General features: G+C 36.3%; 1 long non-coding RNA gene across 2 annotated transcripts; it reads left to right on the top strand.

Moving 5' to 3' along the window:
- The first annotated feature begins 17,025 nt into the window (after nucleotides 1–17,025).
- On the top strand, nucleotides 17,026–44,903 carry LOC136791454 (uncharacterized). Of its 2 annotated transcripts, none has more exons than XR_010833580.1 (4): nucleotides 17,026–19,068; nucleotides 24,321–24,405; nucleotides 26,205–26,250; nucleotides 41,816–44,903. It is a non-coding gene; the product is annotated as an uncharacterized lncRNA (long non-coding RNA). The 2 variants fall into 2 exon arrangements; XR_010833579.1 differs by lacking the exon at nucleotides 41,816–44,903 and adding an exon at nucleotides 40,998–41,746.
- Nucleotides 44,904–72,089: the final 27,186 nt, after the last annotated feature.

Genomic DNA, 72,089 nt, shown 5'->3' with positions numbered 1-72,089 from the left:
AAAAATGTCTCAATAATAATAATAAATAGATATAGTCCAAAGAGATAAGATTTAGCAAGGTTATATGCACCTGAAAGCAGGATCTCAGTAGGGATGTATGTATGTTACGAACTCCTGGGGACTCTGATTCTTATCTTTCCTGTGTGCTCTTTATGACAATAACTTCGCTTAATACCTGGCAAATACAAGATCTTTCCCAGTGCCTTGCATTGAGCCTGCCAACCTGTAGAGGTAGCCTCCAAGTAGGTCTAGCACTTTTATGGAAATATCTTTCTCAGAGAGCGTTTGACAAAGAATTGTGTAGTAGGAATTTACCATTCCCTTAATAAGATATTCTAGTTTTTACCAAACCAATCTGAAATTACTTTTTCCCCAAACACACATTTGTGATGAAGTCAAGTCAAGCTCATTGTAATCAAGTTCAAAGTAAACAAACAAGTTCATGGAAACAGGTACTCTGAAATGAAACAAGGAATAAGAGTTACTCTGACTCTTGATACTATCTATTCTGACTCTGGATGTTGTACTAAATGAACTATCATTGTTGTGCTGATAGCCTTTGATGTGCAAAGGTGCTCTGAACACCACTTCCTGGTGGCAGACCCAGAAGAACTTAATGTTTGGCATTCTGCTCATCAACCCAGACATACAATGCATGCTTTGCCCTGAATGAGCACGAACCATTCAGATTTACTGCGTAAAGTCCTCATCAGTAAGCCATCTCTTCTAGGTTGAGAACCATATAAGACATGTTTACATTAGAGAAAACATTCCTTAATAGCTAATTAATGAAAAAATAATTTCTAAAGAAAATAGAAAAAAAAAATTAAAACAGCTAGGGAAGAGTTTTGTTTTTTTGCTGGACTTACCAGGAGTTGGAGTGATTCTTATTGTGGTTGTTTTTTTGTAATTCATACTGCAGTGTGGCAAAGACGTGTAGCCTAAGTAATAGTTTAACTTTGGCTTCAAGAGAAGTTTCAACACCAGAGATCTGATTCACTGTGTCTTCACTTGATAGCTATGAAATTTAATGTATTCCAAAAATATTATGCTTTTTATTTTAGTTGTCTGATAAACCCACAATCTAACAAATGAAATTTAATTAAAACTACAATTTAGTCTAGTTCTGTTAAGCCAGATTACAAGTATTCTTATTTGCATCTTAGGTTTCACCAAGTTGGGGAGCGTGGTCTTCTTTTTCCTTGCTTTTGTCAATAGACAGAGAGGGAAAGCTCTAGCTTTGTGGGTTTTTTTTTGTTTGTTTGTTTTGGGGGAAGGAAGGGGGAATGTGTTCCTCCCACACCTCGTACACCCCCTCATATTGCTTTGTTCTGTTTTATTGTCTTTCTGTTCTTGGAAGGTTTGAGAGGGGCAAGCAATTTTTAATGGAAATGAAACAACTAAAACTTGTATTTGGTTCAGGCAGGTGGAGTACTCTGGGGAAGGGTATAGAATGAAAGAAGTTTCAAATTCGAATTCTCAAGTGCAAATAATAATTTTAAAATTCTCTTCAAAAGAGAGAAGTGGGGTTGGTTGATATGTCATAGAAGCACTAGTTGGATATGGAGAAATCATAGCTTTCTTTCTACGAGAGAACTGCAATATCTTCATTTACTGCTGGAATAATTTTTAACCACAGATATTTAAAATGCAACTGAATAATGTGAATTCTCTAAAAGTGTGACCTTCATTCTCTTTCATGTCCGAAATTAACTGTATTTACTGGGGTGAAAAAAAGAAAAAAAAATAAATCTATCTGGGTACATAAGCATGTGCTTACATTTATGCGAGCATATACTTTCCAGTACTAAGATAAACTTTAAAATATATTACATTTCTAGCACTGAATTCAAAACTTCTTAACATAATTGGACTATATAATAAGAACTGCTGTCATTATCTTTAATGCAAGCTACAAAAGACCGTGTTTAACTCATTGAAGGCAAGCAGTGATCCACCTGTGGGTGAGCCATGTAAGCACATTTTAAAGTACATTTCTCATGGGTGAAGAGCTGATGGACAGGCAACCTTTGAAAGTATTAAGGATACTGAAAAATTATTTCCCAGTGTATCTGTGATGTTAATATTTTGATACAAATTATGGGTAAGCCCCAAGACAAAGCATAGCCCCACCTCTTGTTCTATCCATCTTCGTCAACTTTACAAAGTCAGAATGTAACCTATTCCTAGCTGTTTCCAGATTTCAGCTGTGTGCTGTAACCACAAACTATCATTCGCTTTCTTCCCACCTCACACCAGTATTTCTTCACTCCCCTTACTTTTACCCCAAGTTGACCAGAAGTAACTACCAGTGGACAAGCTATATGTGGCTGCTTTACTATGTGTAGCAGCCTCCAGCAGTGACTGGGAACTTCTAGTATGAAAGACTAAATGCAGCTTGCTGGAAATAAGCATGAATTACTGATGTGATGGAAACAGTAATGTAGAATTACTGTTTGCTTCAAACCCAACAGTGCTCAAAGATAGAAAAATATCTGACATGTTAAGGGACAGACTTGCTTGGGAATCTCTTTTATGTAAATAAAGAAGAAAACAGAGGAGAGGGTTCTACCTTTGAGGCCACTGAGAATCAGATAATAAAGTACCATATTCTAACACTTTGTCATTTTATCTATTACTGGCAGTCATTGTTTTAGAAAAATCTGGACTAAAAGCTTTTCAAGAAATCTGTTCTGAAGCAGTTATTTATTAGTGTGTCCAGTTACATTGCATTCTCAACTTCGGATGGGAAGGAAGGGGCGGGGGGGGGGGGGGGGGAGATGGATGGCAAGTAGCTGAAATGAAATGCTCTTTCTAATTACATAATGTTAGGAATGATTTGTTATGTTGTGACTTTAAGTCTTCATTTCCAATAATGAAGGTTCCAATAAACCTTGCATAAAAATCTCATTATTCTGAAAGAGATTTGTTATAGCATTGTAGCAGAACTGTTTATTTTAAACAAATAAGATACAAAAATCTATCAGGACTCTGAGAGTACAGGACACGATTCAACAAATCCCTAATTTCTTCAAGGAATGTTTCCCTATGGAAAACAAGCTCATAAGGACTCAAAAAGTTCAAACTATAGTTGCTTCTCCCTCACTCGTGCAGGAATGCAGTCCTTCTGTCTTTGGCGCTTGTGTTTTTTTCAGTACTTTCCCTGTAACATCTCTATCCTTTATGATCTTGGTGTGTGTGGAGATTGTCACCGTGGTTCTGGAGAGCACCCTTTTTCCATTTAAAACAAGCTGTTCTTCAGGGAATGGTTCCAGATGTCCAACAAAAACTACTCAGAAGCTTGCTGTACTTTGAAAATCTTTCTTTATTGTGGAAGATAACTCCTGTAGAAATTTGACATCCTGAAGAGTTTACACTTCACAGAACATAGTAACTGGGGAGTCTTTGTGGGCTTAAGTCTTGATCTCATAATGGAACTGAGGATCAGGTATGTGAAGTGGAGGAGAGAGACGATTGCTTATTAAGCATGTTTAATGGTATCCTGGTTCTCAGTCCATTTATTTATATTTTTTTTCTGTTATCTTCTAAAGCTTTTGGAACATTAAAAGATATATTAACCCCTTCATCTGTACTTTCTTCTGCTACAGACGAGTCCTATGGACCAAACCTTTACAGTTCAGTCTCTTCCCGCTGAGGACCCCTTTGATTACCCTGTGGCATTTCCCAAGCTGCACACTCTTGTTTGATCCCAGGAGCTGTAGGGCAAAGTCCAGTGAAACTTCAGAGCTGATGATCTAACCCATGCTAACTTTGACAAATAATAACCAATTGTCAGCAGACCACTGAAAGGTCTACAGCTATCTCTTGGTCCAGTCTCTGCTGTGTTTCAAGTCACTTGATGACTCCACAGTTAGCTTCTGGGCAATATCCTCCTATAGAACTCAAAACATATCACAGCAGTTGATATATTAGGAAAGAGCTTGTTTGAAAAAAGAAAATTTTATTTTAAAACTACTATCAGATATAGTTTCTTTCTTGTCCATGCAACTTGGCGAGTGGAGGGCACGCAGAATATTGATGTATGCCTGCTATGTATAAGTATGCCCTCAAGAAAGTACATGGTTTCTGGAAAAAGGTTGAAGCCTGTTTGGGGTTGGGCTTGTGGCTTGCTCTGAACTGTGGATATTTTAAAATGATGGGTCCAAAATGTTAATTATCATAAAAATTAATAATTGTAAGACATTTTGATTTAATGAACTTGTCTGGACCCACATCTACAAAAAAAAAAAAGCCACAACAACAACAAAAATTAAAAGGCAAAAAAAAAGATCAAGGTCAGTGGCTGAAGGGAAGGAGTGGACAAGGTCAGACTTTTTATTTCTTTTCTGTCATTTTAGACTCTGTGAATCCCCTAGTGCTTGGATGCAAGCTGTATAAAGTTTTGCATTTTCATGCTTCAGTGTAGTAAGTGTCTTTTAAATAACATCTCAATTACAAAATTAGTTTTAATAAATTTGGTTGCTCTTTTAATACTAGTAGTAGATAAAATTGCCAATATTTCAATTACTCCTTAAACAAGATTAGACACTGTGAAAAAACAATGTTTTCAGAGCCTGATTTATACTAAAGGAAAGAAATGTTTTGCGTAATTTGAAAAAGTTTACCTAAAGGCAATATTCTTTTAAAATTATATCATTCTCAATAACTAAATACCACTACTTATATCTTCCTGACTTTCTTTTAGTAGAATTACTATCATCCAGTTTTGTAGTGTTAAATGATATATGCCTTTAATGAACTCTCCCTTGAAGAAGTCTACTTAATACATCAAGAAAAAAAAATATTTTAGACAAGCAGGTTATTTTGTCTTTCCAACCTACTGTTAGGGTGATCAGAGATTATTTTGATACATTGTGCAAATAACATGCACACTTCCTTCATCAGAATAAAACAAACCACAAAAATCCTGCCAGGCCATTCCGCACAGTCAACAGATTGGTTATATTCTTTAAACAAGTCTTATATAGCAGGAATGTATTTGAAGGACTACAAATACACATACAGGAGTTCTAATACAGAAATGCCAGTAAAAGAAAAAAAAAGCCATTCTGATAACCATCACATTTTTACCACAAGCAATTTGTAAAGAAGCAGTTGAATTTAAATATGCTATCTATTTCAGGAGCTAAATTTTCAACACTGTATGAATGGTTTTACAGCTTGGGAAGGAAAATATGTCTTTTGAATATGAACTTTATTCTGTGTGAGCTGTAGTCTGAACAACTGTGAACGTTTCAAAATGAATCAATTCCAAGTTCTCAGTTACTTCCCTTTCCTCATTAAAGGCTTTAAGTCTTGCTTCAAAACCACATGGATATCTTGACAAGTTTATAAAAAACATCAGTGCATGGGAGAGAATATTTTTGTTCTTGTTAAAATTGTCTTGCTAAGTAAATATTGATCGGGTGCTGCAAAACCCCATGGCTCAATTCATTGCATCTGAAAATGAGGGAAGGAAAAAACTGCCTCGGGCTACTGTAACTTATATAAATATGATGAACAAAATAGTCATGCACAGTACTTTCAGCTGGGATGCTGGTACCAAAGGAGTTCTTTTGAACAAAGTCCTTCGAACCCATTAAATTTCCTCTTCCTCTTGCAAGATTATTGATTAGACTCACTCTGACTGCAGGTCTGCAGTCTGGCGTTACAGACCTGCTGGCACTGTCAGCTCAGGTGAGAGCTGCTGTAGCTTCGCAGTGGTTGTGGTGGGGAGCTGGGCTAGAGCTAAGTGCTTTAGTTGATCTTTTTAGCTCTTCTTTCCATGTTTTAAAAATACTGAAAATCTTATCCCATCTCTTGTCATGGGGATTTGCCACATCATGCAGGTGGTTTCCAATACAAGCTTGGAGCTTCACCAGGCTGGGATTGCTTTCAGTGGCTTACAGAAATGGGGAGTGCTAAAAGGAAAATTTTCTCCATCTCTTCCAAATAGATGCATATTCAGAAGCTGATTATATAAATTATAATGAAAAACTAATTTATAGATTAATTTTGAGTTATGGACAAGCAGATCACCTTTACGTAAATGCAATAGCATGAATTTCAAACATCAGTTATGTCTATGAAGAAGAATCTTTTTAATTTTTTTATGATCTATATTGGTAATTGTGTCTCATTTTCTTTTTTTTTTTTTTTCCTTCCAACTGATGACCTTTTTTGAAAATAAGACATTCAGTTATGTCTTTGTTAAACGAATATGAAATACTCAGGCTGATTTTCTTTCCCACCCACTATTGTCTTTGGACATGCTAAGGAAAAAAATGGATTAGATTCCTACTGGGCTTAAAGGTCGGATTTCTTTCTAGTTTCCTGATCTATTTTGGTTTTATCTTTGTTAATGCTCACGAAGGTGAAACATCTCATTTGCTGTTGAGCTGTCTTTTTTTAAGAAAAATTGTATTAAAAAGGGTTCAAAAGTTCATTAGTAAAATCTTGCTTGTTAGCTTGCTGCGAAGGAAAGATTTTACCACAATACAAATGGTAATAGAAAAGCACTTTGGCTGTACAATTCCATATCACAATGCCATTACAACATCTAATGAGCTAACATGTTTGTACTGACATCTGGGTAGTTATAAACAATTCTTTATTTTCCATTGCTGTGTCTGTATAAACGTGCATTTTTAAGCACTTCAACTTAAAACTTCTCTGGTAAGTTTTTGTCTCCAAGTTTCTCCTAACACTGGAAACTAATATACCAGCTGTAAAAAAGATAGGGCTCTTTCAGTTTTTGAAGTTGTTCAGGAGCTGTTTAGCCTTTATGGTTTTAAAATTCCAGTCTTTTACTGTGATAAGTCTTTCCGAATTTAAAATCATTACCTAATTTTTTTAATAGTCATTGTGAAGTTTCAGAAATTTAGTGGCAACAGTAAGAGAAGGCTTGTACTACAACTTGCAAGTGTGTAAGTCAAAGAGAGGATGCAGCTTATTAAATAAGCTATTTTTAGTTACATGCAAACAGCTATTACCTCTGCAAGTCTCTTGATCTTGTTCAGTCATGCCTTGAAAAAGAAGTCTAAGTTGCATGAAGATAGCCAATGTTTGCTTTCCAATCATAATTTCTTGTGAGCTGCTCTTCTTTTCATGCCACCTTCCTTTGAAATTCCACTGTGCAACCTTGGAAACCCTTCAGCAGTTGTCTGGCTCTGCCTCCTGTCTTCTCTGTGCCACATTCACCTGCTGGCTGTTTTTTCTCTTTTCAGCATCCTGAAATAAATTTTTAAGGGAAGGTGTTTTGATTTTCTTATAATATAGTTGAAGTTTGCGTATAATTATTTGACGTTTAAAAGATGTATGGGGTAAGTTTTCTGAAACACGTATATTACCCACTGTGTTCTGAGAAACACAACTGGAGGTAGCTGCTCCCCCTTGATTTACCAATGATTTTTCATTATATTTCTGACAATATTATATTACTGACAATAGCAACTCAATCCAGTAATCTTTTACAAGATAAAAATGAACAAAGCCATGGTTTTTTTTCTTGTTTTTTTTTTTTTTTTCCATGAGTCTCATCTATCTGCAACTTTTATGCTAAACTATACTTGTCTTAAAAGAAACTGTCTTTCCTGTTGGCTTCATGCATTTCATAAATCCTGCGATCAATAAGTGATAGATAAATAAATAATGTCACAACATCAGATTAGCTCCAAAAATTGATTAGTACTAGGAATAGTGTCTGCAGTAACTAATCAGCTGTAATTATCAAAAAGAAACAAATGTAAAACTCATGGAAAGCGTGAAGTCCTAGACATCATATTTGAGTGTGTAATACCCTAAGCATGAGGCCTGAATAATGCACAAGAATCAATCCATTATAGTCAAGGGTGTGGAACAAAACAAGTGAGCAAATGTTGCATATCACACAAAATATTAAGAAATTATGAAGAAACTCATCCAAGACAAAAACACTTAGCTTATTTTGACAGTTCTACAAGCACTTCCTACCATTACAAGTTTTGGATTCATTTGAATTTTGGGGTCAGTTTGAGCCATCTTACTTCCTCAGCCTGCTTCTATTGAGGAAATGTATTTGGGGATCTTATTGAGGAAAACAGAAGATTAGATGATGTCAGAGTACTTTTTTTCCCTTTCATAATTAACAAATATAAATATATTCTTAAATATCAAACTGTGCTTTCCTGAGAGGAGTTAAAATATACAAAATATTTTTAACTTCTCTGGTCAGGTTCACTGACTGAACTGAAAGTGGGTGGTTTTTGTCTCTCTGCACTAGTTTGCTTCTCTTGGAGAAGCATTTTGTGAGTGCCATTGAACTAAAAGTTACTTGCATCACTCTTACTGACTGCAAGGTACTAGTAGATCTTCTTTTAGGGTCTTTATTTTAAATACCATTTATACAGCACAAAATACGACTCATTTTTAGTTATTATCTGATATGGAACATATATGCTAATCCCCAAGGCTGGTATTCTTGTACATTTTTCATCACTCTGAGGCACAGCATGTTAGTGTTTTCTGATTACCTTATTTTTAAGCTAAATTCAGCAAGAAAAGTTCCCTGAAGATCTAAATTGTTCCAAAAGGTTTTGTTTTGTTATGACAACTAGGCATCCCTTCTCACCCATATAGTCCTGTCCCATTTCATGATTACTTTTTTGCCTGTACCTCTTGTTTCTGAAACGTGGTAAAGCTTAACCTCTAATATTAAAAAGATTTTAATTCTGTTCCCCTTTCTTTTTATCACATGCATTGCATACAACAGCCCTTTCCTTCTATGCACAACAAAATAAAAGGTTGTCTCGTAAATGTAAAAATTGACTCATGTTAGAATAGCAGGGTTCAGTACCTGGATCAAAGAGTGAGTTTCCTGGGAATGTCATTTAGAGCCATCTGTCCATGTAAGATGCTTTCCCTGGCCCAGTGCCGCAGAGCCATGCAGCAGACATCAGGCCTGCTGCCTTCAGTGGACATTTAGCTGGGTGAGTCTGAGCAAAGGCACTTTCTCAAGAAAGTCGTTTGTTGCTCCCATGATCTGAGTCTCAGTTCACTTACATCTAAAAACAAAGGCAATGTTTCATGACTATGCCTGTCCTCCTCACCCACCGCTTGGATTTTTCATACAATTAGAAGAATCAGGGTGTTTCAGATATGTTACTTGCAAACTGGGTTTGTAGCTGTGTGATTCGGTGTTCTAAGTTTTAGAGAAGATTTAATGCGTGTTTATCATACCTGTGATGGCTTTCAAAGCCACCATAGGTGTTCGGGAGCTGGCCAGTGCAATGGCATTGTTGCAAATCTGCTGAGTTTCACAGCTTTAAATCACCATAACTGAAAGAGAAATCTAGGGATTAATACTTTCCTTTCTTCAGAAAAAAAGATATCCTTAAGGCTATGCAGTGAACAGAACAAACTTATCGTTGCTATGTACTGAGCCATGATATAGCAAGAATGTCCTTAAGCTTTGAGAAATAGCTCTAGAAATGCATCACCAGATATTATATTAGAAAGCACACATTATAATATTCATTACAGTAGTAGAATGTGAACTGCATGTTATTGTAAAAGAAAATCCAATTTGCTGCCTACTGCCTTCAATTTGGTTTTGACAAGTACTCAATCTTTTGCTGTATTTTGCTTTCTACATTTATCTTCTTGGGCATGTTCTGTAATGTCTGCTTAGGGCAAAAACAATAATCTGTTCATTTAATTTACTGAAAAAGCTCATGTACTCTCTATGCTTACTAGGTACAACAATATGAAAACAAATCCCAGTTGCTAAAGATCCATTTGACAGTATGAAATAGATTCTGACTTTTTAATTTAGGCATAAAGCTGCAGAGGGCATATAAGGGATGCAAATGTATCGAGCTGTACCATTTATTTGAGAGTGGTTGCAAGAGAGCAATCTACAAAAGCCTATATTATTTTTACCAGTGATGGATGAATCTAAGAGGGTACAAAAAAGTGGTGTTTGACCCTTGCAGAAGAGCTTTAGGAAACATCAAGTTTATTGGGCTCAGTTAAAAATCTGAGGACTTGAGTTCATCACAATTTCTGCAATCAGTGGTATTTCCTCCAAATGGAACATATTTTTAATTAAATTGCAGTTTGCGAGCTGGTAATTTTGCTCACTGCTAACCCTGGGAGGGGAGGAGGGAAAAAGGAATGGTGATAGGAATTCAATCAAATCTTAACTCTTCTGTTGAATTGTGCTTGAAGCAATAATATATAATCAAGGGAAACTCATCTTGCCAAAATTGTTTTAGATCTGAGGTGTGGTTTGCTTTATATTCTTCCTAAATAATCACCTGAATTTGTCTAATAGCCTTTGTCTGGAAATCTCAGAATAGAATGTTTTATTTTGCTTATGGTACTTTGAAGGTTGGTAAAAATACATCTCTAATTTTTGTTTTAGGTTTTCCTCAGACACAAGTGTGATTTTTTGGATAAGCTCTTTACATTATCTAAACCATAAACTTCTCCCCTGGCCTACTCCCCAAGGTATATGTCTCAGATTTTTGAAAATAAAACTTAGAGAAGTGTTTGCTATACAGCTCACAGAATCAGGTAAGCTGGCCACTCGGACCTAGAGAACAATTTTAGCCCAATTCTGCCAACTTCTTCCACAAAATAAGTGAACAATTAAAAGGATCATAAAGTTTGTTCCTTACAGTGCTGTTAAACCTGATCTCATGTTCCTTCAAAGAGCATACAGCATCATCCTTCTTGCTCCTCATTTATAGTAGGGAATAGCTGAAGGGAGCCTAAATCAGGTTCATATTTTTTCCTGGGATAAGAGTCAGGCTGATTCTAGCAGCTATACCGTGGCCTTAAGTATGGTTGAATAATTGCAGTTATTCTTCATCTCCTCAAACTTGAAGGAGACAACAAAGTCTCAAGCAAAAACAACTACTGCCACATTGCTTGTCAAGCTGGTTTTGCAGAAGCAAATACTGCCAGAGACAACTTGATACTTCTCAGACCCCTGAAGTTTCCATTCTTGGTAGGCAAAATATATCTTTAAAGTTTAGAAGAGCTTTGTTCCATAGCTGGAATTTATTTATTTTTTTTTTGTATATTTTTGCCCTTCAGAATCAAATATACCAATTCCTGCCAAAGTAAAATTCCCATTGAATTAAAATATAATTTTCCTGAGCTAGCCTACAGGATTAGACCATCTGGGAGCTAGTCTGCAAGACATCAGGCTTTTGATTTACTTCATATAAACGTCTGATCTGCTTTATGATCTTGTAAGCATTTTAATTTTTCTCACCCAAGCATTCAGTCACTATGAAGATAGGTGTGATTTTAAAAACTGTAGTGTCACATGTGCTCTGTAGTTCTGCTCTCAGTCAGTACATTTGCAACTGAATACAACCATTCCCACATTGCCTGAAGGTGCCCCAAAGGCTGACATTTAGATGTAAATTTGATTCTGAAAATCCCACCTACCTGCTGCATTATGCCAGAGTTTCCCAGGATGTTTTTGGCATATAAGTTTCTTCTGATCTCAGCGTTTCATTTATTGGTATGTCCAAAGCTGTTTCAGTTGTGATAGGGATGAACATGTTGTGATTGAAGCCTGATTTGGATTATCCAGAAAAAAGGTCCAAGTTTTCTGTCATCTCAATCCCTGATAGGCTCAAAATTTAGGAGACCTTTTAGAGCATATTTGCAGAATTAGGTACCATAACATAACTGAAAATTGTGACTGATGACAGCAGTCATTAATCTGGGGACAAAAGCTCCCAAACATTCCCTTCCATGTCCCCAACCTCTGCCCTTCACACACGTCCTTGTAAGAAAGCTCCTTTGAATGTGCTGTGTGAAAAGGAGTCAAGACTAAGGGTGCCAGGTCCAAGGCATTGCCACCTCAGTGCCTCTGCAGATGTGCAGACTGAAAAAGGCATTTTTGAATCCTTTTGGTCTGAGAGCATTAGTCTAGAGGTCTGCATCCTCTGAAATTACGCTAATATTAAGGTACTCTAAAAGAACAGGATTTCTTCTGTTTGATGTTTTCAAGAATGGCCCTCTGCTTTGAAGTCTAAATTATTTCAGTTTGCTAGAAATTGTTCAAGCTATTCCCTTTTGGATAAAGTTCTTAATTCTCAAACAGTCTGGAAGTGCAGAAAAACTTCAAAATATACTCCTTGGTGATTTAGTCTTGTAATATCTTCATTCTGCATCAGCCTAACAGTCCTCCTCTCATCTGTTGACTTTCATCTCTATTTGGTCTAAGCTTTTTGACACAGAGAGACTCTCACAGTAATCAATGAGTTTCATATACAGCAATTGTGCAGGATAATTAAATAACAACTCTATTTCAAATCAATTTAAATCAGTCTGACTTTCAGAAATGATGTTTGCTGCACTGTAAAACCAGTGAATAAACCCTTTTGAATACTTAAACCAATCCCAACTTTGTTTCATCTTAATCTTCAGAAAGCAATTCCTGCAAATGTCAATACTGCCCTAATAGATTAGGTGGTGATATCTCTGTATATGTTAGCTTCAGAGATACACTTGTGTCAGATCCATTAAAAGAATATAATTGCTGCTTTTCTACACATCACAGATAGAAGCAGAGGTTTAGCATGGTGCTTGAGATAAGGCATGCATTTACTGCAGTGGTTAAGGATTAGTATCGACATAACTGGATTTCTGCTATTTATTGTGTATTGGAGATATATAGCAGCTTCTATAGGTTTTGTTAGATAATAGACATTAATATTATGTGATATTCAGAATAGATATTTTTGTATGGTAGGTGAGATAATTTTTATATATACATATATATATACATACTTATGATTCGTGTTTTTTTGTCTTTTGTTGTTGTTTGGTTTGGTATTAGGGCCCAGTTTGGACCTGTGCTGTATGAATCCATGGGTAGGACAGATTGGAAAGAACCAATATAACAATAGGTTACAGACCAATTCACCAGTGTAACAGAAACCATCTCTGCTGATTCCCATCTCAGAAGCCCTATGCAATATGCAAAAATGTTTGTTCTTTCTTTTTCTTGTTTGAGAGTCTGCTGTTACCAGTCTATGAGCATCAAATATATTTTTCAGTTCACGTATTCACAAGCAGGTTTGCAGTAAAGTAGCTGCTAATATTTATTCCTGGATGATGTTTGTTTAGATTCCCCTAGTCATATACAATCCTGAATATAAAAGTAACTGTCACAAAATTATCGGTCTTTGTGTTTGTCTGGTGGTAGCAGTCATCTTATTCATTTATATAGGTTTCATATTAAAAATAAATGCAATCATAGTAGAAGGAGTACGGTGTTCAGTTTTGGGCCCCTCACTACAAGAAGGACATGGAGGTGCTCGAGAGAGTCCAGAGAAAGGCAACGAAGTTGGCGAGGGGTCTGGAGAACAAGTCTTATGAGGAGCGGCTGAGGGAGCTGGGGTTGTTCAGCCTGGAGAAGAGGAGGCTCAGGGGCGACCTTATCGCGCTCTACAGGTACCTTAAAGGAGGCTGTAGCGAGGTGGGGGTTGGTCTATTCTCCCACATGCCTGGTGACAGGACAAGGGGGAATGGGCTAAAGTTGCGCCAGGGGAGGTTTAGGTTGGATATTAGGAAGAACTTCTTTACTGAAAGGGTTGTTAGGCATTGGAATGGGCTGCCCAGGGAGGTGGTTGAGTCACCATCCCTGGAGGTCTTTAAAAGACGTTTAGATGTAGCCCTTAGTGATATGGTTTAGTGTAGGACTTGTTAGTGTTAGGACAGAGGTTGGACTCGGTGATCTTGGAGGTGTCTTCCAACCTAGATGATTCTGTGATTCTGTGAAGGAAGAACAGGAATTAGCAGGTGCCATTGCTGTACATAGCCAACTACTTGTCTGGTTCTGAGAGCTCACGTGATTTGCAGTCATTGAAAAATAAAAATCCAAATCACTAAAATTAGTAGAAAATATATAGTATTTGTGTCTTGTTCAAAAACTGCAGCTGGCAGAGACAGTTAATTAGTCTGGGTCTAATACCCACAAAATACTAGTTATGCCTTCCACTGAAACACTTAGCTGAGGCTGTAATAGGCTTTTAATAAGACTCAGAGTCCTAGCATCTGAAATTTCATTTCCAGATAGTATCATAATTTGCCTGCACTTTTCATGGGAATTGAAAGCTGTCACCAATTACATTGTTTCCCAGGTAAAATTATAGCTGTGGCAGGGATTTGAACAACAGCTATTTCAAGGCATATTCAGAGCGTCTGGTGGGCTGAGCATCTCTCAGCTCAGATTGCTGCCACTGAGTCTGCAGTGTTGCAGAAAGACTGTATTAGAAATAATTGACAAACTAAGATTCACTGGTGGCACAAAAGTGTTCAGCTAAATGAATCCAAGCATGACTAACATAGGTTGTATTGGTGTGAGAGCCAAATATATAAAAATAGAGGAATGCGAGAAGGTAGTGGTAATTTGGCTGTGGTGTGGTATTTTTAATGCAAAAGGGAATTTACGAAAATGGCAAAAAGGGCAGATGGCTTTCAAAAATCTGTAGCAATAAAATCAGGCAGGCTAAAGTGCTGAGTGTGTTGAGATTTAGTAGGGGTAAAGAAACAAAGAGGTTCTATAAATACATTAGTTGAAAAAGAGAACAGTGAAATGAGTCAGGCTATCAATTAATGGGAATGAGAGAAAATAGTGGAAGCCAGGGAGGAAGCATTCCAGGTCCTCTTTCTTCTGTCTTTGCAGAAATGTTAACAGTGACCAGATACTTATGAGTCTAATAAGGCTTTAAGAAACAGGCAAAACAGATTTATCAAGAAGTAATAGTATCAAACTGATTTGATTTCCTTCTTCAGTAGAAAGCTAGCTATCTCAAAGGGCATGCTGTACTGGAAACTTGGATGAAACTTCCTGTCCTGTCTGCTGACATGTTCAGAAGCAATTGATAGACAGACAGCCTGGAGGAAATACCCCTAAGGTGTAGTGGTCCCGTCAATTGGGAGACTGTAATTGAACAGCAAGAATTGGCAACAGGTCTTTCAAGCTTCTCTAAGGGTCTTAGGACATTTTACATTTTTAATATATTTCCCCTTTTTATTTCTCCTCTTCTTTGTTTTTTGTTTTTGTTTTTTGTTTAGGAATTCATTTTGGCTTTGGGAGTTCATTTCTTTTCATTTATTTTGTTTAAATATGATTAAAATTCTCCTCAAGTTGGAGACATGCAGCACAGTGAATGAAGATGTACAGTTAGATGACATTCTTTTTGCTTGATATCAAGGAAGAGAGCAAGAAGAAAACCAGGGTTTGCCTCCATTAGTTTGAGCAATTTGTTTTTTTTAAAAAAAAGAAAAAGTCTGTTTACTTAAAATGTGAGATGAAGGATTTTGTTCTTCTTTATACAGTTCTAATAAGCAGATTAGAGGAGGCCAGATAAGTGGGAAAAGTGAGTTGACATTTGTTCTTTCAAAAAAATGGGCTGAAGGGAAGTTGAAGGAAAGCTAAGAGAGGCTGGAGAACTCCATCCAGTCTGTATATCACTCAGAAAATAAGTTCTCATGCAGGAACTTGCCTGTTGCATGTTTCATGTTAGTATTCCTGTCAAAAACCGTTAACTGCTGATCAACAAAGATTAACATGCCCGTGGCCACAAGTAAGTTTTTCATTTTGTTATTTTTGAGCTTCTAATCTTTGTGATTAATAATTTGTCAAAAGGCTTGAATTCTGGACTCAGAAGGCTAAATACATTAGTAATTAGTGCTCTGCAAAATAATGTTATAAATAGAATACCCAATGAACTTTCATATGTGCTGTAAAATACAAAGATCTTCAGAAGATGGAGCAACTAAGTGGTGTAGGACAGAGGGAAATGGGAATGCCTGTGCCTGGAGGCTGACACTGACAGAGGAATGGGGTCTGCTTCTGGCCCCTTCCTCACCACAGCTTCAATACAAGCATAAGTATATAGGGAAGGCATGTTTTTTGGGATTATAAACTGCTTGCTTGGAGATGTGAAGCACCCAGTCCAGGACTGAAAGAGAGAGGATAGAGAATGGGAGCTGGGACAAAAATGAGAAAGGCAGAGTCAGTTACACTGAAGACTGTGGGTAAAGCAGGAGTTTGCCATTTCCAGCCCCAAATGGGGCAGTGAATTCCCATGCTTGCTCACATTAAAAGCATACCCCTTTACGGAAACAGCTATTTAAAAATATATATAGCATAGTATATCTTGGAGAGCAAGTTTTTTTTAGTGGGACTGGCAGTAAGGTGGTGAGATAGAAACATGAATAGATAATATTTTAAATGTAAACAGTTGATAGGCTTAAATTGGTGCCATTAAGCTGTTATTTTCTACATTTCAGAACTTTTTTTATACAAGAAAGTACAAAAGCTATGGTTTTATAGTTACATCATGAATTTATAAAAATCTGTGGGAAAAAAATGAGTGTTTTTCCCTTAAGCCAACCTGTGAATACCTAACTCACTGAAAATTCTGAGAGAATACACTCATTATTATCACTTGTGTTATTTTTCTTGAAAGCTGTTACAAATTCTCTCACTAAAATGGGATTGATGGTCTTTCAGTCATCCATTAGACTCATGAATTGTGAATGAAAATAAAAAATTCACTAAAAAAGTGGTAGTTTCCTTTTAAAATAAGCTAAGTTGGGAATAATTGCACTCTTCCGAGATTTGTAGAATCAATATTAACATCCACTGATACTTACAAGTTCTGAAAATGAGTATTTTTCAAACTTTTTATTTATCAAATAGTTGCAAAATTTTCATGAAAAAAAAATCACATTGCAAGTGTACCTGTAAAGGTCTTCATTTACTGTCACAATTAGGCTAAGCTTTGGATAATTGTTCTTGCTTTTATTTTAATTTATATTAGTCGATCAATTGTTTGTATAGGAAGACATACTGCTGTTTTATTCTTCTTTTAATGTGGTAATTATTTCATGGTCACCAGTTCCTATGGCCACTGGATGTAACAAAGAGAAACACCAGTAACATATTAGATCCTGCATCTGGTGCTCCTCTACTTCAGAGCTGAACTCTCAGCCCAGTTGTGTGCCAGTTAAGGAAAAATGTTAGCTATTATTTTTAGATGGAATAGATAACTGGTGGAGTTTGCACCTTTTTTGGCCTAAGTAAACAGTTCAGGTACTCATGCCTGTATGACATTTTTTTCTTTATCATATTGGTGAGGTATTCAGTCTTTTTTTTTTTTTTAACTTGTTTTATTTTTAAATTAAAGCTATCACAGCTGATGATTGGTCTCTTATCTTTTCTGAATTCTGCAACGTTCAGATTAAATTTGAACATTTTACTGAACTCCCCTGGCTGCAGAAAAGGCAGGTGCTGGTTTGGATCCATGCAGGGAATATCTTTTGCTTGGACTTCAGAGACCTCAGATGTGCCTTTCCCTCATTTTTTGCAGAAGATCCTGCAGTGCTGATTATCCTCCCAGTCTCTGGGAAAGTGGCCGCCATGTGCCAGCACACTGCGAATTTCAAAGCTGGTATGGAGTGCCTGCCCTCCTGCTGAGAGGCCCTCATAAAAACAAGTTGACCTCAGTAAAATTACCCAGCAGCCTTGGGAAAAATGATAATATTAAAAAGCTAATATTTTTCACCGTGATCTACTGTTGAGTAGATACATATATAGATGTGATGGAAACAAAATTGAGAAGAACTGTTTGTTTTAAAGACCAAAAAAAAAAAAATCAACTGTTACATACGTTTATATTTACCAAGAAAATACTTGCTTATATTTTAAATTCTAACAATTATTAGAAACACTTGCATAATATTAACAACTTTTGTGCTTTTTTTGTCAAGATATTTTAGATTTATATATTTTTTAAAACAAACATGTCAAGTGTTTATCCAGTAATATTTTAGCCACAGGATGCATTTATAGCACTGAAATTGGGCATTGTTGTAAAGGACATTAAAACATTTTGCTTTGACACAAAAACAAAATACAGATTCAGCTATTCTAGAATATTGAGTAAATTCCTGTATTTCTACATATTTATCAGTGATCTAGTAAATGTTGTGAGCAGTGATACGACAACATTTACTGTTGTTATTTTGTTATTTAAAGTAGAAAGTGCAAAAATATTTTCAGAAGGATTTTATAAGACTTGGTGACTGCAGTAAAATGATAGGTGAAATTCAGCATAGATAAATATACAGTGACAGAGAAGAAAAAACAATTTGAGCTCCACATATAAAATGATCAGCTCAGGGCTCTTTAATTATCAAGAGCAAGACCCTGTTGGACTATAGATAGTACTGTTAAAAAGCATCAGCTTGGTGTTTGGTGAGTTTCCAAAACAAGCCAGTTTTTAGAAATTGCTAGGGAAGGGAGAGATAATAAATTATTATTAAAAAAAAAAAAAAGCTATATTATACTTTTATAAATACATTGGTCATCCACATCATGAATGCCATGTGTTTTTCTGGTTTCTCTTCCATCTCACAAAGGATATATTAGAATTAAAAAGGTTTAAAGAAAGAAAATAAGGGTGATCAAGTAGCTTACACATAGGGATGGCTAAGTGGGCTGGGGCTTTTTATTAGAAAGAAGACAGTTTAGGGGGGTGTCTTGGATACATTTGTATTTAGTGTTTAATTTTTTAGTTAGTTTGTTAATACAAATATTTTTTAACATGAGTATTAGTCCTTCATCTTCTTGTCCTTGTGATTATTGTATGTTCTTTATGGAATTGTAGGATTCAGGTAAAGATAGTTTGCTGTGGTCTAACTTGAGGAGTCAAGTCATCATAATGGTCCAGGTTTGTCCTTAGCAGAAATCAGTGATAAATCTCCCAGTGTGGTTAGGGTTTGGGATATATAAATACACTTATATGTGACATGGAAATTCGTTTAAAATATGGGGGTTATATCCTGTTCATCACAGTCGGGCAATGTCGCTGTTTGCTTCACAGGGACTGCTCATTTGAATAAGAACATTATCCATAATCAGCAGGTCCTTTCAAAGCTTGGATCAATGCCAGGCTAGAAGTTCTTCATTCTTATCTCTTGGAGCCAAAGGAAGGAATGAAAAGAGAGAAAAAAAATACAATAGCCATTCTTATCAGCTGGTTTAATCAGGTAAGCATTTATCACTCTACTTATTGGAAAAGAGAAGAAAACTCACTTTTTTGAATCTTCTGACCTTGAAAGGTAGACGGGCTGGTTTGTTGTATGACAGGCTCAAAAGATAACCTTCTCTTCCTTTTCTGAATGAAAGGACACAAAAGGCAAAAGCAGAAGGCAATTCAGGGCTCTTTTTACTTTAAGAGAAAGCAGACTGGTGGGAATTGTACTGTAATATGGAAGAGCTTTGCTAGTATCCATGAGAGAACATAGTGCTCATTCAAGTGATGTAGTAGAGAGCCCATAATATGCCCCCTTTTATTCCCAAAGAACATAAAAAAGAGGGTGGAAGGAGAATCTACTATCTCTTGTTCCAGTCTTCTTCAAATCTCTAAGAGATTTTACCTTTTGTGTAGGGAAGAAGTGCATTTAAAAATGCATTCAAAATAAGCTATAACAACTTAACATGCAAGATATACATATATATATATAAGTAAGAGCTTTTTCGGTTTTAAAGATAAAATTACAATGGAATTTAGAAATGATGACAAAAATTTGCACTGAATGCTGGGTGGGGGCGCTGATGGTGACAGGGAAACTTTTGCACCCTGAAATGCATGCATTTCCCCCACACTTCCAGTACTTAAACCTATTGTCTGGTTATTTGGGAGAGAATGGTCTACAGAGAATTCTAAAGAGAAATTAAAAAATAATAATAAAAAAAATCTCCTTTCTCTTTGTCCTTTAAGCTATACAGAAATATCAAACTACATTTTGACCTTATCTACCTGCATTCATTTTGTTTTACTCTTCTGTGTAATTGAGGTGATAACCTCAGCCCTAAATACCCCGTGCATTTCCATCTTTTCAATTTCCTCTCCTTTTTTCCATACCTCGGTTACAGAAGGGTTCTGTGGCAGAGTGTAATTTTAATTCAACTGTGCTCTGAATGACCTCAGAGCTAGGATAGCTGTGCAACTTTATAGAATTTTCCTTGTTGCAAATAAATGCCATGTGGAAGGCTCCCTCCATGCTTCAACACTATAGAAGTAAAAGTGTTTATATCAGAGTCTTTTGCAAGGATTTAGTGAACTGTTTGGCAGTTTGACTCTTGAGAATCATAAGTGAAGGAGACAAGAAAGTGGATCTGTATCAAGTGAGAGGTTGGAAGAAATCCTGGAAAGAAAAAGACAAAGAGCATTGCCACTGTTGATACAACAGAGGAGAAAAAAAATCTAAATGCTACATTAGTTACCAAAACATTTGCTTAAATTATTATCTGGAGAAACAAGTTAATTTAATAACTACTGATCCAAGATGAGGTAGGTATACGTTCTATTCTTTGGCATGAAAAATTTCCTCCCTGAACTGTGCCTGAAGTAATTTCTTTTAACAGTTTTGTAGCTTTTAAGCCCTTAGAGTCTATTGTAATAATCAATTCTGTCTTTCTGTGTATTACAGGTTAAGTAGTTTTGGTATCAATTTTACAACACCTAGGTAGAATTTAAGTAAAAACTTCAAGTTGTAAAAAATCTATCCCTTTTGATAAAATATTCTAAAAATCATTAACCTTCCCAGTTAAAAAGACATACCTTTTTCTAGATGGAACTTCAGCTTCCAGTCTTCCCTCCCCCCCCCCCCAAGAAATTAATCAAAATATCATGAAAATAGATTATGATAATTCTCTGTGCTTACCCCCCCCACACACTGTATGTATATATATATATATATATATAATATATAAATGTTTGGGGAAATGGTTACTTAAATTTAAGCTAGATTAGTTTTATTGCTCCTCCTTTCAAAATAACTTAACGTAAAGTAAGGCTGAAATAGCCATATAATTGCAGAAGAGATTTTAAAACTATCACCATCAAAATCAAAACTATCAAAATTAATTTGCTGGGAAAAGACTTTCTTGTTTTCATGTGTATTCATTTCTAGAATGGCAGTCAAACCAAGGAAATTAGTTGATTTTATTGGCTTCACACAAAAATTGAAGTTCTTATTTTCATCATATAGTAATGATGAATTGTAATATAGTAATCGATCCTGTTCCAGCTTATATTTAGGAAATAAAGATTGTATTTGGTGTTGTGCTTGTTTAGTTGAATAGGAGTATCACTGACCATCTGAGGATGACTTGAAATGGAATCCAGCTTGCAGCTGGAACACGAAGCTTGAAACAATTAAGCTGTAATTATATTTACGGAATCAAAAAACATTGGGGAGAAACAAATAATGACTATTTGATGATGTTATTGACTCCCAGTTCTAGTCCTCGCATTGGTTTGTAAATCTTTCAAGTTGTTGAAAAATGCAACCCTCTCTACTCATAATTTAATGGGTAAGAACAATGCAAGAACAATGCACATGCATTATTTCTGTCTCACAGAACAAGACTTAGAAATCCACTTGTGAAAACCTATAACCTTTTCTCTATTTTAAATGCTATTTCTTCCATAATAAGTCAATTTTTATTTTTTAGCTGGAAAATTGCTTTCCATGGCTGAATAAAAATAAAGTTGCAGAGAAATTAGATATAAGTCACTGTTTCACAGCAGAATAATTTTTTGTCTCATTTTGTCTTTGCTGGTACTGAGTTTTGGGTTCTGTTTTTTTTGTTGTTGTTGTTTCTTTTTTTCTTCCCCCCCCTCCCTCCCCCCCCTTTTTTTCCCCCTTCTGAAGTCTCTCAAGATTTTTCAATTACTTTGAGGTCAAAACGTGGGTTAATGCAGTAAAAAGCATGGTAATGTATTGCTACAAGTGTTACGACTGGCTAAACAAGTAGTCTTTCTGTAACCAATAACTGACAGCTTGTTTGACAATATTTTCTGTTCAGATTTCTTAGAAATCTTGCTTCTCAATTATTTTTTTTTCCTTGAAAAATGTTTCAAGCTTAATGCATCCACTTGGATGTTTTCTGGCCTCTGTCCTTGGAGCATCTCCTACATCAGGCTTGGTTTAGAAACCAAAAGTTGATGGAATTTCCTGGAATTATTTCACTGCAACTGCTTCAGCTGTTAGTTTTCAGAGACACAGTGTTTAATTTTCTTTTTGGATTTTTTGCAAATTGACTTAAACTTTTGTGAATTGGTCTGCTACTCACAACAGACTTTATATGGTAGATATCAGACCTTGCTATATGCGAGTTCAATAACTTACTATTTGAAATTTAATTTATAAAAATTACATAATTTAATTTGTTTCCTTTTTATTGTATGACCTACAGTTTCCAAGCTGAAGTCATCCCTGTATAGGCTGTTCAGTGTTGTACTGAGAAAAAGGGATGTTTTAGAAAGAAAACCATCACAGCTGACTGAGCAGGTGGTAGAAGATTGGTGCCTTATACTTTGCTGAAAGTGGGGAGATAAGCTGGAGATATTCCCTGCCCTTTTAATTCCACTAACTCTAGTTTCATTTCCAGCAAGTATTAGAGTATCTAATAGATTAGCACTGGTATCTTTGTAGGGACACACTCACCACCTCTGTCTCTTTGCAACTACAAAGGCACATACACATTCATTCATAAATGCTCCTCTAATATTCAAGGGAACAAAACCAATATCCCTAAAAGATTCTAAATAGTGAGAGGAAGGGTAGATAGCAGAATATTTTCTCAGTTTTGTTTAGTTCATAAAGGAAGAGCCTCATAGATTTAACCAAGTAACTGTTACCACACCAAGAAACATTGATTTTCTCTCTTACAGAGGAAAACTGAGATAACTGGCACATCCTAATGACAGGCCAGATAAGTTACTACCCTTGCTTCAGCTTTGTTTGTGAAGCCTTCCCATTACATATATTTGAAAATTGTGTATTTGCTTGTCTGAAATCTTGAAGGGTGTTGGGAGTTAATGCTTTTTCTAGAATCATAGTTTTACTTGCTCAAGTAATGTACTTGCAAATAACTTGTGGGTACCTAATTGTTTTCTGCTTATTGGATCACCGCTGATTTAAGAAGTTGCCTATATCCCAGGAAAAAAATAGTTTTTGAATTACTCATTTAAAACATTTTCAGGGATCATTTTATTTGATCACCAAATGTCTGGTCTCCAGAAGGTTTATAAATCTCTGTGAGGCTCTCAGTCTTTTCAGAGGTATAATTGCAGATGAGCCCATCTGTTCCCTTTTTATCTCTGTCTTCCATGTTTATCTACCTTTCTGATGTTTGGCAGTACGTGGATGGCAGAGGAGCTTAGCAGTCGCTGAAAAGATGCTAGTGCTTGATATTGTCAGGTCTGCAGAAAATATGTTACAATAAATACATGAATGACTTCAAATTCAGAGTTTGTGAGCCAAAATGGTGAAACACTACAAACCCAATTTAACTCAGAGCTAAACTGATACATCCACCTATAGCATGGTTTAGTGGTGGACTTTAGTACTAGATTAAAGGTTGGACTAGATGATCTAGAGGTCTTTTCCAATCTGAACAATTCTATGATTCTGTGATTTTCTGCAAGGGTAATATGTGTTTTTCAAAACAACTAAATATTATGCATAACTGCTGGACATTGACAGTAGCACCATTTCTTCAATTGTAAACCAGTAGAAAACTAGAGGAGCTCACAACTGAATTCTCTTTTGACCTATGTATTTCAGAAAATAAAAAGGCCATTGCCTATCCTCCTAACATTCTTCAGTATTCTGACATTAGGACATGTTCTATCTGTTGGATACAGTATCAGTATTATTTCTATTTTACAGGTTAGGACATGATGCATAGAGATTAATGCCCATGCTCAGTTACATTAGAGCTAAAGGACCTCTGTGAGGCTACAGCAAAAGCTTTTGTCTGAGCAGCTTCCCAAGTGAAGGGTAACTGCCTTGGCAAATGTCAGGCCCATCTTAGATTGTTAGGGGCTAACAGTCCTGTACTCTTTTTTCACTGAGGAATGGTAACAACTGTCTTCCTGAGGTGATGGTTTGTTAGCTATTAAACATATGCAATGTGTTCATCATTCATATTTGTCATTAGCATGCATGATTCAGTTTGGGAATCTTCAGTCCCTGTTGCTAGAAGAGCGTTTTGTGAGAAGTACTACTAGTTGTCCTCTAATTTTCCACTCCAGGGTCAATATTGAGACCAAAGCACTAGGCTAGAGGTATCTTTTTCCTGACCCAGAAGAACTGTTCTTGTATTCTTTTTCAATCATCGACTAAATCTTGTCAGTCAGTGTCCTCTGCATTGCAAGGCATTGGCAGATGTGCAGCAGGACATTACTGCATCAGTAAATTAATCTGTGTAACTCCCTCTTTCTCAGGGGCTACAGCTCTTACAGCAGAGTCGATCGGAGTGAGTAATCTTCTGAAATACATTTATAGGCATTATATGCAATATTTATCTAGGTATGTACACAGTCCTCAACATCTTACAGTTGGTTTTTTTTTTTTTTTTTTTTTTTTCCTTTGCTTTTACTACCCATCCTCTGTAGGTGCAGAACTCAGATCTGATCATCCATCCACTTCTCTCAGAATGAATTGCCCTTCTCTGTCCCTGCTTTCCTGGTAGCTGGAGAGCCTTGTTCTTGGAGTCCTGCTTCCACTCAGTGTGCAGTTCTGCAACTTAGTACATACAAATTTAAAATATAAAATCAGATTAAAACACCAAAAATAAACCTTTTCAAGGTGTCAGTTTCCTCAAGGAGTGACTTGAATTCTGAAATACTAGCATTACAAACCTTATTTCATAAGGGTTTCCTTTTCCCATGAACAGTCTCCAATTAAAGCACAATATCACTGTACCATGCAGCATTTAACCTCAGAGTTATTGCCACTAATCACATGTAACAGCACCAATACTTTTTTATAATTGATAAGTTGATGGGTTTAACACAGTTCCTGAACACAGATCTCTCCCTCTTCTTTATCAAGGAAAGATGATAAAATGCATGTGATATTTTTAATTGATTATCTTTTCATTTTGGGGGTTGCTTTAATAGTCAAAGACTGTTCTTGAGCATAGAATGTTAATGATTTCTGCTTTATACAGATATTTGATGTTATAGAGCACCTGCCTTATTCATAGGTTCCTTTTCTTCTCTGTAACAATGACTGTAGAAATTCGATGTTTGGTAGAAGCCAAATTCAGGCTCTTATATGCAGTTTTAATTTGTTGGGACACAAGGTAAGGAATATCAATTAATTTTACAAGGTCCCCTGTTTTTCTGTCATATGGTAAAAATTAAATAATAGACATCCTCTTCTAATAAAATGAGAGATTATTGGAAAAGGTTATCAACATGCAAAGAAGGTGCCTAAAATTAACAACGTAGGCCTCAATTGCTTCTGTAAGGCAACACTTCTTACAGAGTTAAAATCTAGATGGTTAACTCTCTCTCTGAGAAAATTAAAGGTACTGAGAAGGTGTTTAGAATTATATTGAAATGTAGTAGGGTTTTTGTTGTTGTTTTTTTACAGTTAACAAAAGAAAACCTTAAGATACACTTTTTAAAATGTGACTATTTTTTCCATTAAAATGATTCCTTCTGCATTAACAGATAATAGAGACATCACATCACTGACATCTATTTTTCTGTATAATGAAAATCCAACTGTGCAGTTTCAGAATTGTGAAAGCTGGCCTAATGGACATCATTTAATTAAATGGGCCCTGCAACTCTGTCAGTGATCGGTATGCTGCAGGCCCTTGCAATTTGCAAATCTGCAGAGGAATAGAATAAGATATAGAATTATTATTTTATTTTATTTTTTTCCTACAAAAGCTTGGGGTTTGTAAATCCATCAGAAGTTCCCTTGCAGAATATGGGGCTGTCAGTTCTAGTCCTCTCCACTGGAGGACAGTCTGCCATAACTTCTTGCTCCCCGGACTGGCGGTGGTGCTGCGCTGGAAGGAATCTGCCATAATGTTCCCCCAAGGGAGGGAAAGACAGGGTTACTGTTCCCAAAACAATGTGCTGAAGTTTGGGCCAGAGGCATTATAGGCATTTCTGGGGTTTTCCACACAGGCAAAGCGAATGTCTTCTCCAGCCTTATTGCTTTTCCATGGAGATGGAAAATATCAGTAAAAATACAAAGTCCAGGAAAGCAAAATGTCTCCGTAGAATTTGGGCAGATTTATTCAGAGACTTTCCAGGGTTTTATCATCCAGTAGAGTACTCATTTGTAAAAATTCTCCTTTTTGCTAGGACTACAAGGAAGCCTGAAGGAACTGTGAAGGAACTGGAGGCAGAGGTATGGCTAACTACATTGTATAAAATCTTCTGTACCTTTCTCAGTGTTCCAATTCAACACCAACCCATAAAAAAGACATTATCTGGCTTTATAAGTTCAGGTAGATTCAGGATATCACAACTTAGTGCCTTGTGGTGCTTGCCTTGCTTCAGTTGTCAGCTGTACCATAATTCTCCGTACAAAATTCAGTCAGTCACCATCCCAGTCCTGCAGTACTGGACAGAATCTTCCTCTTCACAACATACTCAACAGTCTGGGGAGACTATTTTTTTCTAATTCTCTTTATATTTTTATTTTTCATTTTTTGGTCTTGTATGTGGAAAATAACATTCATTGTGCCTGGCTGTATCTGCAAGCACTTCATCCTTATCAAGCAACTTGCCTTATCCTGGTATTTACTCAGCTTCTGAAGTCATTTATTTTCCTGCATAGTACGGGCATGCAAAAGATTGAAAACTCATGCTCTAATTCAGAATCCACCTTAGGGGCGTGCTCAACATTGCATCCTGAATGGTGGTGTAATGGTCGAATTATTTGGATTTTAGAGATCAGAACAGCTGAGTTCAAATCTTAATGCAGATTTCCTCTTTGACCTTGAATAAATTGCATGTAATCTCAGGCCCCATTTCCTTGCCTGCAAGATGGAGGTAACTACTGCTGTTCTGCTTAATAGACAAAAATTATAAAGACTGTGAGGTATTTCTGTAATGAAAACCATGAGTATACATATTCTCACATCTATTCACAGCCTAATGAACAAGAGGATGCTGATGGACTATACTTTTTCTGCTCTCTGTGCTAGGCAAACATGGGTTTAGAAGCAACATAGCAGATCTGTCTGTGTAATTATCCTTCCAAGTGTCTCAGAAACATATTCACTCTTTTTAATACTATGAGAGGTAAAGATAAAATCTTAGTGCTCCTTATGCAGTCTAGGCAAGTTTTTTTTAATAGCTTTCATGTAAGAAGCATTTGTCAAAGCTGGCCTAAAAATGAATTATTAGGCAAATGCATGATAAGCAAGGGGGAGAGGTCCTACAAATGAGACTTGAGGAACTGAAGTTCACATTTGGTAATATAAGGTAAATGCTTGAGTGGTTTCATTTTATCCTACTTCTACAAACAGGGATTTATTGTTCTTTCATTGCTTCTTCTTGTCAATGACGAGTAAAGAATTGAGAGATTAAAATTTATCTTAAGAGCCTCAATCCAGTATAAAATTGCACTTCAAGGTAGAGGGAGAGCACTAAATTCGTTTCAATCAGACATGTTTTTTTTTTGTTTGTTTGTTTGTTTTATTCTAGCATTATTCTGTATTACATGCTCAGAAATTGTATGTTTAGGGTGGGGAAAAGCAAACCTAAATTGAAAATTGATTAATCCTTTAAAGGGAAAAAAAAATTAAAAAATAAAATAGTTTTCCAGCAGTTGAAAGGATGACATTTTCTGCTTTGGATTTATCCTTAATATGGTCAGATTTTATAATGCATACTCTCTTGACAGCGTGTTCTTGAGGTTCTCCAAAACTGCTGTAGTTTACAAACACTATTTTCCAGTACACCCCAGCTTCACAAAATACACTTAGCTGAGTACAGTTTGGCTTGGGCACTAGCTGTAAAATACTCATTTCTTCTCTCATCTCAGAGCAGCTTGGCTCTATCAGCTGGCTTGTTGGCTGTTTCCTAACCCTGTGACTTGAGGGAAAAATTTTGGGAATGTCGCAAAGCTTCTGTTTACTGAACTTAGAGTTTTATAAGACTCGAGTTTCTTCCTGCACTATTACTATGTAAACATATAACGTTAGAAGAACATGAAAAGCATCTATGGTCCTTGCTGTCCTACAGCTGCATTAGCAATCAGTACAGTCCATCCCTAACACTTTCAGGGAACATGTCAGGTGTTTCTCAAAAGGGAATATGTTATTTTATTCCAGCATTTTCACGTGTTGTTAGGTATGTAGGGGGAGGAGTTTTTCTGAACTACTGAACTTAACCACAAATAAATAAATAAATAAAATCTGTAAAAATATGATTGAAATATCAACATGGAATTTCTTTTCCAGATTATATTGATCCTTCCAATGAACTTTGATCCCTTTTATTTGGCTTGTTTTTTGGCTGCATTGTAATATACAGAGGAGATTGTGATCAGGGAAGTATTTGTCTTTTTGACAGTCAGTGATGCTAAAAGCCTGTGTTAATCAAAAGAGCAGTTATATCAGTTGACATCAAAGGTCAAAACCTGTTTGTTTTATTTGCATGAGCAGTCAATTTTTGAAGTTAGCATGAACATTGCTATGAAAATGCAAGCAAGTCCAGCCTGCAAGTGAAGAAATAATACCCTGACAGACATAATATTAGTAGCGCAAAATGTATTACTTCAGAAAATTTTGCTCTGTATAAATGTTAATCTTCCACACCATTACTGTAGCAATTACACCACAGTAGGACCAGGAGAAAAATGCCACAGTAGAGCTCACAACTTTTGAATCAGAAGTAATCAGTGTCTGTAGTTCAGGGTAAATTCAGTCTCAAAAGACAAGGTGCTCTACATGGTTTCTTTCTGTCTCTATCCATTCAAAAATTTGTTTTTGTGTCTTTATATTGCAAGTGAATCAATTATTCATATTATATATATATACACATGTGTTTCATAACAGGAAAATTCACAGTGCTTCTTCCAACTAGTTTTCCTTTTAACTCACAGTAATCTCACAATGTTACAAATGTAAAATCCTGTTGTCAGTGAAGACAATGACAAAATCCTGTATTTCCTATATCACCTTTATTTCAGGAGGAGTAGAATTGTTTTACAAAAACTGTTTAGTAGTTCTGAAAATTGCTGTCTATCTTTCTAGCTTCCAGTTTCTGTTCTCCTCAATTACACTAAGCCTCATTTATATGATTGTGCTATTTTAAGAAAATCCATAATACCAATGTGGACAAGTTTATAGATCAGTTTGATGTCTTTAACTATATTTTTGTATTTATCTTTGGAAAATACGAGTTTATCTAGTACTTCAGAGAAGCTGAATCAGTTTTACCAAAAGTCAGGCAGGTTTTACATGTTAGGCTGAAGCCTGGAAAGAAAACTGTGTTCTTTAGAGATGCCTATTAGAAAAGTATAGGTCAATGGATTGTGACCTGTGGAGCTCAATATAAAATATTCAGATGAGTAGTTACCTTGTTTATTTTGCCCATATTTTTGCTTTTTGGTACTAAAATAAAAATGTTGATATATTGGTGTATTTGCTTATACAAGCAGTCTATAAAATTAGTAGTTTTCAGTTCATTGTTGATACAGTGATGTGTGAATACACTTAATGTTCAAAACTGGTCAAAACTGTGAAAGAGAGTCCTTAAAAAAAGTTAAATACTAAATCTGTATTCCAGTTAGACAGCTGTGCAAACTAAGGTTTTCTGAACTTCTTTTATTGTCACCCAAAATATTTGTATAACTGTTCACAAGAAAACTTGGCAGAGTTGTTAGGCCTGTGTCTGATTCTTTCCATTCCCAGCACAAGCATGGAGAATGCATTTCCAGATGTAGAGTGCATGCACAGAAATAACATGCTGATTAATTATGATAATTTCCAACTTGTATCAAAGTATTTATGTGAATCACCATAGGAGAATGCAACTGACATATCAGATAAAATGGAATAAGAAAAAAAAGAGAGAGCTGTAATCTAGAAGTTGGAAAGCTGATACAGCTTCCAGATGAAAGAATATATTACATTCTACATAAAGATTACTGAATAAAATAGGCACTAATTAGATTATTTATGCGCTGTTTATTACGTCCGACTCAAATGAGTTGGAGTTCTGCAATGATCTTCTCACCTTGCTTGTGATATTGGCATCAATACGTACCATGCTGTGTGAAATAGCATATGCATTTGCTTTCTTAACCTGGTAAGTGGAAGTCTTGTCTGATGACATTTCATGGCATGGAGGTAGGTAGCCACATTGCTGACTTTTACTTTTTCAACCTAAGTTTTTTTCTCATAACCATTACACTTATATTTGAATTCTTTTGCTCAGCTTCCCCATATAGGAAATGTCACAATGAAAACCTCATCTTATTAAAGAGAATATTTTGTTTCATTTACAATACACCAGTTGTGACCTATACAAACACGTAAGTGTTAGGGACAAATCTTTATTTTTTAACAAAAAATACCTTGCAACAAATGCAATAGTGGGTCTCTCTTCCAAAATGAGAAACTTCATCTCCTGATCAAGGGATATATAGAATACTCTGCATCACAGAGTTCCTTGCTATTATATTTCCAAAGCATTAAAAATCCATCATTTAAATGTTGGATATTTTGTATTTTGGTACTCTTTTAAAAAACTGCCATAACTACAATAAGAAAGTGACAGGTGTGATCCTAATGAGTTGTGAGGAATTTCTGGAAGGTCCTTGTAGTCTGTCAGTAACTCAGAATGAAGGGAAATGTGGTCCTCTGAGCATTTATGTTTTATTCTGCTCCAACAGGGACACTCTTCCACAATGACAGGAAAACTTCTCTAGAAATCAAAAGAGAGAGAGAGAGAGAGAAAGAAAAAGAAAACAAGAAAAGAATACATTCTATATTATGTTATATGTTAAGAGGCATATATCAACTACTTTCTAAAAGTCAGTGGATAAGCTGATGGCTTGGTCTTTTTGGGGTTGAAACTGAAGCTGTGTTTTGTAACCCTGATTTGTGCCTGCTGAGAGCTTTCCTTAACCTTCTGGCCTATATTTTTATTTTGCGTTTTGGCATCTTCACACCTTTACTGATACTTTCCTATACTTTAGTGCATAAAGTTAGTGGAAAACTAAGAAGTGTTGGAAATGTGTAACCGATATTGCCAGTCTTTCTTTGGAGAACTTTACAAGTACAGCTTCTAAATCCACTGCACTATTTCTGCTGAATGTCGTATTGCCTGACTTATTCCAGATAAGTCTGTACAAGTGTGACAGATTTAGACAAATATTCTTCTCATCCAGCCCTAAAGGATGCAAGTGGCAATGATGGACCTAAAACCCACAGACACATTACCTGTGTGAATGAAAGTGACATACAAGTGTGGCTACTCAGTAGCAAGTACTGAAATGCCAAGTAACTGTAAATGCCAAACTACAGATCAGTAAAGGCAGGTCTCTCTTGAAGATCTGTGCAAGATAAACTGGTATGTGATCTGAAACATATATCATGCTTTGTAGTATTTAGTGACCCATCATAGATTGGAAAAAGTGTTTTGCATTCAATGGGGACCTCCTTACAAACACTGATTGTATTCCCTCATCTCAAAATATTTAATTACCCTTCAAGGGCTCATCTTTGACATCATCCTCACCTGCACAGCCCTGGATCCAGCAGGCATGTTTGACTGCATTGCTTCTAGTAACAGTCCTGAACAGGAAAGCAACAAATTAGTGCACAACTATCAAAGCCAGGGAGAAATTCTATTTCCTTCCCCTTTCTCACAAAATGACTGTGAGACCTTGCCATTTGAAGCGTTCCTGTACAATGTTTAATTGTAATGTTCTCAGTCTAAATTTGAATACCCCATGAACCAATAACTGTTGCCTGACAGCAGAGTCCAGTTTCACTTTGTGCTGGGACATCTAAACTAGCTTCCATTGATAGTTATCTCAGTTCATGGTGTAACTAATAACATAATTTTTTCAGGCATAGTAAATATCTTCAGCTTGCATAGAAAAAGAGATACGTAATTACTTAAATACGTAGCATGTGTGCAGCTGCAGTACAAATCTGAGTTCAATCTTGCAAGTGTGCTTGTGCATGTTTTCACCTTCTTTTGCATGCGCGTAAATGGAAGTGCAAGGCATCATCCAAAAGTTTATATGACCTTTGTACATCTTTAAAGGGGCAAAATGACAAAACAGACTATAATTAAGTCTGCAATAAAAAAGTCTTAAGTAGGCATAAGAAGAAACCATTCTACAAAATAATCTTTATAGTTGTGTATAAAAATGAAAGGGATTATCAAATACACATAAAATACATAGAAGTCTTAATTTGAGATTATTGATTTCTTTTCTCTTTTAAAAATTCTACTTTCTCTTTTTGCCTCAGTCAACAGAATATCACCAGCGTGCTAGAGGTCAGTATCTCCTCACATAGCAAGGGTATCTACTGAGTCCTGTGCAACATCAAAGACTTGCAGCATCTGGCTTAGACTCACTATTTCCATCTCCCATATAATTGGAAGTTTTGAAAAACACATATCTTGAAAACTGTAGCCAAAAATGCACCAAATTTCTGTGAACATTACTATATCGCATCTATGAAATTCACCTAAAGCCACCGTGGATGAAGTACTTGATGCATGTATGCATTGTGCTGTTGGATTCTGATCACAAGCCAATGCAAATACTGGCTCTTTCTTTGGATTTGGATCAGGCCCTTAACATTACTTTCCATTGCCAGCAAGAAAGTGCTGGATTGCCTGAAAGTTGTGGAATCTTGCTAATTGCAGACTAATGAATGTTGCAGCTATGCTCTGTAATTAGGAAACAGAAGATTGCAATTCCATTTTCTAAAAATTCTGCCAAGGTTGTTTTTCTATTATAGTAACAGAAGGAAGGGATGGGTTGGCAAGCTTTCTTGAAAATGTATTAACACTGTTTCTGAATAATGTAAATTTGTAATAGGCTTTATGCCTATAAAAAAAATAGCCAGCAAAAGATGTCAATATAGGGTGAAACTAAATACATCGTCATGTTATCAGACAGGAAAAAGCATAACCTTCCTTGGATCTGACATTTGATATCTCTGCATTAATTATAACTTCTATAAAATAATGCTCTGGTGCAAATTCTGCAAAATCAAAAATCCTTACTTGGAATAAATATGTATCCTGGACTTAGTGCTATCTCAACATACACATCTACCGGAATAGAAAATTACATACATCACTGCTCTTAAGAAACTTTTTACTTGCTAGTTCAAGGAAAAGACAGTTTTCTGACTTGCAATCTGATTGGTTTCTTTAGCCTTTTGCAGTGTTGCCCTGTTGCATCTATTTCCTTACAAAAAGCCCTGTGTTCTGCATGTGACAAAGACCATGTATATTAATAACTTAATTATACCTCTTCCAACCCTAATTATTTTAATTACTGCAATCATAGTAGTATAACACCTGCAATTCAGAGCAATCAACTGTTCTTGGATTACAAAAATCAAGCATTCATATGAAATATTAAGTAGTGTAAAAACTTTGTAGAGGTCTATCAATAAATCAGCTATAAGATGACCTACTCTATTGCAGCCCTTTCTGCTTTTCTTGAAAGAAATGATTTGGGAAGAATCACCAATGGGTGGGACTGCATGATGTTAGGTGAAGAATTGAATAGATCAAATATGTTTGTATATTAACTGACTAGGCATTATATAGCTATAGCTTTGCCTGAAGGATGAAAATAAAATGAATGTGGATTCAACTTATAGGCTGAATGGCAGTATAAGCAATTTTAAAAAGTTCCAATTTTTAAAAGTTTAGCAATTTTCCAACCTATAATAAATCAAAGAGTGAAAATGCAAAGTAATTCTTCACAGGAGAAATACCAGAATAACTAGATTAACAGTATCTGTAAAAAAGCTAGGCATCTCCTACCTCTAAGACATTTCAGAATATAAGCTTGTCAGCTCACCAATGGCCTTGTACTAAGAGATCTGACTGTTTAGAAGAAACTGTGTGAAATTCCATGATTCTAGGTGGGCCACAAGAATGATGAAAAAGACTAAGTGTGCCTAAAAATGAACTATTACTCCCTGACTGACTTAAAAGAACTCAATTTTCTTCTAAGTGTCTAAGTAATTGTTGAAGAATTTAAGCAAAGTTTAAAATGGGTAACTTGATTTATGTCGGGGCTTTTTTCCCATGGGTTGTATAAGATAAGAGTTTCCTAGAATAATGGAGATCAGTGTTGATTGGAATTATTTATCACCATAAACATTAAAAGAGGTCTCTATGAGGAAATCAGAATACTGAAGGCAAACGGAACCCTGGCCTTTTTAATGGTTAATCTCTAAAGGAAAGTGTCCAAACATATTATTGAGGAATTTCTCCGGTTAAATGTCTTCCTTTGTGACAGGGAACTGGAACAGCAAAGCAACTGTCAGTCTGAAAAGCAATCAGTTTCCTACAACATATGCTTCATGACATGTAGAGAGTGGTACAGAAAATAAATATCATGTAGATCTTCCTGACAGAGAGAACATGCAATAAGAAAATACATACTGGTTAAGTGGATTTATCTAAACAGTGAAGCTAAATTTTATCATATAACTCCCTTTCACACTCCTTACTCAAGTTAATTTGAATGCCTTTGGAGGCTGCTACTAAACAAAGTAAAAATAACGTTAAATAACAGAAAATAAAATAGATATTGTTTTGACATTTTTTTAGACAAAATGTTTCAAGTTTTCATTTTGCTATGACATTTGAAAAAATATATAACTAAAATCAGCATTTAAGGGACCAAAAATTTGGAAAAAAATATTTTATTTTGACAGAATGAAATATTTTGTAATCTTTAAATGTGTTTTGTTTTTCACTTTTGCATTTGGTTAGGAAACAAAACTAACATTCTTGTATGGGTATATTCAAAACAGATTTTTTTCTCTGAGGGTGTTCAGTAGCTGCACCAAATCAGAAACAACCCCAAATTAAAGATGTTTTTACAGAACACTGCTAGTTCACAGAATTTAAACTAAAATTTCCCACTAGTGTATAAATGATACTAAATCCCTATAAGACTGTAAGTAAATTTAGAGTCAGGCTATTTAACTATTAAAGGTTAATTTTTATTTCTATGCAATCATGGTAACAATCCTAACTGGTTAAGAAAATTGACATAAATAAAAGGCCATACTCCTTTCCAACTAGATGATAAATATCTGTGAGAGATGTACCATAATAAAAGAATCTATAATTCTTCCAAAGAGCACTTCCAATTTTCTCTTATGCATTTCTTTGCTGCTGGTGCCAAGTGAATGTTAAGAAATTGTGAAAGTATACAGTCAGGAAATGTGTATTTTTGCTCGAAGTTTTAAGCTGCTTGTCACAACATTACAGTTTATTATATTATCTTCTTTAGCAAAGAGTATAATAATTTTGGAGAGCAATAGGGCTAAGAAGTAGCTGTTGATTCCCTTGTGTGTTAAGTTTTCATGCCAAAGCCCCACATGGTATGAACATCATTCCTTCCAGAACTATGGCAACTTCCATGAATTGCTGTCTAGCATCTCAACTTTGTTTTCAGAAAACAAGTTTTTTTATTTTTGCAGGTACAATACATCTTATTAGGAGACTAGCTGGTTTCCAAGGAACCACTCCTACCTAAACTCTTTGAGAAGTTCTTGTCTAGAAATTTGTTTACATCAGAAACCTGATAAAGTATAGTAACCTTTTCAGTAATCTGATATTAACACACATGGCGGATTAGTGTATCAATGTAAATTCAAAGTAGGATGACAGCTGATAAATTAATTCTGCATTGAGAGGGAGGGGGGGAAAGAAAATTAAAACTGGAGCTTCTGAATATGTTATTCTGCATATAGATGAAATGCATTTCTTCCCTTTTCTCATAAGTAATATGTATGATCTCAAAGTGCATACAGATAGCAGTAACACATAGGTGAAGTACAAGATTAAATTGCTTTTCCTGAAATGTGACATGCCAGTGAAATAAAACATATGATACAAGCAGCTTTTCAGAGGTGACATGTTGCCTTGGCTGTGGCAGACGTTAGCAGAGGAACTAGAGAACGATGTGCTTTTCACTGTGGAGAAAGACCATGCTGTTACAGAAGTCTGCAGCCTGCTCTTGTTTCTAGTCAGTTCTGCTCTCTCTCAAGCACAGGACTCTCACTAACTAAACAAAAGATAATCTCCAAACAGTTTTGACTTGTGATTGTTATATATTAATCAGCTATTTAAAGAAATAGTGGGTTTTGCTGTTGTTGTTGTTGTGACATGTATTTTAAAAGTATAGGCAAGAGAAGCGCGTGGAGTACTCAGTTCATATTCAGTCTACTATAAATCTAACTATTATCAGAATTGCAAAGATTACCAGACTATCTGTATTTTGTATCTCTAGGTTAAAGGAAGCTGTATAAATTGTTTCTTGTAAATTAGAAAATATGCAGAAGTTCTGATGTGGGAATGGCATAAATACATAAATAGTGTATTTAATAGTCCATCTGGTGTCCATGAACATGTATGATGTATACAGACTTGCTCTGTAGAACAATTTCTCTCTGTGCTAGTTTCACAAAGATATACATGCGTAACACTTCTTAGAGGTGAACTCTCCTTTGTACTTAGGGATTTTCCCTCCTCTGAATTTTGGAAAAACTTTGTGCTTAACAAGAAAGGGTTCAATAAAATAGGTATAGGTCTTGTGTTGTTATCATGTAGTATGCACATTGCATTCATATTGCATTGCTTTTTGGCTTTTTAGGCTGCTTCCATTTTGCTAGTTTTCAATATATTGGATTTGGGCATTGATAAGCTTAAAAAAAAATGCATAACAATAAATTCTAGTTGTTAGTTTTCTGCTCTCTCTTTCAGTCAGATATATTGCATCCAACTGATTGCTTATCAGTGTTTCTTAAGGGACCTGATAATACATGCTCAGTGGGCTGGGGTCTAATGTTGGTAGCCAAGAGTAAGAAGTCTTGGTACAGCTTCTCCTTCCATTTACTGAATAATGGGAAAAAAAAATCCCTCTGCCTCCAATTCCCAGCTGTAAAACGGGAAAAAATGAGGTTTATGCACTGAAAAAAAAATGCACCAAGGTACTAAAATTGAAGTATGCTGTTCCAAATCCTCTGGTCTTGGTGATTTCAGTGTGATAGTCACTATCATAGCTATACTGAAATAATCATGCTATCAATGTGCTGTAAAAGAGTGGCAATTTAAAGGGCAAATTTTGACAGAATTGTAATTAAAATTGGTATCTAAGAAATACATTCAAAGTGCCTGCAGCATAGAAGAGCAAACTACAATATTAATTAATAAATGTAACATAAGTGGAAGCAGCTTCTGAGTATCTCTAACTTACTCTCTTTCAAATTGTAGATTGTTTACTTAGCGTACTTCATTGACAGTAAAACTTTCTCTTAAATAGAAGTTTATAAAGCAAATTATCCAACTGTGAAATTGGAAGCACAACTGTTTCAGCCCATCTGAATTTTTTTTAACTATACCCCCACAGTAATCTGCACTTGCCTTTATAGTGCCTACAACTGAAAAGGATTATCTAGTCAGAATACATCAGTATATAATAAATGTGCTTCATTTCTTCCACAGTCCTTAAAGCTGACAGCCAAAATGAATGTTTGTCTCAGCACTGGCACCACTGGTACTTTTGCAGAGACTATTTCATGGTCCATTGGACCCTAAAGGACATTGGTTTTAAAGGCATATTATCAAAAGGAATGAAGCATACCATCAGAGTGCGTAGCAGCATGTATTATTAAACTTAAGGGCAATAGTGTTGCTTGGTTGATATTGTAAGACTCTCTAGTTAAAATGTATTAAATCTTATCTTTATGGTTCTTAGCATTTATAATTTGTTATGTCTAACTGGTAAATATACATTGGGAAAGGTAGATGCAGTTATCCACTAGCTTTGAAAGAAGAAGAGAAAAGTGCTTTATAAACAAAGCAATATATCATACTTTCTGTACCTATGGAAAACCTACTATTACAGCTCAGTTATGCTAAGGGGCTTCCCATACAGTGCCACATTAATTAGCTGTCAGGGTAGTACCGCTCTGAATAACATTTTGCTGATTTATGAAAAAAAGCTAGATTTCTCTAAAAATAAGCAGATTCACCGTTTGGAATAATATCATGAAGTAATCAGCTTTCTTGGAAACATCTATTGAGCTTCACAATGTAATTTTTTGGATCTCAGAGGCTGGGAGCTCATCAGAATGTTCACTGGTCAAATCACAGCTATGGTAGGATTGTGCAGGCACTGCCTAATTTGATACAGATTGTAGCAGTATTCATTGGGTTAGATGCTGCATAATCCTGACAGTTTAACTGTCAGATAAATTGCTGCAGTTATAGCACATGAGCAAGCCCATAAGCTGATCATATTAATGTTACGAAAATATGACACCAAAAACTAATAACGTTCTTTGAGGCATCTGGACAGAAGCAAAATCTAATCTTGTCTAAAAGATCTCCATTAGCAGTAATCATTCTGTAATATGATCAACATATTCTTGTCAAAGCAGATAGTGTTTTGCAGTATTAGTAAAACTGATTAAACATGGCATGTGGCTCTAAAATAAACATTCAAGTTCAAGAATCCTGGTCTGCTGATTACACTGGATTTGTTGGTTAAAACACATCCAGGCCGTTTTCAAAATAGCTTCTTCTGGTGATTTATTCTTAGTAAGGGAGAAATATACAGTAGTAGAAAAGAAATCAAAATGGGAAGTTAGGCAATATAAAATTTGAACAGCTTGAGGAAGACAGAAAAAAACATCTGCGAAGAGTTGAGCCCTTAGTACAATAATCTTTCACTGCCTCCCAGGAAAAAAAAAAAAAAAGGAAAGAAAAAAAAGTAAGTTTATACATCTTTTGTTTGGGGTGCCTTATGGTCCAATTGTGCAATCAACCAAAATTCCTTCAAGGATGCACATTCCTACAGTCAAAGAATAGATACATCAAGAGCTCATAAGTCTGCCTGCCTCTGTTAAAAAGGCCTCACTCTTTGGGCTAAACCTTTGTAAATGATGGATGATTTGCTGAAAGTTTATGTTGTGAGATACATGGTCCATGATGCTCTGATGTTCCATGCAACCACAGAATTTAATAAACTTAACAGGGAGAATAAAATATGACATCAAGCACCATGCATCTTTTTCTTCAATATGGTTGCTGTGGGCCAGGAAAGTTCCATGCGTGAGGATCAAGAACAGTGTAAAAGAGCTGGAATTTAGTATTAAGAGAGCACATGATGGTTCTCTGTTTTTTGTTTGTTTGTTTGCTTCATAAATATTTCTATTTAAATAATGCTTCCATAACATCTCTAGAGTACTGCAGAATCCAGCTATTCTGCCAGGGATGTTCGTTCTCCTGCCCAAGGAGCACACAGACCCTAATTAAAAATATAATGGGAAAAAAAAAAAAGAAAAAAAAAAGGAAAAAAAAATCTCCATCTGAACTGATTCCCCTTTTAAGGTTGTAAATGGATCCAGGTAGATATGAGAAGCTTTAGTCTGCAACATCCCTTAAGGTTAAGCGGAGTGTTGACAGGTTGTAATTATAGCCTGACAGTGTTTACTTTGGTAGAAAATTGCTAGAAAATTGCTAGGTACCCTAATAGCTGGCAGCAGCTACGTTTTTTTTAGAGAAGGAGAATGCACAGAAAAAGTTGCAGCAGATAAGGATAGGGATACTTTCTTGTAGTATACTTTTGATAAGGTAGGGATACTTCTAAGGATAGGATACTTTCTTGACTGGAGAAAATGAGCTGCAGCTAGCTTTTTGCAGGTCTTCTACTGATAAAGATGATCTAAAACAGGAAAGGAAGGCAAGGCATCATGGAAGAGACTTTAGGTGGGAATAAGAGATATTATTCTTGGAAAATGAGTAGCTGCAGCATGTTGGTTTGCATTTCAGAGATGGAACTAGGTGGACACATCAGCGCTGCTGGAATTGAACGAGCTGTCCCCTGCATGATAAAGAGACTGAGCTAGTGCAGAACTTTGTTATCTCAGAAGTGGAAGTTTCTAAGATAATTTGCAGGCTTTAAGTTGTGAAAATTTCAAGACAAGCTGGGAAACAGCATGTCGTTCCTGTTCCTATGTATCATATTAATTAAGGCCAATTTAAGGGTAGTTTTATTAGGAAACTTGACAGTAATTGTAGGGTGAGATCAGGGAGGAGCAGACAGAAGCATAAGGAGAGAGCAAAGCAGTATACCCAATGGCAAAGGATTTGAGGAAGGCCAAAAATACAGTTTTGAATATAATACCCACCCATGTTGAAAAGTCTCATTCCAAAATACATATGAAATAATTTAGTGATTTTCTGTGAAGCACAGACAAAGGCAACAACAATCAGACAAATAATGTGTGTTTTTTCAACATGTTTTTTGTATTTTCTTTCACCCAACCATTCTGAACTGAATATTCACTTGAACTGAACTGATCAAACTTTTTGTTGTTGTTGCTGTTCTACTGATGGACAGTTATTACACTGGCATGAAGTATTTCCCAATATTTATCCTTGTAAAGTGAAAAATAGAGCTAAACACTGAAATGTCCCAGGAAATTAAGTTAGTTTCTACTGGCACAAACTTGTCTACAGGATGGGCATCTGTACTGTGATATTATAGTGTCCTCATGAGAGAGATGCTTTGCTTTTATGGCAGAAGAGCTGCTTTCAAGGTGAAGGATGTTCAATGTTAAATCATAAATTCAACAAGCCTACTCTGTCACAACAAACAAATCCAATTTTACAGTAAAAATTGTACACTGAGTATCTGTGCTTCTAAAATGGAGATGGGCTGGTGATAAATGACATCAGGGCAATAGATGTCAGACCCTCTAAATTATATGAGCTAGACTGAAAGTAGTACTAGGCACACAATGAAGTAAAAGGAAATGAGAGTGCACTCATGTTCGTAAGAATATCTTTTAAATATCTTTTACTTTGTGTGCGTGAAATAGATGGAAATGCCTTCGCTTTTTTCCCATCCAGTGCCCTGACACTGGCTCACAGGAGGCGGTGGGATTCGCAACATCAGAAAACCTTCCTGGGCCTTTCCTCCCCTTTTATGAGAAGTAAGGAGGCAGCCATCACTCAGACTGCCTCTGTGCTATCCACCCGATGCACTTCACAGGCAAGTTCTTGCTCAGGCTCTGTCAGGAACCAGTGTTAACTACTGAGTACGGTGACTTACTTTTTTAACTTTTCCCTGATGATTTAGCCCTTAAAACTTAACCTCACAGGGTACATCATTTAAACATGATTTCGAAGCAGCAATAATACTTCAGTAGCATCTTATTAGAACCAATAGCTCACTCTGTAATGAAATCTTAAATCCACTGACACAAATTGAATGAATACAAAGGAACAAAGTTGCTCAAACACTGAAGGCCAATTATTTCACTTTCATTTCTGTCTGTACCATGCAATAATTTCCCCCTTATTAAGGCAGTATATTTCAGAGGAATTACAATTTATACACAACGAACAATAACTTAAAATATCACTGTTTTTTTGAGATTTTCAGTGAGAGAACTAAGGGGTTGATCTTCCATTGAAATTTGAAGCAGAAATTAAATTGAGCAAGTGTGTCAAATATCACCATTTCTGTTAGGAAAATAATGATGTTGGATTTGATAGATATGCATTATAAATACACAGCATCAGGTTTATGTATTTCATTTGAAATTTTTTGCATAGAGATACATTTGTAAAAAAAAAAAAAAGAGAGTGTTCTCAGAGTTACTGTGTTGCACTGTATCCTGTAATTTTGGTAATGATTACACTTTATGTGGTCTTCTGATTTACAGCTATCCAGAGACACACGGGGTTTGAAAGATCACACATAGGCACAACTGATGGGTGATTTCGGAGATGAGGCTCTCTCAGAAGTGACTATGTCAGTATGCTGCTGTTGTGAATCATTCTTTACAGCCTCCGTTAAGTGTGAAGGACTTTCTTTCTACTAAGGAGTTTGGTGGTTTGCCTAAGTCAACGTTGCCTTGGCCAGTAGGGTTGCGGCAAAGAACTCTGCCGGATTTTGAGACTGCTATTACAGGTAACTCAGACTCCAATCCTTCTTTCTAAATCTTCTCATTTCTTTAAAATTTATTTTAAAAACTCCATACATGCATTTTCTGTAAAGAGTCTTCTATAAGTTTGGAATGTTGAGGAAAATTCCACCACTCCTGTCTTCAAAGTAATGTGTTTCATATAGGATAGACTACAGATCCTTTCAAGCTTGTTGGATAAGAAATAGCGGAGAGTGATTTGACCTTCTGGCAAAATGGAGCTACAGTTGACCACTAACCCCACTTGGTACATGGCCAGTCTTTTGAGGTTTCAGCTAGTAAAAATTGCTTTACATATATATTATATATATATATTTTTTTTTAGGCAGAGTGAAATCTGTCTAAAAAGAATTTAATCACCTGAGCTCTGACCCCCATTGTGGACAGCTGCCTTACAAATTTAATGGCTGTCGTTATAGATACGGAGTGTGCTCAAAAAAAGTTGGTAATAAAAAGAGGACAAAAACTGCCCCTGTTTTCTATGTATCTTTCACGTGTATTCAATCACCAGAAAGCTCTTAGAAATAGAATCATAGAATAGAGTGTTCTCAAATTTTTTGACCACAAAGACCTTTCAGCAGCAGCACATCTGTATTTTTGGTGAAAAGCAATTTACAATCAGTACAGCAAGGATGTACAGTCAGATCAGAATGATTCTTGATTAGTAAGATTACTGGAAATATGCGGTGTGTCTGTGTGTGTGACAGTCTTATCTGCTATTGTTGAAAGAAGAATGTTATGATATTGAAACCTCATTGTTGCTGGGGAACACTTGCTTGGTATTTTGAGAAGAGCCAGAGAGTGATACTTAGAAATGTGTTATCCCAACTCAGTAATGTTTTTAATAGTCTGATTTTTTATTTTTTATTTTTTATGTACTATTTCATGTCCATGCTACATTTTACAGGTTAGGATGGGCCTTATCCTCAGAGATTAAAAATATCAACCTTGGTCTGAACTTCCCTAGAGTTTCACTGTGTTCAATACAGAAAACCGATAGCTCTACTGTATAAGAACATTTTAAAACTTTCAATTCTGTTATTTCATTTCTTACTGTATAGGCCTTGTGTGTGGCTATTTTGGGTTTTGTTTAAATAAAATTTAATTGATCTATTTCTGATAAAGGGAAAAGGCATTTCTGAAATTGCTCTTTTGTATTTGGTTTTGTAACAGAAATAATAAGTAAATTATTTTATTGCAAGGGGAAAAAAGAAGAATGAATATAATTTCCTTAGGGGGAAAAAATGCTAGTTACATTACTAGATGCTGAAATGATGCACATTAAAATATTTTTATACTAATTCAACTTCTTAGCAGGAATTCAGCTCTCTGAATAATTAAACTGAACCTTCCTCAGTGGCCCAGATGGGCTGACATGATAAAGCAGCATGTAGTAGTGCAAAGGTAATACTTATAATTCAGTGCCCAAAATGTTGAAATAACTGAATTATTGAGAAAAAATTACTTTGTATTTAATTATCATAGTAAAGACTTGCAATCCAGCAGTTATTTGCGATTGTTCTTTGTAAGTTTACTTGTATCAATTTTTTAGATTTTTTTAAAAGAAATGGAGTATAAAGTAAAGACGTTCCAGTGAACTGAAACTAAGCTAATACAAGAACTGATTAAACTAATTTAGAGGTGTTTTTTATTATTATTTTATCATCTAAAAAAGTGATTCAGAAATCTTTTACACATTTTCAAAGGGTAGTCAGGTGTTCCAAGAATGCAAGAAATTTAACAAACTGACTCCAAAAATGCAGTTATTATGTATTGTGCACCTACATGGGACTTTCCACACTAAGTAGTTTAGCATCTGTGTACTTCTAAAAATCAAAGTGACGTGGGGAACTTTCAAATTTATTTTTAAGTACTTTGCTGGACTGAGGTCTTTGAAAATTTATCAAATTTCATTTCACTTGGTTCACTAGTTACCATTATGGAATAAGAATTTTCATATATCCCTCTCTGATATTTCCCTCCCTCTTTTAAAAACAGTGAGTAGCATGTATGACTTAATGTAGCTTTCTCTGAAGTAACTGAAAAGACACCTGACGACTCTGCATGGAGGTGGAATCCACTCCACAGTGTGTTATGGGATGTCTTATGTTGACTGTGTGACGTGGCTTTTTTTTCGTGGAAATTCAGATGTGGGGAGGGACTAAGAGGGGCACTACTAACAAGAAATTGATTGACCTTTAGAAGCAGAAATGTATCCAGACTGTGCAGTAGGAATGGTGAGGTCCCTTGCATGGGCTCAGCTGCACCCCAAGCCTTGTTGCACGAGGCAGCCAGGCTTGGAGAGCCAAGTACCAAGACAAGGATCTCCTGTAATGAAGGAGATACATACTAAAAGTCCAGGACGACTGTAAATCTCTCCCTCTGCCCCTGTTAACATTGCTTCCGTTCAGATTCATGCAGGGGCCCTGCTGCAATATTCATTAATACCCTTAAAACCATTAAGGGTACTAACTAATAGTCCATTAATACCATTAAGAAAGCATCCAGGCAGGGGCTGCAGAGGGTTGTGCTGTGCAAAGGGAGATGGGTGCTGAGAGCCCAGGCCAGGGAACAGGAGGAGCACCAAGGCCGGAGGCAGAAATAGGCCATGGCCCCTGCTGAGGGCAGCTGTGGTCAAGGTGAGAGACGGCGGGCGGCAGGAGCTGCTGTGCGAGCAGGGAAGAGTATCTTTCTGAGGTTACTGGGGAGCAACATGGAGGCTTAGGAGAAGTAGTTCTATCAAGAGAAATAGGGTGTATTTCAGATTCAAGGGATGCTTGCTGCTGGAATTTTGTTTAGGCCATTTTTTCTTACTTTGACATTTAAGTCTAATGTGGTTATAAAAGAAGTAAAAAGCTTGATTGTAATGAAAATAATTTTAATGAGTATATCAAGTGAGTGCAATTAAAATCTAGATACATAAATAATGTACTATTCTAATTAGAAGTAGTGTTTTCTTCCAGAGGATGCTTGTATGCTTACTAAGTTTTGTGGTTGTTTTCTCTTTTTTTTTTCTTTTTTTTTTTTCTTTTTTTTTTCTTTTTTTTCTTTTTTTTTTTTAAGGGGGGAGGTTGTTGTGTTGTGTTTTTTTTAAAGATTAAATGAAAATACAGGCCACTCCATACTGGGGGGGATCTCTCTATCCCCTTAAGAATCAGCGGATAAACAATATTCTTTGCTATCTTTCATCCTTTATTTTTTTAATAGTTTGTTTACACAGTCTTCATTAATGCTCTAGCTGTTTCAGTTTGTTAATATTCACCTCAGTAAGTCACTATTTCTTGATTGATAAACGACTGAACTAATTCAGTATATTTTATTCAGTCAGAGTACCAGTTTGGGGCCCAGTTCCCCAGTAAGCAGTACAGCAATCTGTATGTGAGGGAGAGAGAAAACAAGGGACAAAGATGAGATACCACTCCTTGCAGAGCCTCGTTAAAGTAGAGGGGGATTTGTCTGAGCAGAGTTTATGACAAGTGTTAGCTATTGCAGAATTTACATCAGTGCACTGGAGATCACCACCGTCACAGGAACATGCTCTGGTTCAGTTAAGGTATTGCAGAACACAGACTGCTAGGATCACATTGCTTATATATCTTCAATCCCTGGAATTTCATAAAAGCACAGAGTGTATAAGTGTTTAAGGTTTTTGCCAGTATACCACTGCTTTCTAAAAGTATTGCCCAAATGTGCAAATAGAATTTGCTATCAAAATGCTATTTTTCTGCCAAAAATCAAAATCTTGGGAGACTACAAAACAAATTAGCATCTTGCTGGTATATGTTTTGCTCCATTCTGAAAAATATTTATATATTTATATATATTGACTGGGTAGTGTATAAATGACAAATCACAAGAGGAAATGAACTTGGTGTGGAAAAGGAAGACCTTCCAAATTCCAGTGGGTGACAAAGGGGCCCAGATGTTAAACAGTGCAAAGTCTGCTAAATTGCAGAAGGAGGAGTTGAACGACATTGACTCTCTCCCTACACTTTCATTTCCATTCATGAAATTGTAAAGCATAAAGAAAAGGAAGGGGTAGGCTGAAATTAAATGTAAGAATAATAATCCTGAATACTAGGTGCTGTGGGATTCAGCACTTAGCCTAATAAATAACCATCTGCTGTCTCTGAGGACCCCTCAAAATGAAGTCTTGCCCTTCCATTGATGCAAAAAAAAAATTAATAAAATGTGCACCCATTGCTCTGAACTCATCCCCGGATTTTCTCCTTGAACACTCTAATCAATTAGTGAGTACAAAAGGACTTAAAAGATTTCCAGAAGTGATGGCCTTACATTAAAGACCTTACTGATATTGAACGAAAACTGGCTGCCTTTTCTAGTCATGCAGTGATAGAAAGTACCTGAGGACAGCACTCCTGTGAAGAACAGGGAGAGAGTCTGCCTCCATATATTCATGTTGTAGTATTCCCTAGCAGCTCTGTCTGTGCTATGCAGGTTAGCTGGAAAATACTTCATGTAAATAACAATTTGTCATTAAAACTGAAGTAGAGAAAGCTAAGGTTAAATGAAAAGCATTTAAGCTCTTATCAGGATAGCCAAACGTATTTTTCATGTGGGAAAAGCATGTTTAGACATTGAGTAACTGATGTATTTAGTTCTCATAGTGTACTGTAAATGCAGATAGACTTGATAAGCAAAGACACATCTGCTGAATAGCAACGTGGTTCATCATTTTTCTCCTGCGGTACTGACTACCTGTTCGCCCTCCCCTGCCTTGCCAGCAGTCTGTAAGGCTTCTCCCGCATTCCTACGCAAAGTGACGGTGCAAGTTTTTCTACTTATTATTCTTGTATTGCCAACACTGCACCTGTCTTTTTTAATGATCTATGGCCTTACCTTAGTGGTGGTTAATCTAATGATGGACTAACTCCCTGGAGGTTACAGGCACCATTTTCTGTGTTTCTAGCCAGCAGCCAGCATCAGATGGTGATGAATGTCTTAGGCTTCCCCCATGCTGACTATGTGCACATTTATTGCAGTCTGAAATTATAGCTATAGCTTCAAAACCAGCAATTTCCTGGCAAGGCATGCTTAGGTGTCTTATGTCCTATTCACCAATTAGACCATATTATAAAGAGAATTCATTAATTCAGGAGAGCATGCAGTGGTGGCTCCTGGATGAAAACAGTGAAGTTCCTCAGGTGAGAAGTAAACCCAAGCTCTACCACTTAAATATCTCTGCAGATTCAGTTAATAGCCTAGACCATCTTATTATGCTTCCGCTAGTAACCTTCAGCATGATGAAACATCATCTGACTGAAACCTAGCCAGGTAGTTTGAAAACAATCTTCATATAACTTGGACAAAAGTTTTTATTCTAAAATGCTAATGAATATACGTCCTGACAGCTAACTAGAAGATAACCTTTAAGATTGAGGAGAAATAGTAAAACTGGCTTAGATTTATCAGGAAAATAACTAACTTTTCCAGTAATATGAAGCACATAACTATGTTCAGCTTTAAATCTTAATTGGTAACTAAACAATGATTATTACTGAAAGTGATTCAAAATCACTTACATACCTGAAATCTACTGCTTAAAGTAAAGAAACAGTGTGTTTAAAGCATAGTTTTGCAACATGTGTTTATAATGCTATCATGAAAGATGCTTGCATTTGGAAAATACATGGTCATTGGGTATATGGGAAAACAGTCCTCGACATTCAAGACCACAATATGTACAACATTTTATTTTTAATAAAAATATACTACATTTTGCTGATGATTTACTAGCCTGCTTAGTTGCCCCGGCCAGAGTGTCACCTGTTACATTACAGTGTTACTGATTCCAGCCAAGTGCTATTCTGACCTACTTCTGTTATCCTTTCTGGCTAAGTATTTTCCATTTTCTGGCTAGTCTATGTCCTAATGACGCTTGAGTTTTCATTGTAAACACTTGCTGTTGGGAATGCAAATTAATATTGTCATTGTGCACTTACGAGCTTAGCACTCTGCTATGCGGGTGTTAAATAAAGTTATCCTGAACCTCCTCTCAACCTGACAGAAAACATACTGTGTCCTAGTGCCCTTTTTTCCACAGAGCTTCCAACTCCTCTTGCAGCTCATTTCACATCACTCATGTTCTGTAAAGGGAATCTATGTGCATAAATATTACAGAAAACAAAACCAAAAACAGAACAGGAGCCTGCTAGATATATACTTTAAAGAGCATGCTGCCACAGAAAGTTAGATGAAAAGACAGCAAAGTTTCATCTGGGAGGGGCTGACTATGAATGAAGTGATGCTGTTTGCAGTTGTCTGTGTGTGATCTTATAGTAAGTTTTTAAAGACGTTTGGTATGATTGTTTCTTAGTTGAAATAGCATGGACTGCTTCAGTGTCTGACATGCAAGGATGCTGACTGCATTAGTTCCTCAAGAAAAGCTGAATTAAAATGAATTTTTGTGTTATTTTAGAATTTCCTTATTTCTTACTTATTTTCTTTACTCTGTTGTTGGTGGTAGATAGAAACTGAATTACGTAGATAACCTATTTCAGTAGATTTTTTAATAGAACCAGTCAGAGAAGTTTATTGAAAACTCGTAACATTTGATCAACCCAAAATTTCACTCTGCAGAAGTTTAACTATTTGACTAAAGATATTTATTTTTCAGGGTTTAAATATCAGTTTAATGCTTTCCTTTATCTAGTCCATTTCTGTTATAAACTTTTAGTTCTGTAATAATTTAAGAGGTGATGAAATTCCATTTAAAATATTCCAAACAATATTGAATATGCAGGTACTCTTAAATGGAAATTTTAAAATTATTGCATTTGATTATTATTTTTATTTATTTTTATACACTGTAAGTAGTCATATCAAAGTAATTCATTGATCCAACTGCCTCACAGAGAGCTTTCTGCTGAAAATTCCCTTGCAGTTCATAATAAAGGCTTTGTAGAAATTTGTTCATATGAATTTTAAATAAGGATTACATCTGAGGCTTTCCCAGTCAGTTCATGCATAGTTTATAAATAGGGAAAATTAGGTAGAAAATTGTCCTGGTTCCAGTTAGGACAGAGTTAATTTTTCCTCATAGTAGCTGGTAGGGTGCTATGTTTTGGATTAGGATGAGAAGAGCGCTGATAACATGCTGATGTTTTAATTGTTGCAGAGCAGTGTTTACACCAGGCCAAGGACTTTTCGGCTTCTCGCTCTGTCCTGCCAGCAGGCAGGCTGGGGGTGCAGCAGGAGCTGGGAGGGGACAGACCCAGGACAGCTGACCCAAACTGGCCAAAGGGGTATTCCATACCATCTGGCGTCATGCTAAACAATATATAGGGGTGGCTGGCCGGGGTGGGGGGGGCCGGCTGCTCGGGGATAGGCTGGGCATCGGTCAGCGGGTGGTGAGCAATTGCATTGTGCATCACTTGTTTTCTTACACATTATTATTATTAATACTATTATCATTATCACTATTATTATTATTATTGTTATTATTATATTCCTGTCTTAATAAACTGTCTTTATCTCAACTCACCGGCTTCACTTTCCTGTTTCTCTCCCCCATCCCAGAGAGGGAGGGGGGAGGGTGAGCGAACGGCTGTGTGGTGTTTAGCTGCCAGCCGGGTTAAACCACAACAAAAATAATGAAATTATTCTTGATGAGGTGTTTCCTCAGATTAGCTATCAGTTCTTTCCTCTGGCATTTTTTAAGTCTGGCCTTTTTAGTACCTCATTTCTTTTTTATTGGATACTGTTTTCATGCTGTAGTGTCTCCCCTGTGATCATCCCAACTCAAAACCTGAAACTTTCAATGTGAAACTTTAAACTGTAAATTATCCAGCAGGGCTGGATTTCTATTAAGATTCATGGGATAAGTTTCTATTTTAATTGCAGCTTATGTTGAGGGTTTTTTGTTTGCATAGAGTAAATAAGGACTACAACATCGGGGTTTAAGTCTTCCAGGAATCTGCTGAAGGCAGCAGTATACTGTGCAGTTTATTTCTAATTTAATGGCTTAGAAAACTACATTCAATTCTCATTCTCTAACACGTTGATGGAGAAGCTCAGGAAGAGACAAGACAGGCTGGAAAACATCTACAAAGCTAAGCAAAAAGTGAGTGAGCATTTTTAATTCACAGTTTTGCAGTGCTGCTGTTTCTTATATTCTCATGACAAGTACAGGCAAGGAAGGTTGTAAAATCACATCCTTTTTAGGTTCGTGCTTCCCAAAGATCATTGGGATGTTAGGTTCAGTCAGACAAGTCAGAAGTCCTGAAATAAATCATTTATTTCTCAGTGTGGTATGAAAAGAGTTCATCTAGAGGTTGAGGAAAAAAAACAAAAGTCCACTGAAACATAATGGAATACAATGCAGAGGCCCCTACATGTATGTCTCCAAGGTGTACCCCAGTGTGTAGAGAACAGTTTATCAGACAGATACTGAACAAGTAGATCCTATTTTTTTTCCCTTGTCTGTAATAATCCCTTGGACCTCCAATACCAGGAAATTCATTCTTTTCTTCTTTCTTGAAGTAAACATCCAGAAATCAATACTGCTTTTTTCAACTCTTCATAGGAGATATGCTCTATCCCAATTCCCTTTAAAGAAACTAATGCCAACAGCATGACTACTTAAACAAATTCTTTTCTGCCCTGGACATAAGTATTTCCTCTGCATTGTGGACTACATGGAAGAAACCTCCAGGGCACTCTTTATTTTGAACACCTTTGAAAGAAACAGATGCAGTCTGATTACAACCAATCAATCCTCAAAACTGGGATATAAATAATATAATACTTCTCAGCGATGCTATCAATATGACCTTTACAAATTAATGTATTTGTGTCTTTGCAAACAACCCTATTTATGGCTGACCCAATTACTTTAAGAGCTCATTAATCTATGATCTATATTGTTAGATGGAGAAGTTTAGAGTTGTCTTTAAAGTCAGCTACTCATCTCCATTATTTTGGACAAATACAATCAGATCTCTTGGTAATCAATATTCAGCAGATTCAGATTTACAATTAGAACAGAGCTTCTGTCAGCACTCGAGAAGGTAAATTATAAAGAAAGCACAAGAATGAAAAGCCCAAGATCATTTTCTGTGCTTACTGGTGGAGTCATATTCTCTGAATTTCCCAGCACGAAAAAAAAAAAAAGAAAAGATAAAGCTGGTGAAGTAACGCTGCTGTCTCTTCCCAGCCTTAAACACCCTTAACTCTAAACTTTAATAAATATTTCACTGAGCACTTATGCGTGTTGACTCTCAGCTTTCTCTGGCTAACTATTCAGAGCATCAGACTCACTAGATGGCTTCTCCTTCTGACTTACAGAAACAAGCCTTAACCCAAACACAAGAACTAGATGAGTTTTTAAAGGGGGGGGAGAAAACCTTCAATACCACAGCAATATAGGCAAAGACATGGACTTCAGATGTACCCACTCCAGAATCCATTCTTCCTTTCATGCTTTTTGTTTTCTGTTAAGGAAATCCTAGCCTTACCTCTTCCTGTGTATTTCTCCTCTACCAGAAGATCACAATGGCTCAGAAAAGCTTAAGGAGTTGACTCCAGAGAGACACAGGCCTGATCACTGTTTGAAAAGGCCATCTAAGCACACCATTTCTAAGAAAGGTGTTAAATGACTGAATATACTAAACAACTACTGAAAAATAATCACTTCTTGTTACTTGACCTCCATTTAAAGTAGGAAGATTCCTAAGATTATCTACTGTTCTCTGTGCAGATCAGTTACATTTTAGATACATTTTAAGAAAAAAAAAATGTGAAAAATATTTTATTTTAGGTCTTTATAGTAAGACATAAATTACTTTAATGACACCTCTTATAATTGTGTTTGCATTAATTCTTAATGGTCTTAAAATCTGTAATAATCTTCACTAGTTAAAAATGTATATAGATGAGACAACCTCAAAAAACTGTGATGTAGATTCTCTCTAGGGTTGTTAAACTGAATATATCAAAACCAATATATTTTTTGTTGTTGTATTTTATATCTCTCTGAATTTGTTCAGTAACAGTTTCTTGCATAATAAATAAATAAATAAATAAATAAATAAACCTACCAGTTGGTTTAAAGCCATGGTCACATTTACATCGAATGTAATGTCTCTGATGACAGTCACAACTGGGCAACCCATGAGTCCTGACCCCAAGGGATAATCTAGTCAATGTGTGTGTGCAAATAAACTGAAAGGCACTCTAGCAACACATGCACACACACGCTCCAGATCCCATCATGATGAGTTCTCATAATGAGCCAGATCATGCACAGAGGGCTTTGAAGTTTTTTGCTAAAGAAGTAACTGTTTTCTTCAGCTACCAGTAACTTCATTTGACAGCCATAAAGTTCCTACTTTGTCGTGATTTGGGACAGCATTGCTCCAGTGACTCGAAAAGATGACAATGAATTGTAACATGTAGCAATTCAAAATACTTTTAAGATCTCAGTATAGAGGTGATTAAAATAGCGAACTAAAAATATGGGAGAAATCAGTGTGTGTTTAACAATACCTTTTAAAAAGCCAGCCTTATATAATGCTGGGCTGTCACAAGCTCCTTATAAGCAGTGACATTTTAAGAAAAGCTCTGTCCGTCTCTCTTCCCATTTACCCTGCAGAATGCTTGCTTTTCCCCTTGCCCTTTTCAATCATCTGGCATTAATAAAATATCAGAAAAACAGCGAAAAATGCACAGTAGAAGAGAAGTTTGTAATCCCAGTTTCCAATGATAAGTTAATACAAGAAAGTCTCTACATTATAAATTATAATTTATTCTTAGAAATTCTAAGATAATTTTGTCATTGGCCACATTAGCAGTTCAGCATTTTCCTATAGGAATGTTATGATGCACAAGTTTCTGGAGGCAATCAATAAATGCAGCCCTACTTGAAAAGCATCTTGGACAGAAGGACTTCCAGAGGTCCCTTCCAACCTCAACGATTCCGTGATTCTGCAATATATGGACTGCTGAAAAAGGGAAATTAATTAATGGTATCCAACATTAATAACAAATATAGATGATTGCAATTTTAAAACAAAAAGTCCCCTTTCCATTTAAATTTCATGAATGGCCTAAATTTTAGAGTTTAAGCAACCTCTGTATATAGCATGCTTACAAAGTGTAGGGCTATTTAAAAAGATTGTAATATCATAAAATGTTTCATTTTGAAGGTAGATTTGCCCCAGAATAAATCATGTCATTTGACTTAATTATACAGAATGAAGGCTTACTGTTATTATCTGATTATTAACCCCCACGTGAATTATTTACATCTCAGTCTTGAGTAATCAGCATAATGACTACCTGCCTGTTGTGGTAATAATTAGGTAGAAAAGCCAGCAACAAAATAATGAGGTTTTTAATATTCTTTTTAGGTCAGATATAATGAGCGTGAAGTGTAATAGTGGGTCTTGAATATAATGCAATTGAGATTAATTTTTAAGAGGCCTAATTTTCTTCACTTAGATTTTTTTTTGTTTTTTGTCAAGGGGAAACTAAAAATTTTTAGGAGCAAAATAAACTAAAAGTTCTGATTATAATGCATAGGACTTGCATGCTTCGCATCACAATATGCCCAAAGATGTAGAGATTACTTGCACTTGAGCCGTGCTTATGCAAGTATACACACACATGCTTAACACCGTACGCTACCCAGCAAGGCCTTGTTGGTGTGAAATGTCACCATTTCAGTTGGTGGCACCTCAGCAATCTGCACCGACTAATGAGTAACATTGGGAGACAATTTTTGAAATCAGTGAGTTTATTCATTTTCAGATTTTTTCCAGACAGATGAAGTTATGGATGTCCAATGTTTATTCAGGTGAGGGTGACACTTTTTAGATTAATATCAGAATAATATCAAATGGGGCTGGTTCAGGTTGCAGAGAGGTCTCCAAAGTGAAATGACCGGATTTTGCTGTCTGTGGGCATTGGAAATTAGAATCAATATTTCTCTAAGAAATTTACTGTGGGGTGCTAGTACTGCAAATGGCTCTGATATGAAAATATTGAAGCATGAGCTCATTTCCACTTGAGTAGTCCTGTGGGACTAGCATCTCAAATTCATCTGGAGTTCTAGAACTGGTATGCAGTCTGGAGTATTACTTATAAGGGTTGGTTTTGCCAGCATATTAAACCATTGCTGTATTGCATTAATTTTCTGGAATTAATCCCAAATTATAGATTTTTAACTATCATTTCTTAGTACATTCCGCTTTATTCTCAGTGTTGACATTGTGGTGAGCATATAATAGGCAATAAATGATAAAGCAACTGACTGTATAAAACGGTTGCTTTTAGAAGACCAGTGTTTTTTTTGTTTGTTTTGTTTTCTCTGAGCTTCCTGAATTTAGTTTATAATTAACTGTCTACTTTGCATTTGAAGACAAGTCAAAGCAATACATTCAAGCTGCATTAGGGATATATAAAGAAAGACTCTGTTCTTGGTAATGAGGTACCCTGATAATGCATCCCAAGTATGCTGGCACTATTTGCTACTTTCTTAATAAGTAGTCTTAGATAAGTATTATACTTTTCTTAGATAAGTATATACATACATTTCCTTCTTTCCTGAGAGAACTCTTTTTAGGTTTTCTAGATTTATCTGTATCAGTTTTGAAATCATACCTCATGTTTTCATTTCAACATTTCAAACATATTCACATTGCTTAATTATATTTCTGTTTAAAATCACCCATTGCTGTTGGTTAGTTCAGGCTCACAGACTATGGTAGACCTATGCTAATTATTTACAAATGTTTCCTCTGTGAAAGGAAAAAAGTAAGTATCAAACATAAACCATTGATGACAATCTTTCATAAGATTCAAAAATCAAAATCTTCTTTGTTTCATTAGAACACCTTCATAAAAGATAAAAGTAAGAAAACACTAAGCTATCTGTGGGTTAATAACATAAAGGCTTTAGTATTCTTACTTCATTTTGATTCTGACCCCTTTTAAACATTGATTGATTGTGATCATTTTCGAAATCTGCTCTGAACCATCTCTTTCATCAGTGCTCTGAATGCTAGATGAAATTCAGCAAGTCCAATACCAGTTCTCCCTTGAGGGTTTTCTCATCTGGTTTTGTTCTTTGTCTATTTGTGTATTAAAGGTCAACATTTCTCTACTGATAGGCATTTTGGTATGTTTTTGTTTTCTAGTGGAGAGTATTACTGAAAGCCTCAGCTCTGCAGTAAGTAGCATAATCAGTTCGTGATAATTACAACAAGGCTGGTGAGGCCAATCCAAAGGTTATTGCGTGGTTGAGGCCAAAAGGAGGAACAAAAGTTATTTGATGTATATGTTAAGGAATATGGACCACCAGGTTATCATAAAGTCCTCTGATGTTGCAAATACTTGTATGTATTTAAGTTTACAAGTATGAGTAATTCACTGATGTTAATGAACGTACTTGTGTCCACTTCAGATTAAGTGTTTGCTTATCCAGGAATGAAAGTTTATTACTTCGGTCACAGTACAGTTCCTTAGAAAGAATGTTTTAACTTGCTTTTCATATTTCAGTACAGTGATCCTTGCATAAGTCCTTTATGAGAAGACCTGTCTTTAAACAGAAGGTAATTGTGTCCCCTCCTTTTGATGGATGCGTGTTTTACTACCATGATATTTTAAACCTTCTGTTAGTGGTTTTTAAGCAAAGTAGCCAGAGATGCTCAATTAAAGAAAAATACTGTGCTCTAACAGTGTTTTTAAAGGAGATCACTCTACATGATGTGTGAATGCTTGAAGGAGAGAGAGAGTGTAGGCAAAGAAGAAAGTAATAATTTTTACTTTTTAATCCTATTTTTTTTAAATATGTTGTTAAAGATGAAAATGTTTGCAGAAAAGATTAAACACCACCAAAGCTTCACTAGATGGAGCTAACATTTAAGACTATCATTTGAATACTATTTTTTTTTTTAAGTATAGCTCTGTCAGCTAAATATAGTTCAGATTTTTACATTTTTATAGACCATGTGAGTTCCCTGCAGGCACATTGTCTCTTTTCAGTGATTTATATAGTTTGAATTATAGGGGATGATAAGCATTTGCTGTTCAATAGTGTAGTTAATGCTCAGCCCCCTGGGTAACAGAGCAGTGAAGCATTTACTACTCAGTGGTAGTTCTGCAACAATCAGCAGCAGTGTGACTCTATCACAGTAAATTTACATCGGTAGACTTTATCCTCAGGGAGTTGAACATCCACTCAGTGAAAACAACTAGAACGAACATTTTCCAGTTCTTTTGGATGACACAACTGGAAAAGTTTACTGTTGTAAGTGAATCGGAAACAGAAATCACAGATGGTACAACATGAAAATTATCCAGATCTTATTTTCTCTCCTTTTTTTCTCCAGCATTAAAAAAATAAATAAATACTCGGACTGGAAAGTTTTTGGAAAGCTGAAAGTTGCAAAACATGCAGCATTGGCAGACCCACTGCCATTCTGGTGCAGATGCCAAAGGCTCTGGGCCTTTCACTCCCATTATTAGAGGGAACCTCCTCTCTCAGGTACTTGCTTTATAATGCTTCTGTTCCTGTGACTGTGATGAGAAAATAGCAAGGGTTGTGTGAGTGAAACAATAATAGCACTTCTCTTGCAAGATATTTTTCTTCAGTAGGCAAGAAAACATTTTATAAAGGAAGCCAGTATCATCTTCATGTAAAAAATGGGGAAACTTGAAGCAAAAAGAGGTTCCAGGAGTTGGCCACAGTCCTTCAGCAAGACTGTGACAGAGTAAAAATACAACTGAGGTTCCCCAAGTGTCTGCTTAATGTTTTAACCACTGCAGTCAATGCAGCCCTCTCTCTCTAAAATGCATCTGGAAGCCTCAGGCTGCAGTACAGCCTGCAGCTAGAATAAGGACTGACAAAGTGCATTCTTCTCTTGTAAGATATGAAAGATGAGGCAAAGGAATCTGCAGCAGGCAAGATGAGCTTCAGACTAGAAAACAGCTGGAAAGTGCAAAGCAGGATTTTCATAAGTACTCCAACACCAAGGATGCCACTGTGATTGTGAGAAAAGAAGAATGCAGTGAAACGAAGAGGTGTAACCCTGCTTTGGTGACAGAGCATCTGTAGGTAATGACCATTAAACCTACACTGCATTTTTAAGCCTGACTTGGTCATGCAGTAGAGAGACAGCAAATATAAATGTAGGCACCTCAGTGCAATTCTTGGGGCAAGCAGATCTCTGCATCCATACATTTGGTTTTACAGCACGAGAGTGCCCAACAGGTTGTCTGCAAGCAGGCTTCATCTGAGAGGCAAGTCAAGTTTCCCAAAGACACTTGTGGTATGCTTTGTGCTTGCCTGCCTGCCACAGTACTGAAACAGCATAAGGACATTGTGAAGAGCCTCAGTAAAGCCAATGTTGACAGGCAAGCAGAGAAGACTGAGGAAAAAACAAAAACGAAAAAAAATGATTTGTGTTAAAGTTGTGGATACAGAGCTGCTGACATGTTTTGGCAGTGGTAAGAATGTAACCCTACCCTTTAGTTGTTAACAATTAAAAAGCAGCTTGATGGCATTGGAATTGGAATTGTTTTGGATTCAGCAAAAAACAATTAACATTTGCAAAGCTTTCAAAGAGCAGGAATATGATAAATAATGGGGAGAATAATTATAATAAGAAGAAATGGATAGGCTGAGAATCGTGAGAAAATCCCAGAAGAGCAGTTCCAGTCAGTGCTCCGGTGGACACGCATCTGCTCGTTGCCATCAGCAAGCATGAGCATCATTCCCCAACGCACAGCCTGCATCCGACCTTAAAGCCTGTGGACACTCAGATAATAATGTGAAGAGGACCATGTACTTACATGGAGCCTGAAATAACCTATAGAAATGGCAGAGATGAATCTTACCTGGTAAAAACACCTAGCCTCTTCGGTCACTCTGGTCCAGAAAATAAAAATTACATTCCAGTTCTAGAAGGAACTCTAGGTTTAAAACTGTGAAATGGAAGGGGAAAAAAAAAGGAAAAAAAAAAGGAACTGAATAAAATCAAAAAGATAAATGAAAATGTCACACTTCCTTCGAAGAGAAGATGAAGGAGCACTAAACTAATAGCAAACCAGCTTACTCTGAGGCAGAATAATATTCTCAGCAGCTTCAGGGTTCATGTAACTGACCTAAAGCTAAAAGACAGGTCTCTTGGGAGGAATGATAGCAATATCTGAATAATTGCAGTAGTGATATCAGAAGGAAATTGAGAATAATGAAGGGTTTATTACGTCAAGATTCAAAATATGTGGTCTCAAAAATAAGAGAGGAGCAGCTGTGGAAGGAAGATACAGTATTAATGTAAGTCTCAGTGCAGATGTATGTAGTACAAAGAATCTGTATGGCTTTATCTCTGATAAAGCATTTACCTGTGCTGTTACCTCAGTCCTCTTTCCTGTATCACGGTATGCCTAAGGCAATCGGAGTGAGCTGAGGCATAATGTGGAGTTACACAATGCAAATAAAGGTGAGGATGTAGCACAGAGCATCTATTAGAAGAGACAGTGTGTATGATTGAAAGAATAAATATCTTCAACTGAAAGGAAAAAAATATTTCTTTAAACTTTGTGCAACTGAGAGAGAAATCATTGATTCAAACAGAACAACACTATACCATATCACTTTTATAAGCTCTTTCCAGAGCAAAATCACATATGGAAACAGTTGTGGATAACGTGCTGCAAAACACATTCCAGGGAATAATCCCATGCTGGCAGAGATTGAACTAGACAGTTTAATAAGACTTCCATCCCTAATTTCTCTCTGCCAATGATTCTTTAAGATAAAGCCACATAATTTGATGTTGTTTATAGCTTTGGAAATATCCAATACCTTCTGATTTACAGCCTGGCCTGTGTATAACAAAGTCCAGGTTGCTTGAGGAAGAAAGACACCCTAATCATAACAGCAAGTTTCAGATATTACATTGTCAACTCCAGACCCTCATTCCTATTTATTTATTTGTTTGCTTGTTTTCTTACTATATCTCTGGAATTAAATATACTGATAGGAAATATCAGCAGTGGCCAGCCTCCCCTGGAGCTTTTAGTAAATCCTCATATTGAGAAAGGGTAGAACAGTAAAAGTGATATAAAAATATGAGGCAAGATATGGAGTGAAAAGGATTTGATTTTTTTTTCCATATCCAACTCACCTCTACTTCAGATCTTTTCTCAAAATTTTTTAGGGTTTTTGGAAATAATCTATTTTCTCCTTCCTTTTTGGTTCAATATTTGCTATGCACTGTTAACTCCCTTCCCAACATTTACATGAAAAGAGAAAAATCCTCATTTCTTAACTGTGTTGTGAAGGGGTGGTATCACAGCATCGAATGGGCTGCATGTACGTTTTGGGTAGCTAGCAAGGACTGCAGAAACTGTCCTTTGATGGACAACATGTAACTTTTTCAGGTCTGCAGTATTTCACATGATGTGGATCGACAGAAATCAATCCATTTGTTTGGAGCACCTCTGACTTACTCATCTGTATTGGGAATCATTGGGAAGCTAAATTTTTGACAAAAAGTTCGATGCCTAAAGTCCCCAGCTTGGGACTAGCTGTTATGGAAGAAAGTGTTTGGTCCTATCTCATCTACCTGTAGACATAAATCTTAAAATGAGAAGAAACACCTTCTGAAAGTATTGCTCTCTCTGGTGACTATTCTGGTCTTGGAGAATGGACACATGCAGGCACTTCCATACGCCAGTTTATCCATGTATCTGTCAAAAGAGGAATATCTTCAGATGACTGAAAGTAAATCTTATCCATCACATTTCAGTAGGTGAAGTCAGATGAGATGAATTTCGACCAACAACTGGAATACTTCCAAATTTTTCCAGGAGAAAAAAAAAAAAAAAAGAAATGGCTGGGAAGGCTGAAGTCTGTAACAAAGTTGTGCTAGGCTGCAAGGCTTCAACAGCTGGTGTTCTTTAAAAAGCTTTCAAAAATATGTTCATATATGCAAGAATACTGTTTGGGGAAGATGCCTTTCAACAAGAAGCTGACATGAGACTATGGACTGTTTTGTTAAAGAGCAGCACAGTAGAAGCAATTCACGTGTAATATTAATTGGTGAATTAGAGATAGAGTTAACTGTGATTATAACTATGTGTGGTGGTTTTACTCGGGTGGGCGGCTGAGCTCCACCAAACCCACTCTCACTCCCCCTCCTCAAAGAGGAACGGGGAGAAAACATGATGAAAAGGGCTCAAAGGTTGAGATAAGGACGAGGAGATCGCGCAGTAATTATTGTGACGGGCAACACAGACTCAGCATAGGGAGATAGTAAGGTTTATTGCCTATTACTAACAAGCTAGAGAAGCGAGAAACAAAGGAAAGAAACCAAAAGCACCTTCCCCCCCATCCACCCTCTTCCACCTCCTCCCCCCGAGCGGCACAGGGGAACGGGGGTTATGGTCAGTCTATAGCGCTGCTTCTCCACCGCTCCTTCTCGGTCACTCTTGTCCCCTGTGCTGTGGGGTCCCTCCCACGGGATGCAGTCCTTGCTGAACTGATCTGGCGTGGGCTGCCCACAGGCAGCAGCTCTTCAAGAACTGCTCCAGATATGGGTCCGTACCAAGGGGTCCATCCCTCAGGAGCAAACTGCTCCAACCTGGATCCCCCACGGGCAGCAGCTCCTGCCAGGTCACCTGCTCCTGCGTGGTCTCCTCTCCACGGGCTACAGGTCCGGCCCGGAATCTGCTCCGGCAGGGGTCTTCCACAGGCCGCAGCCTCCGTCGGGGCAGGTCCACCTGCTCCACCGTGGTCTCCTCCACAGGCTGCAGCCTGGAACCCTGCTCCACCGTGGTACTCCATGGGCTGCAGGGGGACAGCCTGCTTCACCATGGTCCTCACCACAGGCTGCAGGGGACTTCTGCTCCTGCGCCTGGAGCACCTCTCCCCCTCCTTCTTCACTGACCTTGGCGCCTGCAAGGCTGTTCCTCACTCCTCTCACTCTCCCAGCTGCTGTGGGGTGCAGCATGTTTTGTTTTTTCCCACCTTAAATATGCTCTCACAGAGGCGCAAAACAACGTCACTTATTGGCTCAGCTCTGGTCAGCAGTGGGGCCCTTACCTAACATGGGGCAGCTTCTAGATCCTTCTCACAGAAGCCACCCCTATCGCCCCCTGTTACCAAAACCTTGCTACGTAAACCCACTACACTATGTCAAACCAAAAGCACCAAGACAAATTCCCTCTCCTGCCCCACTGCCAAAAAAAGAAAAAAAAAGAAGTTGTACACAATGGTACATTGAAAACTACACTTTCCAAATGATAGTATTAATGAGCAAAGGACTTGAATAGTATCTTATAAAAAATTAATACCCAAAATTTTCAACAGATATAAAGGAGAGAGGGGAGGGAAGAAAGAAGAATAAGAAAGCAAAGAATAGAATTGTTTAGTAATGATTCCCAAAATAATGTAATTTTCTATTTTAAGTAAGATTTGAAATAGTGTGGGGACTGATTATGAATCAGTAAATTATAACTGATTATAAATAATTTTTCATTCCAGATGCAATACCAGATTTTTGCAGAGCTCATTTGAATAGCTGAGAGGTTATTTTTTTTCTATTTGAGGCATGATTTTATTACCTGTGATTCTACCAGTAAGTTTTTTTTCACTGTGAATGTGTAAAACTCTGCATGGTATTGTTGGTTCCTCATGGAGTGAATACGCAAAAGATAAATGACTGGAAGCATAACCCAGTTTGATTTCTTCTATCTGTAAAAGCTTTCTAGGTTTTAGTAATCCATTTGAACCTGGATCAGGATAATTAAACATATCTGTTATAGGCATAATCCCGTGAAATACAGAACACCCAAACTCTGCTCTAACAAAGCAATGAACAGTTTTTTTTAAGACTGTGTTTAAATCTGGAACTTCCATAAGCATCATCATTGTGGGGGCTGACGGTAGTGCTTGCCCAAACCCACGTCCCAGAGGTGAGTATGCAATGGTATAGAAAGTCCATATTCAGTGTACTGTGGGTTTGGATCAATCTGAAGGAAACTTCATTGAAGGACTAAATATATAGTCAAGAAAGAAAGCCAGTTTATCCAGCCACTTAACAGCATTGATTGAAATCTTGGTATAGGCAGGATTTAAACTGAAGTTTACCAAATAGAGATTGCATGTCAACTCCTTATGTCAGAAATGTGTTTACAATAACTGTGATACAATCAGAATCAGGAATAGGGGTTTTACCCTAAGGTGGGTTTGAAAAGGTTTTTAGAACCATTTTTATTGCTAAACCTATTCCAGTGATACATAAACCTTAAACCTAGTCCTACTAGAGAAGTCACATACTAACCTAAGCTGGGGGATCTCCACCTGGCCTCTGCAGTAGGGGCTTAATGGGAATAAGAGCAGGATGGTTTTTACCTTTGTTTGATGTTCCAGTCTGGAACACCCAGAGGAGAAGTGCTCAAGCAGCTGAATTAGTAATAGAAAAAAAAAGTGTACTTGCATTTACCCTCAGCTGTAATATGGGTAGAATATGTCGTTACCATGTGGAATACTACAGGCTCCAGAGGTCTTCGGTGCCTGAATGAAAAAAGTGTCTGGTTGTAAATGATTCTGTCAATGGCTTGGGTAAGGATCAATAATATTTATTGAAAGAATACTACTTTATACATGTGATGTTTATGTTATATATGAGGTTATCTTCGTGTATAGTGAAGAAGGTTGATGATTTGTACTACCTTTTTCTATAACAACAGATCAGGATTTGAAGCCAAGTCTCAGAATCAAGTGCAACTTCAACTGTAACGTAACAAATGAAAAAGAGAATTGATTTGTACTTACAAATTACATCTTTAACTTGATCACAATGCAGTGGTCCAACTGTGCTGCAGACTTGGCTTTGTTCAAGGTAATTTGATATTGATCAGCCTTCAGCTATAATGTTATAACAATGAAACTCATCAAATGTAATGTTACACAGATACAGTTTTCAGGCAAATTCTTTACCTGAGAAATCATTGCATCACAGAGAAAGTGGACTGACAAAAGCATAGCTGTTATACTTAGTTTCTTTTTCTCCCTTCTGATGTGTTTGTATTGAGTTTTGTTTGTAACATTTGAAAATAGCTGAGAAATGTGTGGTTTCGACATTCTGTGAACATGCTTTTTGTTTTTCAATCTGCTTAAATGCACTACTAATGTAAACAAAGAACTCAAAATGGACTTTTCAGAAAGAGGTAGCACCCTAAGTGTTTCTTTTGAATTCAGTATACTCCAAACTATCTCTGAGGTTCAGCTAGTTGTCTAAATCTGGTGGAGACTTTTCTCACTTTAATGCTAATAGTGTTTAGACCCTGCCAAAATTCATAGTTATAAATGAAACATACTCAGCTGGCTTCTTATAACTATATTAACGTGCTGGCAGCTGTCTATTTCCCATGCAGCAATATGTTTTTCCTGTAGCTTAACAATCCTACATAGTATTTGCGGTTGATCAACCCAGTGGCCACGTAAGCTGATATATACACTTCTGTACATTATGCTGTTACTTCTGCTGTGAGAGTAAGATTGATTTAAGTTGTATTGACATCCAGAAAATTTATCATATCTTTGACCAAATATTATTTGCATTGCATTGCTACAGCCAGCCACATTTTGAAAGGTGTTTTACTTACTGAAAAGTTATGATTGTCATATCTACAGTCTTTTTCTGCATCTTCAACATCTTAATTTTAAGACTTACTTTTCTTGTAAAGTAAAAAGTATTTGGTTCTGTTTTTTAACTTAGGAATAGATGTTCTCAATAGTCATGCAATTAAAACTTGGATAGCATTTTACCTTAATACTGAAATGAATTTAGAATGATAAGCTTCATTCTCGTGTTCAACACGTAAGTAGAAGCAATCAGTGTGATTGCTTAAAATAGTCCATTTTCCATTTTTCAGTGAGAGTAGCATTCAAAATTCATCAAGACTATGGACATATGTTACTCAGCCAAGTAATCACCATAGTCTTTTCAGAAAGTTGAAGGCATTAAATCTTAACATATTGTATTAGATTCTCACTAACAGAGTCTTGGGCAAGATTTTTATACAAAGAATTTAAAACATGTTAATGAATAAGTCCAAGTGCAAACTCATTAGCTTAAGACTGCATAGCAGAACATGAAAACAGTCGTGGTTTTTTCCCTTAGTGTGACAACTTCACAATTATAAACAGAGCATGGGAAGATACGCTTAGGAGGCAGTTCTTTCAGATGAGCTAATTAAGAATGTGCTTTTTATTTGTGTGTGTACCCAAGTGAACAGCACTATTATGGTGGAAGGGACCAGATAATTTTTAAGTACCATTCACAGTTTGTTCAAGTGGTTAAGTTCTCTTTCAAGACTATGGTTCAAACTCTGTGTGGACACATTCCATTCAGTATAATTTTAGAAGATAAAAATGCAAACAGCTTTTGAAGGTAAGTTATATCACCTAAAGGAGGAATGCAGATGTCCTCTTTAATTAAAAAAAAAAAAAAAAAAAAGGAATCTGAATTAGAAAAAATAGAAACCATACCAGATTCAGTTAAATCTTTAATGAAAGATCTAGAATCCAGGGCATTCAGAATATTCTTGTCCACTATTCAAGGACATTTTTTCTGTGCTACATTTACACTTGCAGCATCATGTCTTTTGTTATTAAATAACCATATACTCATCAAAGCAAATCCCATTGGTTAAGTTTGTACTTTATCTTGTTGCTTTGCTACCTCACAAAAAAAAAATGATTGATATCACTGGAATGACCTAAAGCAGTAATCTCAGCTGATGTTCAGGAGCTGAAAATATACCAATACAAATATTTCTACTTGAGAATAACTCTTTTTATGCTATCTTCTGAGCAATAGTATTAACAATAACGTAATATAACTGCAGACCTAGCCGTAAGCATACAAAATTTCACAGCGGACATTTTCTTTGTAATATTAAGGGTGAAACTGCCACTGTTGCAGGGCAAGTGCAACAGTGCAGAACAAGTGTTCCCTTACTTCCTCTATGGATTGGGTAAGAATCAATCAAGAATCTGTAATTAGTCAGACACCAGTGGCTAGAATATATTGTATGTATTACAAAGAGCTAGAAATCAAAGCACTTGATTGTTCTAGGGAATATGTCAAAAAAAAAAAAAAAAAAAAAAGGAAATTGTACCATGACTAGATGCATTGCTTAGTATAGCAATGTTAATTTATTCAGCTTGTTTTATTACCAAGACACATGGCAGTCAGATATGGAGTGACTGCTCCCTAGCAAACACCATTGAAATTAGCTGGTTTTCTGAGTGGAGAAAAGAAAGAAATTTTTTTTCTGTTGGCAAAGAAAGCATTTTGACTGGCTTGAAGGCTTAATATGCTCCCATGAATTTTTTATGACTTAATCATGAGAAATGAACTGCTTCATGATCTCTGTTACTTGATGCAAGTCTATTGCTTTTTTACAGTCCATCTTGATTCCAGGAAATAGAAATGTCTTGCTGGCAGACCAGCAAAAATACTTTTGCAGTCGTTTAGTAGCTGTAGAGAATACTTTACCTGAATGAGTCTCTTGAAATTTAAGCAAAGATATTTGATTGTTTCCAGTTCTGAGACAAGCTGTTGTTGAACAGTGTTGAAGCTAATGAGACTTGTGTCCTGCTTATTGTCCTCCAGTGCATGGGTGAGTGTTTGTCTATATTCCCCTACTAGCTTTTGAACACATTGACTAGTTGCTATAAATTGAAGTCTCACAGATATTCGTGCAAGTAATTAGTACACTTGAAAAGAATCCAAGTAGAAGAGGGAAACCTAGTGTACTTTTTCAAAAGTAAAAAATCTGAATGATTTTATTATTAGGTATCAAAGAGTCTCTTGTGAGGGAAGTTGGTACAAACATGATGCCGAGGGAAGGTTCAGTCAGACCTTATATCACTGAGGAACCTGGCCACAAGATATGAACTTGTAGGAAACTAAAACTAAAACTGCTCACTGTCCCCTGCCTTTATCCTGTGGTCTCTCTGACTTATGATTTCTAGTTTTTCTATGGCCAGTATGTTTTTCTTACTTAAAATTTAAACCATTCCTCCATTTGCAGGCCTTTTGCAGGCAAAGTGCCCCTACACTATGGGAAACGTAAAAGTGTTTTTCTTCAACGCAGGTGGAAGAACAAGCAGTCACATTGTCAGTCACATCTGACACAAATAACAGCCAGGTAAATTCTCCAAATCCGCTTCCCATGCAATTCTTCCAGAATCACAGCTACTTTTGGCTGAAATTCACAGGAGAGTGCCAAGGCTGCCATACTGATCACAATTCTTATTTCAGTTAACAAGGACGTTTCCCTGGAGGTTCCTTGGGTTCCAGCAAAATTCCATGAACACTCCTTAAAAGCAGAAGTTTCTCATTCCTACCTAGTAAAAATGGGAAATGTATCTGCTGGATATTGTCTCTTGTTGTCCTAAAAGACATAACACAACCCTAATAAAACAAAATGTGAGAAGGTGAAATGTAAGTTGTAGTGCAATTAAATTCTCGGTAAGTGAATAGCCAATGAATTTTGCAAGAAATCACCCAGGATCATGAAAAGAGAATAAAAGGCATTATGGTGGTAAATTGCATGCATATACGAGAGGCACTATTTCAACTCCAGCATTTGAGCTGTGCTCAAATTGAATGAGAGAAGTTAATCTCTACTTTTCAAATTTTAACCCAATTCTTTGTTTGGCAAACTTGGAATATGTGTAGGTGTGGGTAGAAATACTGCAGATTTGTTAGGGCTTGACACCAAATTAAAAAGAAGCAATTTGGTCATCTACAATACCTGCCACATTCTGACTTCATCCTCACTGAGGTTAAAAAGTGGCGAAGGAAACTGATTAGTCACAATGCCAGGTAAGCCCAAAATAATGTTTTGTTTGTTTGTTTAAGGGAAAGAGAACTTGTTTTCAGCTGTGTATCTTTATACTGCACAGCAGAATCCTGTTAAATATCTGAGGAAAAGGGTTCCTGGAAATGGGAAAGCTCTTCTGCTGTCCGTTATTTATGTCACCAACCTTAGACTTCTGTGGAAGAGTTCCATGTGTAGGCTTGGTTTTCTTCTAAAATTGCAGCTCTTTCTCTCCTTTTTTCTCTATTCAGGGTTCATCTGGAGATACAAATTCTGTGACAAAGGGCAGATAAGGAGACAAAATGGATAATGAAGAGATAGGAGAATATAGACAAAGAAGTTATGCTGAAATCTTTCAGGAAACAAGCACCTACTTTCTAGAGATTTTATGTGACAACTAGAGCTACTAACATTATTAATACATAAAGAAGATGTAGAAGTATCACAAAGCATCTTTAAGAGCATAGGCTATGTACTCTTCAAATACAAAAATTACCATTGCACAGTAAGGGAACACAATAATAAACATTTTTCACTTTTCATGTAAACGTTGGGAAGGGAGTTAACAGTGCATAGTAAATAGTGAACCAAAAAGAAAGGAGGCAATAGATTATTTCCAAAAACCCTAACAGATTTTGAGCAAAGATCTGAAGTAGAGGTGAGTTGGATATTGAAAAAAAAATCTAAGAAGTAAACAAGAGTTATAATAAGAAAAATTGTATTAAGAAAATTTGACTGAAGACCTCTAAGGATGAAACCTGGTAAAACCTAGAATACCATTATTTATTCAGTTTGTCAGTTACTCAGTTTGTTTGAGGTGATGTTAATGGCTGAGTGAAGAAGGGAGGCATTTTAGGCTTGCTCAAAACAGCCCTTATTCTTCCTGAAGTTAAATAAAAGACAAAAAAAATTTGTGTTTAGCAAAGCATTTATTGAGATTAAAACAGTTTATGGGTATGTGGATTTTACTTTAAAAGGTAAATACTTAAAAAAGTAAATACTTTGAAATGGATGTACTTTTCAGTAAACATTCTGATCTGTGAATTTTGTATGAATTCATGACCAGTTTGTACTACCTTGTCACCTTATGTAACTATTTAGAGTTAAAAATGTATGAAATCATCCAGCTAAAAACTTACACCCTTCAGAAGTGGATGAAGTTTTACTTTGAATGAATATGCACATGCCTGTCAGTTCTAAGGAATATTCATTTTGTAAGGTTTGTTTTCTCTTCTGGCATATGTAATTTCTAAGTGCTGGAAATGTGCTAAGCAATGCACAAGGCAAGCACTACCAACAGCCTTTGCCCTTTAAAGCGCTTACAGTTTCATTAGTGAAAATATATGGTCATTAATAGATGTGCTACTAAAAATTGGCTTAGCTCTGCTGTGAGGTTGGAGAGGAACAGTTTTGTTCTTCTGCTGCAAATTCTTTGATCTGTTTCTTCTATTAGCTGTTTGATGTTACAGTTATTTGAATTTCATTTCAGTAGCAGCACATTAATTTGCTTTTGGGTCTGTTTTTTGATTATGTTTTGCAGATTGGAGAATTCACAACAATAATGGTCTCTACTTTTAGGATTTTTTTTCCTAAACAAAAATTATTTGATACCCTCTTTCTTCCAGCCAGGATGATTTATGCTACTGTATGATGTGAGAAATCCTACATCTTTGGCTGTATGTGGGGCCTACTCCAACCAATAAGGTACAATGGCTTTGAACGATCTTCAGGACTTCTGGACTGAACACAGCAGAGACCCAACATGTCTGAAGTTTCTGAGTCCCACTGTAAGGTAAACTTTTTATATATATATTTTTTTTTTTTGGGGGGGAGGGGGGGGGGGAAGGGGACGGACAATATGATACGTAGACCTGACTTATGTGAAGAGTCTCATCTAATTAGATAGAGTTGGAAAATCACATAAAAAACCTTTCTTTTCCTACTGAGATCATGAGGGAAAATCCACTAATCCACTAGAATGGGAATGGTTAGAATTTGCTTATCAAAATCCTTCAAGAGGAACATATATTTATATATATAGCATTAACTAAGTAGCAGAAATGCAGATTCAAATTCCAGAAAGAACGAACGAACCCTAACCTTTTAACTACTTCTTTGAATTCCAGCTAGGGAAAAACAAATTATTTTTCCAGTATAGATGGTACCCAAAAACTACAAGGAGAGAAAAATTTATGTAGGAATAACAGCTAGACAATAAATGAAATGTTCCTGTTTTAGTAAGGGGTACTATTACTTAATCCACACATGGAAAAACACTGTCATTTTTCATTGGAGGCTAACAGTTTTGAAGCTAGTAGGTTCAGGAGATATTTCATTGTCTAGATTATTAAATTGTAGAAGTTGTAATCAAGTAATTCAGCTAGAAGCATGCTTGGTAAAATGAGAAATTTTTGTTTAGATTCCAGTTTATGGTTGTTTGTTTTATTATTTTACCCTTGGGAAGAAACTTAAATGTTTAATTCTGCAGCTTTTCTAATGTTATACAAAGCACACAATAAAGCATAAGACAACTTTGCCTGGTTTATACTAGAACTTTTAATTAAATGTTTTTTTCTTTTATTTACAAGCTGAATTTTAAAACAAAAAGCAACAGTAGGAGGCTTTAACTGCACAATGTGCCTTTTGAGTTAGAAACAAAAGCTGTCATTGGTTTCTCTGGAGGAGGATCATGCCTTTCATTTATATGTAAGGTGTGAGTTAATTTGTAGAGTTTTTCTACCTGAATTTGTGGTCTATTCACTTAAGCACTTCCCAGATACTAACAAATTATCTCCACAAAATTTTGTCAGGGAAAAGACAATTTATTTGCATTTTACGGTTTTTGACAAGGTATGTCAGAAGCAGCAGACACCTTTGTGGATCTCGTGTTGTGTTCTGTGTTCTATGAAGTGACACCGTCTGTACCCCCACCAAATGCCCATGCCACAAAACTAGTTCTGCATTGATGTGCTATCACCATTTACGCTATCAGGACATCCATTAGTAATCTGACAAGAGCAGTACAGTTCAGTGAAAATTCAAACTCAGTGGACCATATTGGTTTTGGACTGCCTTTGTAGTATCTTGTATTATGCAAACTGAAGTCTGTTCAGAGGTTCCAGTTTCAATAAATCATGTCATGTAATGGCAGAATTGTCACCTAATGTTACCACCAAAGGGTGGGGATCAAGGTGGCCTTGGTGTAACCTTTCTTTTACCCTTTTCCACCTCCATCTCAGCTTGTGGAAGCCAAACCACACTTTTGTCAAGAAATTGTCTAAGTATTTTCATACAGTATTCTGATAGGCACCCTGAAAATGTGCTTTTAGCAGAGTGTGAAACTGAAGATGTTGCTGCAAACTGAGTTGGAGCATGTTGAGGACTTCATATCACACCTGTGCACCCAGGCATTTCTGTATGCCTATAATTACAATTACATTTAATGGCATGCAAAGTGCACATTCAGTAGAATCTACCCAAAAGCTTGCTAGACTGAATTCTGAAGCTGTTTTGAAGCTACCTGTCCATCGTTTAGTCAAACCAGAATATGGTATAAATAGAATATAGACAGTATAGAATGAAAGTCGTGCCCTTTGGTTAAATTTATATGCATGCTATATTAAAAACATAGGTGAAATAATTCTGTCCTAGTGTTCTAGGAGCTGAAACAAGAATTGCTTCATTCCACAGAAACATGAGCTTAATTCTTACCACATTCCTAATCTAAGTGTGCAAAATGATGACTTCAGGTGAGTTTCAGATAGACAGCTAAATGCCTAGGCACTTCTTTGGTTTTCTTTGCTTTATTCAATGAGATGTGAGCTGATTGCTTGGGACAGGACTTCTGGATATGAACCTTGCCCTCCATGTTTTGTAATAGCTGTATTTTCAAAAGGTTTCTCTTAGGTCATGAGCTCTGTAGTTCCATCACCCATTAATATGAAATGTTTGCATCGTTATTTCTAGTTGAATGATACACTTTTTCAGAAGTACTAACAACAACAAAAAAATGCCTAAGAGATTTTAGCAGAAAAGCAATAACCTGGATCCCTCTAGAGGCCATTTGTATAATATCTGGTACGTAAAAAGAATTAAACTTGTTTCCCAATTCTCCGTCCACAAATAAAGGAAGCTTATCATGTTACTGCCTATTATCTTGCCAGCATGCTTCTGTTGGGTGGTGAAAGCTGCATAATTATTGTACTTGCTCTTCCTTAAACCAGATCATACTTCTGACTGAGTAATGCAGCAGGAGTTTTACTGTACATTAATTCGAAATCTTAAATTAATTCCTATATGCTTATTTCCTTGAATATTACTTTTTAAAAAATGAGTGTTTCATGTAAGACACTGATCGATGCACCAGAAGGATAACTTTCTGCTTGCAGTAATATTGCCAAGGAGCTAATTAAACCAGCTAGACAAAAGGAATACTATTACTTTCTCACATGTGTACATTTAAGCAAGGCCTGTGTGGATCTGATTCTAACCTCAAGTACTGTGGCATCACTCCTGAGCCTGTGTGTGAAAAATCCAAACTTAAATAACTAAAAGACAAGACAGGCTGCACACAATGTGCCGAAGTGTGAGTAATTTGAATGAAGAGGAACAGTGCTCAGCACAGCAAGGGAATGAGCAGAGCTTTCTAAATCCTTCATGCTACTTCTGCGATGAAAGCAATCAGAGCACAAATTTAAGAGGGCACTTAAATTATCTTTAAGTTCATGCCTTTTGAACGCTGTTTGTGATGAAGTTTGCACATTAAATGCTTCCTCAGCCTGAGAGCATGTTACTCCAATCGCTCATTCAGGACAATCTGCTTATTGGGGTGTGTGCATTGACTAAAGGATAGAGATAACACTCCAGGTTATCAGTGTTCACTGTGAAAAAGCAACCTGTGAGTAAAGGGGATGAAGTACAAGTAATGTTCCACAGTCTGTCCTTGACCGATTAAAAAACCTTGCCACAAAACATCAAACCAATTTAGACAGCTAATCAGAAAAATCAGAATGTTTTTATAGTGATCTTGGTAAAATTCATTGGCTAAACTTTGCTCTTTGTGGTGCTTGCGCTTTGTATAATTAGGGTTGTATAATTTGAGTACATAAGTGGTTTATGATTAATGCCCTTCAAAATATTTTTAGCTCAG

Source organism: Anser cygnoides, chromosome 9 (genome assembly GCF_040182565.1).
Source record: "Anser cygnoides isolate HZ-2024a breed goose chromosome 9, Taihu_goose_T2T_genome, whole genome shotgun sequence".
In the NCBI taxonomy this organism is placed as follows: Eukaryota; Metazoa; Chordata; class Aves; order Anseriformes; family Anatidae; genus Anser; species Anser cygnoides.
The sequence above is the reverse complement of the archived record's forward strand: the minus strand, read 5'-3'. Positions and strand labels throughout refer to the sequence as shown.